Source organism: Ovis aries, chromosome 7, assembly GCF_016772045.2.
Source record: "Ovis aries strain OAR_USU_Benz2616 breed Rambouillet chromosome 7, ARS-UI_Ramb_v3.0, whole genome shotgun sequence".
In the NCBI taxonomy this organism is placed as follows: Eukaryota; Metazoa; Chordata; class Mammalia; order Artiodactyla; family Bovidae; genus Ovis; species Ovis aries.
The window spans coordinates 97855070-97927158 of NC_056060.1; the positions used below are offsets into that span (position 1 = coordinate 97855070).

At 45.5% G+C, this 72089-nt stretch overlaps 2 long non-coding RNA genes across 2 annotated transcripts; one reads left to right on the plus strand and one right to left on the minus strand.

Moving 5' to 3' along the window:
* Positions 1–3799: 3799 nt before the first annotated feature.
* On the minus strand, positions 3800–36387 carry LOC105609318 (uncharacterized). Its single transcript, XR_001041966.5, has 3 exons — positions 35470–36387; positions 6136–6325; positions 3800–5702 (listed from the first exon to the last, which is right to left on the minus strand). It is a non-coding gene; the product is annotated as an uncharacterized LOC105609318 (long non-coding RNA).
* Positions 36388–38453: 2066 nt separating this feature from the next.
* Positions 38454–41489, plus strand: LOC132660140 (uncharacterized). The gene is made up of 2 exons (XR_009601383.1): positions 38454–38544; positions 39663–41489. It is a non-coding gene; the product is annotated as an uncharacterized LOC132660140 (long non-coding RNA).
* Positions 41490–72089: the final 30600 nt, after the last annotated feature.

A 72089-nucleotide genomic window follows, 5' to 3' on the forward strand; every position in this document is an offset into this window, starting at 1 on the left:
AACTCCCAGAGTTCACTCAGACTCACGTCCATCGAGTCAGTGATGCCATCCAGCCATTTCATCCTCTGTCGTCCCCTTCTCCTCCTGCCCCCAATCCCTCCCAGCATCAGGGTCTTTTCCAATGAGTCAGCTCTTCGCATGAGGTGGCCCGAGTGCTGGAGCTCCAGCTCTGGCATTGGTCCTAGTGGCGCCCAGCAGTTCATTCCCTCCCCACAGCCCCCTCACTCATCCGGTCTCCCGCAGAACTACTCCATGTTTCCTTCTCTCCTCACAGCTCTCTAGCTCCTCTACCCTCCTCCTCACTCTGAGCTGAGGAGCTGGAATTCTATTTCAGTAAGAAAGCAGAAGCAGTCAGGGGAGAATTTCCAGGAGCTCCCACCAGGCCTCTGCTGCCTACCTTCATCTGTTCTCATGCGATTTGTCTTCCCTCCTGGGTGAATTGTCTGTGCTCCTTTCTGAAGCCAAAACCTCCATATGTGCACTGGGCATCCTTTCCTCTTCTCTACTCACAGATCTTACTCCAAACAACTCTCTCCTTTCTCTCCTGCATCCTCAAATTTCCCCTACACACGATCTTTCCCATCAACACACAAAATATGCTGTAATAGATCTCATTCTAAAAGACAAGAACCTGGACTCCATACCCTCTTTCAACTCCTATCTCATTTCTCTGCTAGTTTTTATATATCCCTGAAAAAAATTTTGTCTATATTCACTCTTTCTCTAATTTCATTCTCTCTTGAACACATTCCAAACAGGCTTTCTCCCTCACCATTTCACTGAAGCAGCTGATATCATGATCACCGATGACCTTCATGCTGCCAAACCCAATGGTCGACTAATAATCTCCGTGTTATTCAACCTGCCGCAGCATTTAATCCAGTCTACCACTCCTTTGTGAAATACTTGAGTCTCTTGATATCCAGGGACCTGCCCTCTCAGTTCTTTGCCCTCCTGACTGGACACTTCCCCATTTCCCCAGCCTCTGATGTTGGGGTGCCTTGGGCTCCATGTCTTATGTTCATTCTTTGCTCACTCAGACAGAGGATGAGATGGCTGGATGGCGTCACCGACTCCACGGACATGAGCTTCAGCAAGCTCTGGGAGATGGTGAAGGACAGGGAAGCCTGGTGTGCTGCAGTCCATGGGGTCGCAAAGAGTCAGATATGACTGAGTGACTGAACTGAACTGATGTACACTCATTCTCTAGACGATCTTGTCAAGTTTTGTAGTTTTTGACACCGTGTCTATGCAGATGGGTTTCTTGTTCTAAGCGAGATGTCTCCCTTTAACCCCAGGGCATATCCAACTGCCTTCCTGACATCCCCACTTGGGTGCCGAAATTAACTCTCCCCAAAATCAAACTCGATTATTCTTGCACGCATGCTTGATCAATTCAGTCATGTCCAACTCTCTGTGACCTTACGGACTGTAGCCTTCCAGGATCTTCTGTCCATTGAATTTTCCAGGCAAGAATACTGGAGTGGATTGCCCTGCCTTCCTCCAGGGGATCCTCCTGACCCAGGGATCGACCCCACACCTCCTACATCTCCCACATTGCAGGCAGTCTCTTTACCACTGAACCACCGAGGAAGCCCAAGTAAGTAAGTGAATGTTAGTCACCCAGTCATGCTCAACTCTTTGTGACCCCATGGACTGTAACCTGTCAGGCTCCTCTGTCCATAATTTTACAGGCAAGAATACTGGAGTGGGTTGCCATTTCTTTCTCCAGGGTGTCTTCCCGACCCAGGGATCAAACCAGGTTTCCTGCACTGCAGGCAGATTCTTTACTGACTGAGCTACAAGGGAAGGCCCCCAAGATTATCCTTAATCCTGTTCAATGTAGTAGCTCCATTTTTGAGTTGCTTAAGCCAAAGCCGCCATCCTCTTTCCATAACCCTCCACAACCAATGCATCAGCATGTCCTCTTTCCTCTACTTCAGACTATATCCAAAATCTGACCACTTTGTACCACCTCCATCACCATCATCTCTCACTGGATTACAATCATTGTGTCCTGGGCTCACGACTGTTTATTTCTGGGGCTTCCTTGGTGAGCCAACGGCTAAGACTCTGCACTCCCAGTACAGGGGGCCCAGGTTCAACTCCTGGTCAGGAAACTAGATTTCACAAGGCACAACTGAGAGTCTGCATGCCACAACTGAAGACCCTGCGTGCCGTCACAGAAGGCCTGGCGCAACCTAAACAAATTCAAAAATAAATTTTAAAAACCTGCTTATTTCCTCCCAATATCTAGATTCCCTCCTTCTACACTGATAGAATTTTTAACAGAATTTAGATTTTTCTAACACTTTTTGCAGCTTGGTGTAGCCAAGTGGATATAAGCAGAAACGTCTGTGTAGCCAAGAGGATATAAGCAGAAATATCTATGGAACTTCTAGGAAGCTTCCTTAAGAGATGGCTGTAAGGTACCTTTTATGGCTTTCTCTTTATCTTTTTCTCATCCTGCTTCCTGCTAAACAGTTGACTCTTTAACCCACAGATAGGCAGCCTTAACTTTGTTCGTTTCTATCTGCATTCGGGCCCTAGATAAGTCCTCAGAGCAAGGACTTGAAAGGTTTTTGATTCCCTGAGGACTTGGCAAACAAAGCTCCCATCAACCTCTAGATTCAGACCTCTGAACTTATGAATGAGAGAGAAACCACCTTTTACTTAGTGTGAGCTGTGACTCTTTGTGACCCCACGGACGGTAACCTGCTAGGCTCCTCTGTCCATGGAACTCCCCAAGCAAGGATACTGGAGTGGGTAGCCATTCCCTTCTCCAGGGGATCTTCCCAACCGAGGGACTGAATCTGGGTCTCCTGCATCTCAGGCAGATTCTTTACCATCTGAGCCAACAGGGGATCCCCACCCTTTACTTAAAGCCTCTCTCATTTGGGGGCTTCCCTCATAGCTCAGTTGGTAAAGAATCTGCCTTCAATGCAGGAGACCCCGGTTCAATTCCTGGGTCAGGAAGATCTCCTGGAGAAGAGATAGGCTACCCACTCCAGTATTCTTGGGCTTCCCTTGTGGCTCAGCTGGTAGAGAATCTGCCTGCAATGCACGAGACCTGGGTTTGATCCCTGGATCGGGAAGATCCCCTGGAGAAGGGCCAAGGCTACCCACTCCAGTATTCTGGCCTGGAGAATCCCTTGGACTATACAGTCCATGGGGTCTCAAAGAGGCAGACACGACTGAGTGACTTTCACTTTCACTATCTCTTATTTGGAGAACACTGTCACTGCTGAACTTCTTTCAAGACAATATGCCTTCTCATTTTTCTCCTGATCCTGCTCTCATTCGTTTTTAAAAAATAAACTATTCTCCCCATGACATCAGCCAGAAATGATTCCAGCTTGGCTCAAGTTACTCCTGCAGTCAAAGCTTCCCAGGGGCTGCCTGGTTGGCTCCCATCACGGGCTCATCAAGGCCCTCCCCAGACCTGTCTGGGCTCCCATGTTCTGCCCTCCCTGCTCCTCCTCTGCCGTCCTATCCACCCTCTCTTCTCCCCACTGGTCCTCTTCAGACTCAAGGGCGATTCTCTGGCTCACAGGCACACTGCGGCCAAAGGGCTGTGCACTCTTTGCCTCATCCTTTGTTATCTCTCGTGATTCACTCTTTCGCAATTTCCTCAAGACGGTACTCAGATGTCACCTTATTTATCAAGCAGGCCTTTTCTGATACCTAATCTAAACCACCATCGCCACCACCACCAGGATATTTCTCATAAAAATCGAGGTCAAGGCTGCGCCCAATTTTCACAGGGCTGCAATGGATCTGAGCCAGGAATAGCATCCTGGTGGGTCTTCAGAGACCTTTAGTTATTCTTTCCATACAATTTCTGTTTGTGCTCTGTCCCCACGCCTTGACATGAACAAAGGATGTTGTGTTTATTTTATGTAAATGACTATGCACACTTAGCTTCAAGCCCCACCACCGGCCGCCCCATCCCATCCCCAGCCCAAGTTGGGTTCTCATCCTTCTAAGTAAAGCTCTGAAGTTGCTACTGGGTAGAAATTAGAAGGCCTAAAGCTCAACATTCAGAAAACGAAGATCATGGCATCTGGTCCCATCACTTCATGGGAAATAGATGGGGAAACAGTGGAAACAGTGTCAGACTTTATTTTTGGGGGCTCCAAAATCACTGTAGATGGTGACTGCAGCCATGAAATTAAAAGATGCTTACTCCTTGGAAGAAAAGTTATGACCAACCTAGATAGCATATTCAAAAGCAGAGACATTACTTTGCTGACTAAGGTCCATCTAGTCAAGGCTATGGTTTTTCCTGTGGTCATGGCATGGATGTGAGAGTTGGACTGTGAAGAAGGCTGAGTGCTGAAGAATTGATGCTTTTGAACTGTGGTGTTGGAGAAGACTCTTGAGAGTCCCTTGGACTGCAAGGAGATCCAACCAGTCCATTCTGAAGGAGATCAGCCCTGGGATTTCTTTGGAAGGAATGATGCTAAAGCTGAAACTCCAGTACTTTGGCCACCTCATGAGAAGAGTGACTCATTGGAAAAGACTCTGATGCTGTGAGGGATTGGGGGCAGGAGGAGAAGGGGATGACCGAGGATGAGATGGCTGGATGGCATCACGAACTCGATGGACTTGAGTCTGAGTGAACTCCGGGAGATGGTGATGAACAGGGAGGCCTGGTGTGCTGCAATTCATGGGGTCACAAAGAGTCGGACACGACTGAGCGACTGAACTGAACTGAAGCATCTATGCCCCCCCACCGATTCCCTGTTGTCTTGTATCCTCCTAATTCTTGATTTTGACTGGCTGTCCAAGACATGATGGCTTAGAGTATTTAGTTCTCCCAAATTTATAAGGGAAAACTAAAAGATTAAGAAGCTTTTTGACACTCAAAGGATTGACTCTTCAGTACAGCAACTCAAGAGACAGTCACTGCATGTGACTTTCAATACCTGATGCTCTTAAGGCTGAGTTCTGTCACCAGATCATTTTACAAGGCCATATGGCTCATTCCTGCAGAGTTGTTTGATTTGGTTCAGAGCCCAACTCTGTTTTCCTTTTAAATGTCAAGACAGACCAACCAGGTTTTGAACATGTGCAGAGCTTGTTGCAAACAGATTAATCTTTCCTAGTAGGAGATTTAGCCTTGTGTGAAATAACTATTTCAAATGACTAAAAGGTGAGTTGCATTATTGAACTGGTGAAAGCTATACTTAGAAGTTACTAAAGACAATTGCTAGTTCAAGTGAAATTCAAATTCCTTAAAGTGAGTAACATAAGAAGTTTAGGTAGAGCTTGGGAGTGCTCTGTTACATACTTATATCAAGTTTGTATTAAAGAAAAGTGTTGATGTTTCCATGTTAATTTTACCATGTCTTTATAAAAATTTCCAAAATCAAATTCTTGGAAAATGGTAATCAAAACTGAATGAATGAAGCTCTTTTAACAGTTTGTTCAGGATTAGGAATGATAAAATAATTTCATTCATTCATCCAAAGTCAGGCAACAAACGTTTATCCAGCCATGCCAGTAGCTGTTCTGGGCACTAAATGCAGACCAGTGGACAAAAGAGCCAAGTCCGAAGTCTCATGGAGATTATAATCTCACAGAGCAGAGAGTCAGTAAGCAAGTGGCGGCGCCAGACGTCAGGTTACAAAGCCGAGTGTGCCCATGAAGCAGGCCGGGCGGGGCTTCCTCCACACTTACATCACCAGCATCTGAAGGGGCTGAAGAGGATGAATGGATTAATGACTTAATTTGATACACTCCTATGAGACAAAGCATTTGCCATGCAGCCATGGAACTTGGGCTCTGAACCAGGCGTTGGTTCACCCTCCCACAGACGGAGGCCTTGCGTGCGGCTGCAGGTGGTTCCCACGTGGAAAAGCCTGAAGAAACCAAGCCCTTTATATGGACTCTGAATGCAATCCCTTCCCCCACCCCCCGCCCTGGCCTCCCATACCAAGGTCTAGAAAGACTCATCTCCTCTAAAAAGTGCAGATTCTTGTAAAGTTGAGAACTTCCCAGTTTCTCTAAAACAAATTAGACCTTCCCTTAGAACAAAGACAGTCTGAATGGGAAAGGTGTCCCTAATTCAGGTGTTTCCTAAGAAGCTTTCTTTGTTCCTCTCAGTGTCCCTCTTGGGGAGGCAATCCTTACCCAGGCTCCCTGTTCGTTCCCCGGGGTGTCTTCACCCATCTGGTCATGAACAATAGTTGCTAATTGCTTCATCCAACAAAGTCAGCACTTCCTATTTCCAGATTCTGCCTGTGCTCTGTTGGCCATTTGGATGGTCTTTCTCTCTTCAGTTCCAGGAAGATGGTATCTTTGCTTGTAGACTTTGCTTACCCTGAGGGGAAACAGAAATCCGCAAACATGCCCGCATGCTGAACCCAATATCTGAGTTAAAAATCATAAAATACAGTTTTGCCCTTGGCCTTGTCAGGAACCTCTAAGACCTTTCCAAACCACAGTCTCTGAGATATCAGAGGATAAGCTTGCCTCCTCATCACATCAACCTAGGAAGCATGCGAGAGCTGAAGCTAGTAGGGGGCCAAAGGCCAAGAGAAAGAAGAAAGGAGGTGACCTGATTCATGGCAAGTTAATCTCAGAGGCAAGACTAGACTTCCTGAGGTCAGCAAAGTTGCCAGGGTGCATTGCAATTGCCGTGGGCTGGGGGCCCTTTTCCTAGAGGATCTCCTTCCTCTGTTAAATGATGTCACTGATTATATTTCTTGACTGTGTTGGTATAAAGAAGACTATCATCCAAGCATCATGAGTGTAGATTCATGAGGATTCTAGGCAGATTTGATTCTTCTTCTTAAAAATGAAATTAAAGCAATCTTGTGGGCTCCCACAGTACTGGGGGGTTCTAGACACTGCTTCTGGTGCCTCGTGGAGAATTCAGCCTAAGCTGCTGCCTTAGATCTTCTGCTGTTTCTTCCAGGCCAGTATCCTGGGCGTCTAGTACCTTCCTCTGTCCACTTCCTGTCCTGCCCGCAGCCCTCACAGGGCATCTTGGCCTGTCGTGGAGTGGGGGAAGATGCCCTAAACCAAGCCACTTCCTGTGTCCACTTTCTGCTACCCCATGAGACCTGAGACCACTTCCTGTGTCCACTTTCTGCTACCCCATGAGATCTGAGACCACTTCCTGTGTCCACTTTCTGCTACCCCATGAGACCTGAGACCACTTCCTGTGTCCACTTTCTGCTACCGCATGAGACCCGGCCTCAGCTGTCACTTCTCCACCGAAACTGCCCCTATTGAGGTCATTAGGGGCCTCTAGGTTGTCAGAACCCATGCATGATGGTCAATTCTCACATTAATACTTTAGATCTTTCTAAAACGTTTGACACCATTCTCCATTTAATTAGCTTGTATTGAGTGCTCAAATGCTTCCGGTTGTGTTGCAGATTTTGGAGGCATACTTCTCAACTAAACAGAAAAGCCTCCAGCTCTCACAGGGCCTTCTGTGTAGCAGGGAATCCAGACAAATAAACAGCAAGTAAAATTCATCTGGGGATGCTCTAGAATACAAAGGCCCCTAACTAGAACTTGAGAAGTCAGGAACTGCTTCCCAAAGCAGAGAAAACCTTACCTAAGACCAGGAAGGTGAATAAAATGCCACGGGAGAAGCACGTTAAGAAAGTAATTTGGGAGAAGGGCGTTCTAGGTGGAAAGAGTAAATTCACACACAGCTGGTGATAAGAGGACCAACTGCATACCTGAGGAACAGAAAGTGATCCCACAGAGCAGGAGTCTAGGTGGCGTCAGTGGTAAGGAATCTGCTTGCCCATACAGGAGACATGGGTTCGATCTCTAGATAGGGAAGATCCCCTGGAAGAGGGCATGGCAACCCACTTCAGGAGTCTTGCCTGGAAAATCCCATGGACAGAAGAGCCTGGTGGGCTACAGTCAATGGGGTCGCAAAGGGTCAGACATGCCTGAGCGACTGAGCACTCGGGAGTCTGCTCTGGGAGGTGTCATGAGTGTGTTGGCATCACAGGGAGACAACTCTGGAGTCAGTGAGGAGAATGAATTAGAGCACGGTGGTCTGGGGGTCAGAGAGCCAACAGGAGGCTGTGGATGGGATCTGGACAAAACACGTAGTTTCTGAACCACGGAAGAAGCAGAGGGAAAGAGAGGTGGACAGATTGAGATGACCCATCAACAGGACTGGGTGACAGACTGGATGCGGATGCAGGTGGGGAAGGATGGTATCCGCCTGGGTTCTTAGTGGCAGAAACTGAATCCTCTTTTCTGGTTAAGCAGAGTGAGTTTTGTTAATATGATATTAGGCTGTAACACAATCTTTGGGAGGGCCAGAAAACCCAGGTTAGAAGGCTCACTGCCAGGAGCAGAGCCGTCCAGTCATAGCACAGGGCTGCAGGAACAGAACCACAGCTGCTTCTGGCTTCGTCCTGTAAGAATGGGCATGCGTGCTAAGTCACCTCGGTCATGTCTGACCCTTTGTGACCCTATGGACTGTAGCCCACCAGGCTTCTCTGTCCATGGGATTCCTTAGGCGAAAACACTGGAGTGGGTTGCCTTGGCCTCCTCCAAGGGATCTTTTCAACCCAGGGATCGAACCCACATCCCTTCTGTCTTCTGCAGTGAGCCAGGCTCTTTACCACCAGCACCACCTGGAACCAGACTCCAGAAACTTTACCCCAGAAGAGTCAGATGCCTCCACACTTAGGATTGCCACAAGAGGCGACTCCCCTCTCCCAGTGGCAAAACCCAGACCTGAACCCAAGTCATAGTCCATCAACAGAGGAATGGGCCAAGGAGATGTGGTGAATGGGCATACAATGGACACGACTCAGCCTATAAAAGGGAATGAGATTCTGCCATGTGCAGCCATGTGGATGGACCTAGAGAGTACTATGCTCAGTGAAATAAGCAAGATCGAGACAAATACTGTAACACATCACTTATCTGTGGAATCTAAAAAAAAACAAGTAATGAGCATGGCAAAGCAGAAACAGACCCACAGACGCAAGGAAACAAACTCGTGGTCACCAGTGAGGAGGCGGGGGGTGGGGTGAGAGGCAAGATCCTGATAAGGGATCAAAGACACAAACTACTTTGCATAATATGGCAACAAGGATATGTTGTGTGGCACAGGGAATTAAAGTCAGTATCTTATAATGACTTTTAGTGGGGTATAATCTGAATCACATTGGAAGGACTGATGCTGAAGCTGAAGCTCCAATGCTTTGGCCACCTGATGGGAAGAGTCAGCTCATGGGAAAAGACTCTGATGCTGGGAAAGATTGAAGGCAAAAGAACAAGGGGTCAGCAGATGAGATGTTTAAATAGCATCACCGACTCACTGGACATGAATTTGAGCAAGCTCTGGCAGATAGCGAAGGACAGGGGAGCCCGACATGCTGCAATCCATTGGGTCGCAAAAAATCGGACACAACTTTAGCAACTGGACAACAACACAGTTGAAACTAATATTCTATTGTAAATCAACTGAACTTTCAATTTAAAAAAATAGAACTCAGGCCTGGCTGACTCTAGAGAGCTTTCTTGTTTCATAGACCACAATCTTCTCATCACTGAGACTGCTCTATCTGGGACTGTATGTCTGGGAGATTAACATTTCTCAGAATAATTAAACATCATCCTTCACAGGAACTGAAAAGAAGAATCCACTCAACCCAAACAAGAGAAGTTAGCAGGAAATCCAACCTTGAGACAGTAATTTTAGGGAACGAGAAGGCATGAGTCACGATCCAAAATAGAAAGACTAAAGCGTGGGATTCTGCTTATGCCAAAACAGATGCAGGGACTCAGTTTCAACTGTAGCATGTGGCAGGCAGAAGTTCTGCTGGAAGTTAGGCTGTCTGGAGAGAAATGGACATCCTAGACACATTGAAATCATTGTTTTCTAATGCTTCCTCCTTGGAATAAAAGCTATGACAAACCTAGACAATGTATTAAAAAGCAGAGACATCACTTTGCCAACAAAGTTCCATCTAGTCAGATCTATGGTTTTTCCAAGAGTCGTGTATGGATGTGAGAGCTGGACCATGAGCAAGGCTGATCGTCAAAGAACTGATGCTTTCAAACTGTGGTGATGGAGAAGGCTCTTGAGAGTCCCTTGGACTGCAAGATCAAACCAGTCCATCCTAAAGGAAATCAGTCCTGAATATTCATTGGAAGGACTGATGCTAAAGCTGAAACTCTAGTACTTTGGCCACCTGATGGGAAGAGCTGACACAGTGGAAAAGACCTTGATGCTGGAAAAGATTGAAGGCGGGAGGAGAAGGGGATGACAGAGGATGAGATGGTTGGATGCCATTGCTGACTCAATGCACATGAGTTTAAGCAAACTTCAAGAGATAGTGAAGGACAGGGAAGCCCAGTGTGCTACAGTCCAGGGGGTTGCAAAAAGTTGGACACGATTTAGCAACTGAACAGCAAAACATTTTCTAATTAATGCCTGAAAGAGATGTATATGCCTATTTAATAAATTCTTGTTATATTCTACCCTTAAAAAGTTGTACTTAGTAATTTATGCCAATATTGGACTCGCTCAGAAAATTAAAATTTGACCTTATTTGGCTTCCCTGGCAGCTCCGTGATAAAGAATCTGCTTGCCACTACAGGAGTCACGGGTTTGATCCCTGGTCCAGGAAGATCTCACATGCCTCAGAGCAATGAAGTCCATGCACCGCAACTATCGAGCCTGTGCCCTGGAGCCCAGGAACTGCAGCGACCGAGCCCACGCACCACAGCCGCTGACCCAGATGCCCTGGAGCCCGAGCTCCACGACGAGCGGCCACCCCAGTGAGAAGCCACAGTCCGCAACTGGAGAGTAGACCCCACTCCCCGCAATTAGAGAAAAGCCTGCTCGGCAACAGACACCCAGCACAGTTCAGCTCAGGCCAGTCGCGCAGTCGTGTCCAACTCTTTGCGACCCCATAGACTACAGCACGCCAGGCCTCCCTGCCCATCACCAACTCCCGGAGTTCACTCAGACTCACGTCCATGGAGTCAGCGATGCCATCCAGACATCTCATCCTCGGTCCTTCTCCTCTCCTCCTGAAACAGAGCAAAACTATGGCTCTTGCCCACCCCTCACCATGTTCTCTGCCTGCCTTCTGCCTGTAGACAACTTTAGTCAAAGAATAAGTTTAACCAGAGAAGAGAGAAATGCTGAAACAAAGGAAAACAGTCTCAGGAGACTAAATAATGATGTGGTCATTAAACATAGTCAAGGACCTCTCGTTCTCAAGGGCTGCAGATACTATTCTGAGCCACATCCTGTGAGCTGCCTTATGGACACCGAAACACCAGGTGGAGAAGGCAACTGCATGATCATCAGACTCTACCCAGGAGCGGCCACAATTCCCAGAACTGACTGCGAAGAAACGGGAACAAGTGCACCCCAGAACTGAAGGTTAACTGTGCCTGAAACCACCAAGATGATGCTAGTCGGACCACTGGTGACCAACTCAAGATGACGGTTAGAGCTGACGGCGCAGTTTCTGCGTGTGACCTCCCCCCAGCCCGGCACTCTGTCCATGAATGCGCTCACTCCCTGCTTGTCAGTGGGAGGGTGGGGAGCGGGAATCAGCCTTTGAACAGATGTCTGCCACCCTCCCCACCCCAGTTGCCGGCACCTGAAATAAAGCAAACTTTCCTTTCCACCAACCTGGCTGGTTTATTGGCATTTAAGTGGCGAGCAGCCAGACCTCCCATGCATACCTTTCGATAACACTCCTGCCTTCAGTCTTTCCCAGCATCAGGGTCTTTCCCAACGAGTCCGCTCTTCGCCACATATGCCCAAGTCCTGGAGGTTCAGCTTCAGCATCAGTCCTTCCAATGAATATTCAGGACTGATCTCCTTTAGAATGGACTGGTTGGATCTCCTTGCAGTCCTAGGGATTTTCAAGAGTCTTCTCCAACACCACAGTTCAAAAGCATCAGTTCTTTGGGGCTCGACTTTCTTGTCAGTCCCCAAATATCTGCAGTCATTATTTGGGCTAACATTTTCCACAGGCAGCTTGTGCATCAGGAACTGAGCTTTGAACTTTATATTATTTCATTTAATTTATATAACAATCCAAAGAGGAAAGTACGATTATTATCCTAATTTTACCAAAAAAAAAGGGAATTATAGATTTAGAGAGGTTAAAATCTGGTACAATATAACTCAGCTACTATGTGGGTAATTGAGATTTAAACCTATGAATAATTAATATATTGTAACTGGAAAGGATTAGTCACCAGACCAGTGCCCTTTTCACGTGAACCCAAGCCTTTAAGTTTCAAAGTGGCTGAAATCAAGCTGCACAAAATTGATTCAGTGTATTACTGAGTTCTGGACATGAAGATGAAAGGTCCTTCTAAAAGTGACATCTTAATAAACTGTTCTAAGAATCAGTGTCTCTAGGGGGCACAAGAAGATCTCATTCTTAATCACTGTGATTTACAGATAACTTGCCTCACTGTCAGACTGTGAAAGCCATCACAAGGAACCAAACCAACAGACTCAAAAGAGCATATCTTTCCAAGAACAAAGTCAGAATTCACTCTCATGGCATGGACTTGCAGTTAACCTGCACCACCTTGTCACCCTGGGCTGGAAAGTAAAGTGGTGAGAGTGCTATAGTCGCTCAGCTGGATCTGACTCTTTGTGACCCCATGGACTACGGCCCACCCGACTCCCCCGTCCATGGGGTTCTCCAGGCAAGACTACTGGAGTGGGTTGCCATTCCCTTCTCCAGGGGATCTTCCTGACCCAGGGGTCGAGCCCAGGCCTCCTGTGTTGCCTGCAGATTCTTTACCATCTGAGCCACCGGAGAAGCCCTGACTCTGCACTGAGCTGCAGGTCAAAGGTGACTGCATTTGTTTGGAACCAAGAAATGGACTTTATCCACCACCATGATTTCCTTAGGCCATCTCACACCATCTGACACACAGATACCAAAACTTGTTTCCAGCCGGATGGTTGAAAACTGAAACGAACTTTTGAAGAGGTGGAGGGCCAATGTATATCACAGCTGTGTCTTCATAACTAAGATCCTCAGTTCTGCCTGACCTAACGGTAGTGACGTTGTGTTTCACTTTTGGCAATTAACCTTCCTGGGCCTGTCTGCCTTAGCACAACAGTAGTCCTGAGACCTTTCACTCAAGGGCTTCTGATGGCTTTTTTTTTTTTTGGATCATATGGCAGATGACCCCCATTAAAACAGGAGGTCTCTGTTTACTTTAAAAACAACAGCAAAATCCATCTTCAGCCTTGTATGGAGACTTCCCTGGTGGCGCAGTGGATAAGAATCCACTGCAGTCAATCCAGCCAACGCAGGGAACAGGGGTTCAACCCCTGGGCCGGGAAGATTCTGCATGCCGAGGGTGACTCAGCCCCTGTGCCACAGCTCCTGAGCCCATGCTCTAGAGTCCATGAGCTGCGACTACTGAAGCCCACACACCTACAGCCTGCGCCCTGCAACAAGAGAAGCCACTGCAAGAAGCCTGTGCCCCCTACAAAGGGTAGACCCCCCTTATTGCAACTAGAGAAAGCTTGCGCACAGCAACAAAGACGCAGGGCAGTCAAACATGAATAGATAAAATTTTTTACAAAGACTCCTATGGGATTGAGGGATGTTTGTTCTCAAGAAAGCAGTGTATTGCCACCCACAGCGAGTGACAAGATGGTGTACTCATCTACCCACCAGGAGGGCAAACTCATCTGCCTTCCAACCCAGTGAAAGGCAGCAAAGTTCTTCATCCTTAATAATCACAGTGATATACTCACCAGGGGGTGAGATTTGCCCCCCACAGAGCAGCGGAGGGGTTCTCAAGTTACTCCTGGTGGTTTATCTTACAAGGCAGAAGTTGGAATTCAGCAAAGGCTTTCTAACGTTGACTCTGTTCCACTAATCCACAGGCTAAGATTCGTGCATGCCAGATTCGATGCTAATATTCTAAATTATTCAGACACGACCCCAAAATAATACCGTGCACTCCCACAGATCCTGCTCTGGTGATTCTCAGACAGAGATGAAGTAGCTCTTGTCTTAGGCTGCCTGGGGGTCCAGGGTCTTCAGTGAGTGCACTGCCTTCTAACACCCCGTAATGTGTCTGCTTCACGGCACTGTTAAAAAGCACCAGGGATCGGTATTTATGGTCCAAGGGACATTCTAACCACCTCATTCTCTACAGCAAACAGTTTCAGCCCAGACTCTTCTACCACAATCTAGATTTACATTCCTTACCTTGAGGAGAAAAACAGCTTGAACAATATAAGGTATTTAGAGATGCCACTAACCTGTCCTTGGCCATTAGGAAGGCTAATAAAGATCTTGCACTATGATCCCAATTACAAGAGTCAAAATCTTTGGATGGAACCTTCAAGCATGTAAGAAGATAGCCATGGAACTTCAGAGTGGGGTTTTTTAATTATTCGATTTCTTTTTTATATAATTTGTTTATTTTCAATTGGAGGCTAATTGCTTTACAATGTTCTGTTGGTTTCTGCCATACATTAGCATGAATCAGCCATAGGTATACACACCCTCTCCCTCTGGAACCTCCCTCCCACCTCCCACCCCATCCCACCCCTCTAGGTTGTCACAGAGCACCAGGCTGAGCTCCTTGAACTCAACAGAGTAGTAACTTGAGAAGGAAAAAGGGAGGGGGGATCCAGAGTGTTTTGCATCCCACATCCCTTATTCCTTTTTAAGTAACTGATTGATAACTTGATCGCATTCATGGGTCTAGTGTAGTAGTGCTAGTCACTTAGTCATGCCCGACTCTAAGTGATCCTGCAGGCTATAGCCTGCCTGGCTTCTCTGTGCTTGGGCTTCTCCAACAAGAACACTGGAATGAGTTGCCATTCCCTTCTCCAGGGGATCTTCCCAACCCAGGGACCAAACCCGGTCTCCTGCATTGTGGGCAGATTCTTTACTGTCTGAGCTACAGGGAAGGTCTGTACTGAGCAATATAGTAGTAATTTTAAAAGGAAAAAGGGAGGGGGATATCCAGAGTGTTTTGTATCCCCGCATTCCTTTTTCCTTTTTAAGAACCGATTAATAACTTGATCCCATTCATGGATTTTTCATATCCCAAAAAACAAACAAGAGAAAACAAGCATTCCTTCATATCCGTATAAAATCTTCTCTTGAGAACTATGGGTCTTAAATAGGAAGGCTGTAGAGTAGCAGATGACCCCACAAGATAGTATTTGTCAGAAATAGGGTTGCTGCTGCTCAGTTAGCTACTATTCAAGCTGTATTCCTTGGTTTACTGCTTTCTCTAAATGCTATCCTGGTATCTTGCTAAATCATCAAAAATGCTTAGGCAACACCAACTTCATTCTGACAGAAATACCTCCTTCGAGTTACGATTTAGTGGGAGGTCCTTGGCCAAAGAGAGATTTTTTTTTTTCTGCAAATTTTATAGACATAAAACTGTGTTGATGACATTTTTGGTGTCTTTCGTCTAAGAATCCATGTTGTAAATTCCTCTTAGGATGTAGGGACACAAAAACTTGTAATACCCACAAATTAGTTTATAATAAAACATCGATGTGTTTCTCTTGTTTTTAGAAAGATGAAAAGGGGATGGAATCATCAACCAGTTTCCTCTTTCTAAAGCAATTATTTTCCCATACTCCTGAATGATCCCAATTGTTTCTTTTCTTTTTATTTAACTGTCTTGTGTGTATTTACGTAAAAAGCATGTTTCTATAACATATGTGTGTGTGTTTTGTTATGTCACTATAAACCCTATCTATGAAAGGATCCTATATGCCTACATGTGATAAATGAACACACACCTCCGTGTCACAGATCTGTGGTGTGTGTGTGTGCACGTGTGCTCAGTCCTGTCCGACTCTTTGCAACCCTGTGGACAGTAGACCGCCAGGCTCCTCTGTCCATGGAATTTTTTCAGCTAGAATACTGGAGTGGGTTGCCGTTTCCAACTCCAGGGGACCTCCCTGACCCAGGAATCGGATCTGCCTCTTGCCTCTTCTGCACCTCCTGCACTGGCAGGTGGATTCTTTACCACTGGGGAGTCTGCACGTGATAAATGCATGCGCATACCTAGATGGAATGGAGAGCCCACCAGACGCATTCCAGAAGCGGACTGCAGAGCCCAGCTCTGCCGTCAGCATCAGGGGGGCTTGAGGAGGCGGTGAAGATGTTCTGTGTCCTGGCCTCTTCGACCCCCCTCTGATGATCTATTGCTATGTCTCAAATCACCCCCCAAACAATGGTTTAAAGACAGTAACAGTCAGGTACTTGACTCACGAATCTGGGGCTGACTGAGAACAACCAGCCAGCTCGGGATGGCTTTTCCCAGGGAAGTGTCTGGAGACGCTTTGAGTTGTCACGACTGGCGAGGCGCTGCTTGCATGTAGCCAGCAGAGCCCAGAGAGGCACCGGACGAGCTGCGACACACAGGGCCGCGCCCGCAGGGAGGGCCTGTCCGCTCTGCGGCTGAGAAACCTCCCGCTGGGCAGTTCTCTTTTGAGGTCTCTCGTACAGTTGCGATTAGGTGGCCGTGGGACTGAGGTCATCCTGTGGCTTCTTCACTCTGCATCTGTGCCTGGGCTGGGAAGCCCCAAGCAACGGAGGACTGAAGTAGCTGGTGCGCCTCGGGTCTCTCTCCGTTTCTCTCTCTCTCTGTGGTTATTCGGTGTGGTTTCCCCACAGAGCAGCCTTAGGAAATCGCGCTTCTCACCTGAAGCATGGCTGAAGGCTTGCAGAGCGAGCACCATCAGGGATTCCTAGGAGCTGGGGGCCTTCTGAGCCCAGCCTTGGAAGCCCTTCACTGTCACTCGTGCAGTGACAAAATAACAAAGATGCCCTCCCCCTTGTTGTCCAAAAAGAAGGGGAGAACCACCCCCAAATCTGGCAGTGATGAAGCACATCAGATCTGGGAAAGCCAGCAAAAACCCAACATTCAAATGAAGATTCACATCCTTTCAACATAAAACCCCAAGGGTCCAGCTTTCAGTCAAACATCACTTATACCAAGAACTAGGAAGAGCTCAAACTTAATGAGAAAAGACAATCAACAGATGCCAACACCTTGATGACACAGATGATAGTAAAGGTTAACTGACAAGGATTATACACCAGTCATCAAAGAAATGCTTTAGTAAAAGCAATTATGAAAACACATGAGACAAATGGAGAAGCAGAGCATCTTAGCAAAGGAAAAAAAAAATACAAAGAAGAATAAGATGCAACTGGAGCCTATTACACAGAGTGAAGTAAGCCAGAAAGAAAAACACCAATACGGTATGCTAATACATATATATGGAATTTAGAAAGATGGTAATGATAACCCTGTATGCAAGACAGAAAAAGAGACACAGATGTGTAGAACAGTCTTTTGGACTCTGTGGGAGAGGGCAAGGGGGGGATGATTTGGGAGAATGGCATTGAAACACGTATAATATCATATATGAAATGAATTGCCAGTCCAGGTTCAATGCATGATACAGGATACTTGGGGCTGGTGCACTGGGACGACCCAGAGGGATGGTACGGGGAGGGAGGAGGGAGGGGGGTTCAGGATGGGGACCACGTGTATACCTGTGGCGGATTCATGTTGATGTTTGGCAAAACCAATACAATATTGTAAAGTAATTAACCTCCAATTAAAATAAATAGATTTATATTTCTTAAAAAAGAACAAGATGCATATTTGGGAACTAAAAATTGTAAAAGCCAAAATTAAAATTTGAAAGTCAGTGAAAGGGCTAACTAGAAAAATGGAGGAGACAGAGGAAAGAATCAGTGAGAATGAAGAGACCTAATTTGAAAAACAGAGAGAAAGCAGATTGAAAAAAGTGAACAAAACCTGTGAGACATTTGGGACTACAACAATTCCCAGAAGAAGAGACAAGAGAAAATAAGTCTAACTTGATTCTCAATGTAGGCAGAGGAAATATTTAAGACGAGGGAGAGTAAAAAGTTGGAAAAAAAAAAAAAAGTACGGTTTTTGCACTTCCCTCAAACTGATAATGGAGAAGGCAATGGCACCCCACTCCAGTACTCTTGCTTGGAAAATCTCATGGATGGAGGAGCCTGGTAGGCTACAGTCCATGGGATCGCTGAGGGTCGGACACTACTGAGTAACTTCACTTTCACTTTTCACTCATGCATTGGAGAAGGAAATGGCAACCCACTCCAGTGTTCTTGCCTGGAGAATCCCAGGGACAGGGTAGCCTGGTGGGCTGCCGTCTATGGGATCACACAGAGTCAGACACGACCGAAGTGACTTAGCAGTAGCAAACTGATAAAATGTTGATACCAGTAGACTATGATGAGTTGTGTATCTAATACCTAGACTAACCACAAAAAAAGCTGTACAAAGCTATACGCTCAAAGACACTATCAATAAAAACAGAATTCCAAAAATGTTCAAGCCAAATGAAGCCAGGAAAAAAAAAAAAGTTGAATTTATTGCTCACTTTGCAGTAAGGGAGAGGTGAGCTGGTTTGATACAGTCTCTCTGAGCGGAACAAAATTACTGGTTTTCTACTGGCTCTGGGGAAGCACAGAGTTCATTCACAGATCTGGGAGACTTGCAGAGGTGTAAGAGGTTGACTTCCTCTATAGAAGCATGGTTACATGCTGATGGGTTAGCAGTCCTGATATGTTTGCCAGGGTTAATCTGTCGCTGATTGACTTTTAGAAGCAGAAGACTGACACTGATTGGTTTATTTGCTGAGCACTGACCGCATGGTCACTGAGAGGTGGGTATTGCCTTGCTCTACGGGAACAGACTAGAGAGGGTGTGGAGAAAAGGGAACCCTCTCACACTGTTGGTGGGAATGCAAACTGGTACAGCCACTACGGAGAACAGTGTGGAGATTCCTTAAAAAAATGGAAATAGAACTGCCATATGACCCAGCAATCCCACTGCTGGGCATACACACCAAGGAAACCGGAATTGAAAGAGACACGTGTACCCCAGTGTTCATCACAGCACTGTTTACAGCAGCCAGGACATGGAAGCAACCTAGATGTCCATCAGCAGACAAATAGATAAGAAAGCTGTGGTACATATACACAATGGAATATTACTCAGCCATTAAAAAGAATGCATTTGAACCAGTTCTAATGAGGTGGATGAAACTGGAGCCGATTATACAGAGTGAAGCAAGTCAGAAAGCAAAACACCAATACAGTATATTAACACATATATATGGAATTTAGAAAGATGGTAATGATGACCCTGTATGTGAGACAGCAAAAGAGACACAGATAACTTTTGGACTCTTCAGAAGATGGGGGTGGGATGATTTGAGAGAGCAGCACTGAAACATGTATATTATCATACGTGCAATAGATCACCAGTAAGGTTGAATGCCTGAGACAGGGCGCTCAGGGCCGGTGCACTGGGACGACCCTGAGGGATGGGATGGGGAGGGAGGTGGAAGTGGGGTTCAGGATGGGGAACACATGTGCACCCACGGCTGATTCATGTCAGTGTATGGCAAAAACCCACTACAGTATTGCAAAGTAATTAGCCTTCTATTAAAATTAATTAATTAATTTTAAAAAACTGATGCCAGAAGCCACTTGCTATCATGGCTATTAAAAAAAAATCCATCTTTTCTTAAGTTTGTAGGCACTTTCTTTATTCTCACTATCATTTGAAAGTATGCATTTTAAACCTTATTTCTAAATTTGCAAGTCTTTTTACCCAGTAAAAGCATATTTGCTTTTATCAAAGTAGGGTAGGAAATGTTTATAAAAAGGGAGTCGGGCATATTCTCCCTTTTTCCCTGCTCATGACCAGTTGTCCTGCTTCTTCTGATGGCAGCATTGATTCCTCCACACGCATCATCCATCATATCTTTAGAGATATTTTTTGCTTTCCTACAACACGCCTGCGATCCTGATGAGCGCTGTCAGTCTCCTGGCCAGAGTGACGGACATGTGATCCAGGCCTAGCCAATCAGAACACCACGCTTCCTTGCTCAGAGTCATGTCCACAAATGAACTTGAGCTGGGCCCATCAGAGCCCTTCCTCGGCCATCGCACCCCTGGACCTTCATTACATGGGTGTTGCTGTGAGCTCCTGAAGGCACTGGCTGTGTCTGATTCACTGACGTATACCCAGCAGAGACCATAATGCAGGCATCTATTAGGTGCTTGGCAAACGCTTCTTGAATGAATGAGTAAATGCATGAATGGGTCATGGGTCAACAAGTGAATATTCAGCTGCTGTTTTTCAAATAAATGTAGAAAACTCTTAGGAAGAGTTTAGGGAAAGTCTCCCCACCTCCCCACCTTTCCCCAAGAACCCCCTTCCTGTACAGTTGCTGGAGTGGCAAGTCCTGGAGTGGCGAGTTCTGGAAAGGCGAGTCCTGGAGTGGCGAGTCCTGGAGTGGCTAGTCCTGGAGTGCTGAGTCCTGGAGTGCTGAGTCCTGGAGTGCTGAGTCCTGGAGAGCTGAGTCCTGGAGGGGCGAGTCCTGGCATGCTGAGTCCTGGAGTGGCAAGTCCTGGAATGCTGAGTCCTGGAGGGACAAGTCCTGGAGTGCTGAGTCCTGGAGGGGCGAGTCCTGGAGTGCTGAGTCCTGGAGTGGCGAGTCCTGGAGTGCTGAGTCCTGGCATGCTGAGTCCTGGAGTGCTGAGTCCTGGAGGGGCGAGTCCTGGAGTGCTGAGTCCTGGAGTGGTGAGTCCTGGAGGGGCGAGTCCTGGAGTGCTGAGTCCTGGAGTGGTGAGTCCTGGAGGGGCGAGTCCTGGAGTGCTGAGTCCTGGAGTGGTGAGTCCTGGAGGGGCGAGTCCTGGAGGGGCGAGTCCTGGAGTGGTGAGCTCAAGGAGGGAAGTCCTTGAGCCTGGGGGACAGCCAGGTGTGTTGTCCAAAGCAGCTCTATAGCTTCTGCAGACACGATGGCTGGTGCCCAGACTAGCCCCATATTTGTATCCATCGGTCATTCTGAGCATGGGTACAGCTGCTCCTCTAAGAACTCTCAAGCAAGTAAAGCAGTGGTAACATCTGTGGTCAGCGGGATAGACCTCAGGTGTCAGGGAATCTCCGGGACTGATGGCAGCCCAGGCAACCTTAGCTGTGCCCCAGGCAGGCTGGAGACAAAGGGACCTGGAATGACCTGTATCTTCCTAGGACCCTGGAAAAAAAGTGAAAGTGCCAGTCACTGAGTCGTGTCCGACTCTTTGCAACCCCACGAACTCTGCCAGGCTCTTCGGTCCACGGGAGTCTCCAGGCCAGAATACTGGAGTAGGTTGCCATGCCCTCCTCCAGGGGATCCTCCTGACCCATGGATCAAAGCCAGGTCCCCTGCATCAAGGAAGGCTTCTTCCTTCAGAGGTAAAGAATCCGCCTGCAAGCAGGAGATACGGGAGATGGAGTTTGATTCCTGGGCCAGGAAGATCTTTGGAAGAGGAAATGGCAACCCACTCCAGCAGTCTTGCCCTGGTAATCCCAAGGGACAGAGAAGCCTGGCTACAGTCCAAAGAGTCACAAAGGGTTGGACAGGACTAATCGACTGAGCACAGCACAAGTGCTGGAAAGCATCAATCCAACAGGAGTCGAGTAACTTGGTTTCTGGTACTGACTTTGTTACTTCCTCATCCTATAATCTTGAGCTAAAAATCCAGAGTGGTACTGCTTCTCGATGTCAAGACTGAAACATTCCTGCAGTCTCCAAGACTAATGCTTTGGCCAGAAACCACCCTGTGTGAGAGTGGTGGGGTTCCTCTCCTCCAGTCGTTTGTCTCCTCCCCCAGTGAGCGAAAGCCTTCAACCACTCAGAGCCTGTTCCCTTTAGAAAGCATCAACTTCAAGGTTATCACCTGGTGAGAGGTGCTACTTTAGCATTGATTGGGTACCTCAGTGACTGCCTGGCTGAAACGGTAAATGGCTCTGCACTTAGGATCTTTCCTTCAGATCATTTTGCATGAACTTTTCTGAAGCTGATATATAGAATATGTATCCTTTTTGAATTTTCATAAAATTTTCTGAATGTGATATACATAGCAGTATTATTGGCAGGGTAATTATGGAGGATTGGGACAGTCTTTTCATGATGTATTTCAATGGATAATGATGATAGATAATAAGAGTATTCACATTTTATGATCTTGTTTCCAGATGTAACTATAATTAGGAAGTAACGATGCTGACAGAAATGTATTTAAAAGTCAGTGAAGAAAAATGGAGTCCACAGACTCCAGCCCCACTCTCAGTTCAGTTCAGTTCAGTCACTCAGTCATGTCCGACTCTTTGCGACCCCATGAATCGCAGCACGCCAGGCCTCCCTGTCCATCACCTACTCCCGCAGTTCACTCAGACTCACGTCCATCGAGTCCATGATGCCATCCAGCCATCTCATCCTCGGTCGTCCCCTTCTCCTCCTGCCCCCAATCCCTCCCAGCATCAGAGTCTTTTCCAATGAGTCAACTCTTCACATGAGGTGGCCAAAGTACTGGAGTTTCAGCTTTAGCATCATTCCTTCCAAAGAACACCCAGGGCTGATCTCCTTCAGAATGGACTGGTTGGATCTCCTTGCAGTCCAAGGGACTCTCAAGAGTCTTCTCCAACACCACAGTTCAAAAGCATCAATTCTTCAGCACTCAGCCTTCTTCACAGTCCAACTCTCACATCCATACATGACCACAGGAAAAACCATAGCCTTGACTAGACGGACCTTAGTCGGCAAAGTAATGTCTCTGCTTTTGATTATGCTATCTAGGTTGGTCATAACTTTTCTTCCAAGGAGTAAGTGTCTTTTAATTTCATGGCTGCAATCACCATCTGCAGTGATTTTGGAGCCCAAAAAAATAAAGTCTGACACTGTTTCCACATCTGTTTCCCATGAAGTAATGGGACCGGATGCCATGATCTTCGTTTTCTGAATGTTGAGCTTTAAGCCAACCTTTTCACTCTCCTGTTTCTCTTTAATCAAGAGGTTTTTTTAGTTCCTCTTCACTTTCTGCCATAAGGGTGGTGTCATCTGCATAGGTATTATTAAAATAGTTTTTCACAGAAGGGGCTGAGTTAAAAGCCTTATCATCTTTACTTCTTTCAGATATATATGAAATATACGGCAAATTTTTTTTTTAATTTCTGAACAAATGAGTCACTTGTTGGAAGAAGAGGTTGATGCCGTTGCTCAGTCATTAAGTCACGTTGCACTCTTTGTGACCCCATGGACTACAGCACACTAGGCTTCCCTGCCCTTCACCACTTCCGGGAGCTTGCTCAAACTCAGGTCCATCGAGTTAGTGATGCCATCCAACCATCTCATCCTCTGTCATCCCCTTCTCCTCCTGCCTTCAATCTTTCCCAGCATCAGGGTCTTTTCCAGTGAGTCAACTCTTCACATCAGGTGGCCAAAGTATTGGCACTTCAGCATCAGTCCTTACATAGAATATTCAGGGTTCATTCCCTTTAGGATTGACTGGTTTGATCTCCTTGTTGTTCAAGGGAATCTCAGGAGACTTCTCCAACACTATAGATCAAAAGCATCTGTTTTTTGGCACTCAGCCTTCTTTATGGTCCAGCTGTCACATCTGCACATGACTGCTAGAAAAACCATAGCTTTGACTATACAGACCTTTCTCAGCAAAGTGATGTCTCTACTGTTCATATGCTGTCTATGTTTGTTATAACTTTCCCTCCAAGGAGCAAGCACCCAATAACTTCCCGGCTGCAGTCACCACCTGTGGTGATTTTGGAGCCCAAGAAAAGAAAATGTGTCACTGCTCCCACTTTCCCCCGTCTATTTGCCATGAAGTGATGGGACTGGATGCCATGATCTTAGTTTTTTGAATGTTGAGTTTTAAGTTTTAAGCCAGATTTTTCACTCTCCTCTTTCACCCCCATCCCTTTAGTTCCTCTCCGCTTTCTGCCATTAGAGTGGTATCATCTGCATATCCGAGGCTGTTGCAGACAAAAGCGAGAACTACAGTTCCACAGCCTCCAGAACAAAAACCACAATCACACCAAGAAGAAGGAGTGGTGTCACACATTTTTAGAGAAAAAAATAATTTTCAGCATAAACAAAATCAATTCTTAGTTTTGCAAATGAGAAGACTGGAGGTCCATATGGATGAGGTCCATATGTAAGTTGCTCAGAATCAGAAAGTTAATCAGTGGCTGTCAGATTACACATGAATCTCCACATATGATGTCTCTCCATCTCTATGTATCTAGAGCTAGATTCTTAATATCTATCCTGATACCTGATAGATACCTAGTAGATATGCCTATCTCCTCATCCACTATTTCCCAAATTTCAGGAGTTCACGATTCCCAGCCTGTGCCATACATACCTGCCAACTTACTATTGCGTGCTTTCTTTAAGTCAGCTCACATTTTCACTTAAATTTCTTTAAAAGCACCATATCACTAATGTAAATAAAAAATCGGTATCACTTGCCATAAACGGGTGATTAAAAAAACTCTTTTGTATCTGAGTGCAGGTAGACATTTACTTTCCAAACTTTGTGAAACTCTCCCAATATCACAATCCTTAAAGATCTGGAATCACTGGTCTAAGATAAAAGTCATTATAAGATACATGTGCAGCCTTTAAAAAGTTGTGACCTGTTGGAATATGAAAAAAAATGCTTTCAATTACAATATCTTCCTTTTTCAGCTCAGACAATTGGCTGTTGGCTTGTAGAAGTGATAGCCCTCGAAATCCTGCATTATATGAGGCAGGGAAAATAAGTCTTGGGAATAAGCTGTTGCATAAATAGAACCCAAAGTGAGGGAAGCATTTCTGGCTGGCACAATTCCGACTCTGCATCTTGCTAGCTGTGCAATACTGGCCTAGCTGTTTCAGAATTATTTTTTATTTGAGTATGGCCACGTTACATTGCTGTGTTAGTTTCCACTGTACGGCAAAGTGAATCAGCCATACGCACAGATACATGTCCTCTTCTCTGGATTTCCTTCCCATCTAGATCGCCACGGAGCTCTGCGTAGTTCCCTGAGCCATGCAGGAGGTTCTTGTTAGTCACCAATAGCAGTGGACACGCATCAATCCCAGTCTCCGAATTCAGCCCGCCCACCCCTTCCTCCTCTGGGGGTCCATGTGTTTGTTCTCTACATCTGTGTCTCCACTTCTGTTCTGCAAATAAGATCATCTATACCAGTTTTCTAGACTCCACATATATGCATGAATATACAATATTTACTTTTCTCTTTTGGCTTATTTCACTCTGTGTGACAGTCCATGTCTCTACAAATGACTCTATTTTGTTCTTTTTCATGGCTGAGTAATAGGGGCTTTCCTGGCGGCTCAGACAGTAAAGAATCTGCCAGCAATGCGGGAGACGTGGATTCGACCCCTGCGTTGGGAAGACCCCCTGGAGGAGGGCATGGCAACCCACTCCAGGATTGTTGCCTGGAGAATCCCATGGACAGAGGAGCCTGGTGGGCTGCAGTCCGTGGGGTCACAAAGAGTCGGACACGACTGAGTGACTGAGCACGCAGCCCAGCAGCCCGTATTATATACGGACACACCTTTCTTATCCATCCCTCTGTGGATGACACTTAGGTTGCTTCCTTTACTGTCTCGTGAAACATTTAAAAAGAGAGGTTTTCTCTGTTTTAAAAATGGGGACCATCAGTGCCTTTCAGGGCTATTGTGAAGATTAAGGAGGAAATATGCATATAGCAATTAGCATGGCACGAAGAACACAGTGGAGTCTCTATATATCGGACTAAATGGTAAACTGGGTTTTTGCTGTTTTCCCATTTCTGGAATCTGATGTCTTCAAGGTCTTTGTAATGTTCCGATATGAAAAGCAGTGGGAGTTTCTTTCAGTATTAGGAACTGCAGTCAGTTTTTTACCCCATATTTTAAGACAGGGAAACTGAGCCATAGGATGGGTCTGCTATGTGGTCCTAAGTGAAGGCAACAGTGTGTCCTGAGAGCTTAAGCTCCCGATGCTCTCCTCTGCGCCACTCACCAGGGCAGCTGAAGAGGCTGCAAACGTTTTGACACTCACCCTTTCTAATAAGAAGTGGGTTCCCTGCCCCCTCCTCTTGGTGCTGGCTTGCCTCTGCGGTTATCTAATGGAAGCTGGAGTGAGTGAGGCTCTGCCAGTTTCCTGGCCCAAATCTTCAGAGACTGGTAGCTTCTGTTTCCTGTTTCTGCAATTACTCATTCTGAGAGCAGAGTCTGCCTGTGAGAAATCAGATGGCCCTGATGGACAGGCCACGTGCAGAGTCTTGAGACTCCATGGAGGGGAAGAATGGCCCAATGGAGTTTCCACTTCTAGCCATCCCCCCCAAAGCCCCAGATGTGTGAGGAAGGACTTTTTGAACCCTCCGGAGAAAGCCAGCCACTACCCAAATACCAGCACAGTTTAGTTCAGTTCAGTTGCTCGGTCCTGTCCGACTCTTTGCAACCCCCTGGACCGCAGCACGCCAGGCCTCCCTGTCCATCACCAACTCCCTGAGTTTACGCAAATCACTGTCAATGCCAGAGGAGCAGAATAATCACCAGACACAGCCTGACCCAAATTCCCAACCCAGGGACTGTGAGTTGTTTTTTTTTTTTTTTAATTTACTTTTATTGGGAGCTTCCCAGGTGGCTCAGTGGTAAGAATCCAGCTACCAACTCAGGAGACACAGGAGACATGGGCTCAATCACTGAAGATCTCCTGGAGGAGGAAATGGCAACCCACGACGGTACTCTTGCCTTGAAAATCCCATGGACAGAGGAGCCGGGGGGGTGCTGCAGTCCATGAGGTCGCAAAGAGTGGAGCATAGTTGCTTTACAACGTTTTGTTAGTGTCCACTGTAGAGCAAAATGAATCAGCCACGTGTATACATCTATTCCCTCCCTTCTCGACTTCCTTCCCAACACTATTTACAATAGCCAGGACATAGCAACAACCTAATGGAACAGATACACAGTGGAACATTGCTCAAACATAAAAGGAACAAAACTGCGTCATTTGTAGAGACCTGGATGGACGTAGAGACTGTCACACAGTGTGAGTGGCTTTAAGCAACTACAATGGCTAAGCTTTGTTACCCCAGAAACTGGAGCACACTTACCATCTCACATGATTAGCATACAACCCTCTGAAGTAGGTAGCGCGTTTCCATTTTACAGAAAAGGAAACCATAGAATATTAAAGTGGCTTCCCTGAGATTCCATGGTACACAGTGGCAAAGCCACACTGCAGCTCCATTTCTTGACTCAGCCCACGCTTGTACCACTGGATGCCACTTCTGTGCGCTGAAGAGAAAGGATCTTCAGTGTTGCCGTGGCAACCCTGCCTCCCTACGGGTGTCCAAAGGAGAATGGTACTCGGGGGGCTCCAGCTGTCTCCAGCTTCTCTCTGCCTCATTTCTCATCTTCACAGCCATGCCAGCCCCATCACCCTGGACAAGCTCGTCTTTTCCTGTAGTAGCTGTGGGTTACTGAAGTTACTGAATGTTCCGGAACAAAGAAATACTTTAAAAGTATCAGCTGTTAGGGAACAAATGTATGGATACCAAGGGGGAAAGGGAGGGGTGGGATGAATTGGGATAATGAGATTGATTTCTACACAGTGTTGAGACTATGCATAAAATCATAACTAATGGGAAGCTACAGTTCAGCACAGGGAACTCGACTCCACGTTCTGAGGTGATCTACATGGGAAGGAAATCTACAAAGGAGGGGATTGCATGTATCTGTTTAACCGATTCACTTTGCTACACAGCAGAAACAAACACAACATCATAAAGCAACTAACCTACAATATAGATTGAAAACTAAAATGATTTTTTACCTGAAAAAAAATTAGCTTTCTCATGATTCTGAATTCCAAAATTCTTCTCACAGTCAAAAACATCATGAGGAATAAGAGCCCTTAGACCTAGAGGCTTTGGGGTCGACCATAAATTCTCCAAGCGAATGTAAACACTGTATGTGACCAGAGGCCCTCCAGTCAGTCCACACGTGTAATGTGTGACCCACCTTTGCTGGCGTGCACACACTTGGTGGGGTGTTTCGGATGTATGCTCAGGGCCCGGTGCTGCACCTCCACCAGTTTATCTATTGATAACGTGTCAGGATCTGTGCTAAACTCTTTGCTTGGGTTATCTCATTTACTCTCCACAAGAACACCATGAAAAGTATTTTTAGTGAATTCACATATGATTTTATGATTCCACCATCTCATAAACCACTCCAGGTGCCAAAGTCATCTAGAGCAAAAGACCAAGATGACTCAATGCTTCTCTTTGGATGAAGCTATTTTATAACAAAGAATCGGGCACGGAGAATAGTTAGAAACAGAAGAGGGCAAGAAAAAAAATACGATTTTTATTCTCATCGTTCCCCCAAAGATAGTGGAGACTATTTCCTGAAGACTCGAAATAAAACTCTTTTAAACTCATGTTCCCTTTTACTTCCTGAATAAAATTATCAAGTATCTCCTGTGTGCCAATGTGTTTTTTGGGTCCTGCAAGAAGCAGGCATCAAGACAGGCTGAAACATGCGAGAAGTGTATAAGGGGGAACGTGTAAGGCTTCAGGAGAGGCCGAGCGAGCCCTCGGACCATGGTGCAGGTCTGACTCTAGTGAAGGAGAGACGGAAGGAGAGAAGAAGCAGGCGTGGGTGGACGCTTCCTAGGTAGCCATGCGGTTCAAGGAAAGTTGGGCAAAGCCAAGGGGCAGTCTCAGAGCCCAAGGTGCCCATCAGAGGAGTCTCAGGGATGGGCCTGCTTCAAGTCTTGGCCCTGCACAGCCAGTGCCTGGGAGCAGCCCATGGCGAACACGGTGCAATCACGATAATGTCCAGAGCCAGGCACCTGGAGCCATCGGTCCCTGCAACTGGAAATCCGAGGGCCACATCCTCATGCAACCACAGACAGGAACTTTCCCATCCACCAGAAAAGGGAAGGACTGTCACCCAGCCTGCTCCTCGCCCACTCCCAGTGCCGCAGAATCCATTCTGCTGAGCCAGCAAAAGCCTGACTTTTCTCACCGATCCTCCCAAACCTGGAGACACGCAAACAGAATGAGGGAATGTTTCCTTTTGGCCACACCGAGAGGCGACCGGGATCCTAGTGGGCAGACCAGGGATCGAACCCACACTCCCCGCCTTGGGGAACTTAACCACTGGACCACCGGGGAAGTTCTCCCAAGAGAATTTTTTTTTTTTAACCTTTATTCAACTCGTTTGTTGATATATTCCTGGCTGGTTTGTACGTCCTTACTTGCATTTGGTAAAGAACCGCCTGACAATGCAGGAGACACAGGAGAGGTGGGTTCAATCCCTGGGTCAGGAAGATGCCCTGGAAGAGGAAAAGGCACCCCGCTCCAGTATTCTAGCCTAGGAAATCCCATAAACAGAGGAGACTGGTGGGCTACAATCCATGGGGTCGCAAAGAGCTGGACACGACTGAGTGAGCATGCACCCACACACTCTCATTGACCAGGTATTAGGTCAGGAAGCAACAGTTAGACCTGGACACGGAACAACAGACTGGTTCCAAATAGGAAAAGGAGTACGTCAAGGCTGTATATTGTCACCCTGCTTATCTAACTTATATGCAGGGCACATCATGAGAAACGCTGGACTGGAAGAAACACAAGCTGGAATCAAGATTGCCAGGAGAAATATCAATAACCTCAGACATGCAGATGACACCACCCTTATGGCAGAAAGTGAAGAGGAACTAAAAAACCTCTTGATGAAAGTGAAAGAGGAGAGTGAAAAAGTTGGCTTAAAGCTCAACATTCAGAAAACGAAGATCATGGCATCTGGTCCCATCACTTCATGGGAAATAGATGGGAAACAGTGGAAACAGTGTCAGACTTTATTTTTGGGGGCTCCAAAATCACTGCAGATGGTGATTGCAGCCATGAAATTAAAAAACACTTAACTCCTTGGAAGGAAAGTTATGACCAACCTAGACAGAATATTCAAAAGCAGACATTACTTTGCCGACTAAGGTCTGTCTAGTCAAGGCTATGGCTTTTCCTGTGGTCATGTATATAGATGTGAGAGTTGGACTGTGAAGAAGGCTGAGCGCTGAGGAATTGATGTTTTTGAACTGTGGTGTTGGAGAAGACTCTTGAGAGTCCCTTGGACTGTAAGGAGATGCGACCAGTCCATTCTGAAGGAGATCAGCCCTGGGATTTCTTTGGAAGGAATGATGCTAAAGCGGAAACTCCAGTAGTTTGGCCACCTCATGCAAAGAGTTGACTCATTGGAAAAGACTCTGATGCTGGGAGGGATTGGGGGCAGGAGGAGAACGGGACGACAGAGGATGAGATGGCTGGATGGCATCACTGACTCGATGGACGTGAGTCTGCGTGAACTCCGGGAGATGGTGATGGACAGGGAGGCCTGGCGTGCTGCGATTCATGGGGTCGCAAAGAGTCAGACACGACTGAGCAACTGAACTGAACTGAGAGAAGATAAATTATGTGAATTCAATTCACCATCGTAATTCATTTGTTTTTTACAATCACATCAGCTACTGTGTGAGGAGTGGATCAAGAAAGGCAAAATAAAAGCAGAGAGACCACTTAGCACCCAGACTAAAGAGGCCAGAATGGAGGTGGAGAAGAGAGGCCTGACTGAAGGTCTATTTGGCCGATATAACCAACAGGCCCACTGGTAGACCAGACGTCCCTGCCTTCAGCTATGGCACAGTTGAACACATTATGGAAGTGGAGGTTGTGAAGAGGCCATCACAAGGGTAAACTAATACACACTGTCACCCTCAGCGTCTCCCATGACCCTCCTATGGAGTGGCCATCTCGAAAGATGCTTTTAACTCCGCCTGATCATGTACCATCCTGCTGTGATTGCCACAGAAAGGCCCATCACTGTCATTTTTTATGACTAATATTGGGGTTTTTTAAAATTTTATTTTCCAAATGAACTCATCTATTAAGGGCAAATGAGAATTCAAACCATTTTATAATACTCTCTGGAAAATATTGTTAGAGCTAAGCAATTTTCAATTAAGTGGAGATAATACCTAAAATAGGAAATTCACCTGAAGGCTGGAAAGAAGTTACAAAAGCACGTATAAGTATCAACGTTATAGAAGCTCGCATCTTGAGACTTTCATGTCCAACAGCCTAGACCCCCCCCCAACTGAATTTTTCAATGAGAATCCAAAATTACCTTTAAAAATTGGATTTCCTTTCTGGGCACAATACCTGCCTCATTTAACCTACATGGAAGCTCGTTCTGTGAGACTGAGATCAACCTACAAACTTACCTTCAGGCTTCATTCCTGGAAAAAGTCTAGGGTGAGTGTGCAACAGGGTCTGCCCCCTCCCGTGCACACCCACCTTGATGCCATGCCCTTCCTGTGGGGGATCACTGAAATGTCTTCAGGGAGGGCAGGGGAAAGAGCTTGAGCTCCACGCAGGGGGGGAAGGACCTCCAGTGCTGCATAGTTGGAAAGTGAAAGTCGCTCAGTTGTGTCTGACTCTTTGCGACCCCATGGACTGTAGAGTCCATGGGATTCTCCAGACCAGAATACTGGGGTGGGTAGCCTTTCCCTTCTTCAGAGGATCTTCCCAACCCAGGGATCGAACCCAGGTCTTCCGCATTGCAGGCGGATTCTTTACCAGGTGAGCCACAAGGGAATCCCAAGAACACTGGAGTGGGTAGCCTATCTCTTCTCCAGCAGATCTTCCCAACCCAGGAATTGAACCAGGGTCTCCCGCATTGCAGGCAGATTCTTTACCGATTGACCTATCAGGGAAGCACGATTAGAGGAGATCCAGAAAGGAAAGTCACACCTCAGGAGGATGTTTAGGGAGGTCTGCTAACCCTAACTCCAGACTGGATGGTGGATGGCGCTGTCCTCTGTCTCACCTGTGAATTCCTCCGTGATGCCTATATTGCACATGGAAGCAATTCAATGAATGGACTGAACTCAGTGAGGATACAAACACGAACAGATTTATTTTTCTCCTTCCACAGCTTCCAGCACGTTCTGACGGATCTCCTTCCTTCCCCTTTTAAGGGCATCCCAGACAGATCTTGTGACCTTCTTTGGTTTCATGAACAATCTCCCTCTAGTGATAAAGATTCATTTTCACATTCTCTAAAGTCCTGTCCAATCTAAAACAAAACTTGAACCTCCTATCTAATCCTAAGCTCTACCAGCCTCCTAAGTGTTAGTCACTCATTCTTGTCCTGCTCTGTGCGACCCCATGGACTGTGTGTGGCCCACCAGGGGTTCTCCAGGCGCTCGTGTGCATAGCCATCTCTTTCTCCAGGGAGTCTTCCCACCCCAGGGGCTGAACTGCTTTGCAGGCAGATTCTTCACCATCTGAGCTTCTGTCCCTTCCCTATCTCCACACCACCTGCCTGCACCGTCCACTCCTTTCCACTCAGGCCTGACCCTTGACCCTGCGTAGGGGACTTGCAGTGGAAACTGAACATGGCTTTTGCCTCCACCTTCTGCCATCTCTTCTGCACTTTCAAGGTCAGTACATGGAAAAGACAGGTGAAGGGAAGAGTCAGAAGTCCTTTTATCCCTCTGGTCACTCTCACGTTCTCCTTTGACTGCAAGGCCACCACTTCTGTGCTGAGCGAGTGAGTGATGGTTGCTCAGTCGTGTCCGACTCTTTGCGGCCCCGTCGACTGGGGCCTGCCAGGCTTCTCTGTCCATGGCGTTCTCCAGGCAAGAGTCCTGGAGTGGCTTGCCATCTGCTGTTGCCCCTCCTTCAAAAGCTGCCTTTATGTGGGACACATGGAGTGTTCTTCCGAGTCACCACAGGAGCTGCTGTGTCGCTCTGTTCCCGAGGGAGTCATTTGCTCCTGGGTCGCTCTTGCTGGACTACCTCTGAGTTCCTGCCTCCCATGGGAGCATCCTGTGCACACTGCCCTCTCGGAAAGATTCTTTCTAAATGGCTGTCAGACTGTATATTTGTGTTCCTCCAAAGTTCATATACTGAAGCCCCAGTGCCCAGTGTGATGGTGTTTGGAGATGGGGCCTTTGGGAGGTGATTAGGTCATGAGGGTGGAGCCTCTGTGATAGGATTCGTGCCCTTATGAGAGACAGTAGAGCTTGCTTCTCTCTAGTCCCTGCAATGTGAGGCATGGTGAGAAGATGGCCATTTGCAAGTCAGAACCTGCCCACGGTGGCACCCTGATCTTGGACTTCTCAGCCTCCAGAACTGTGGGAAATAAATTCATGTGGGGTAAGCCACCCCACCTATGGTGTTATAGTCAGTCCAAGCTGACCTGGACAGTGGCTTACGCCTGACCACCACCTTCTGTGGGTGAGAGACACGCAGGCCAGACCCTGAGCCTCTCTTCCTTTCTCTCCGTCCAGCCATCGCAGGCTGCACCATCCACCCTCAGACCTCCAGAATGCTCCAGGTTGTAATGAAGCCTCCTTCGCCGTATTCAGGAAGCAGCCTAGACTCCAACATCAAGGGGTCGAGCCCTCAAGAGCGCTCTCCTCTGCCACCTGGTGGCAGGCTGCAAATGCGCCCATGCTTCTGAGCTCAGCCTGCACGCAGCCAGGGAGTGAGATGCCAGCTTCCCTTTCCAGAAGCATCCACCCCAAAACCCTGTGACAGTTCTCCAGGAATCTTGTCACTTGAATCTGGAGATGAGAATGCCGCAGTAGTCCCCATGTGACCAGAACTCTTCAGGTCAATGAACCCAGGGTGAGCTGCCTGCAGAAGTCACATGCCTGCTTCACACAGGATGTTTGGGGGGGGCGGGGTGCGAAGCAGGCGGTTATAGTAACGTGATCAGTAGATCACCTCTGAAAGCCATAAAGGGCACGTCTGCGAGCTCCCTGTCACTCTCTTGAGAACGCTGGGGAGCTTGTCTGCTCTCAGCTTTGGAGCTTTACGAGAAACTCTGAGGAAACAGAGTCTCACACATCAACAGGTTGTGGACCCCGACTGAACTGGCTCCATGGATTGTTCGCTGGACATATAAAGAGATGAGGAGGCTGTGTGTCAAGGTTGCAGTTAGCTGCCTGGGTCACGGGGCGTGCACAGTGAATACACAAACGGAGGTAAACTGGTAACCAGAGTCTGACCATCCCTGTGCTGAGTGGGCAACAGCACACTAGAGACACATAATGAGGGCATCTCTGGTCAGCCAGCAAACACTAGCAAGAACCTGGATGGGTTTGCAAATGAGACCTGTCCCCGCTCCATGACCAGGCACCGTGACTGGTGTTGGAGGAGTATTAATAGAAACGTTCAGGACCCAAGGGTAGTGGAGGGGGGCCAGGTCTCGTTTGCCCAACCATTCAGGTACCCAAAGGGTAAACGAAAATGAACCAAATCCCAGATCACACGCCTTCCTAAATGGATTTGCAATTGCATTCACTGGGAGCAGATTGCAATATCAATATACTACAGTATAATGAACTGACTTGCTATTCAATCTTCATGAGGAAGCTTGCAGCTTTTCCACTAAACCATGAATTGTATTTATTTGAAGATCAATCCCTCCCCACCCCCAGTATTCACAGGAAGATGTGCACTCATGGAAGAGACACAGTTAGCCCCCCAGTTCCCCAGCCTCAGACTCAGGAGAGTACTAAGCCTCATACATCATTGCCTCTGAACTGTTGCTAATTTCTCAGTGTTTTATGCACACTGAATGTTCCTAAACATTCCATAAATGGTTATCTTTAAAGATGCATCAAATTGGGAGGGGGAGGGGATGAATAATATCCTGGACATAGGATCCATCAATCCAATCAGGGAGCATTTCCTGCCACTGACTGGCTCTTCCATCACCAGGACTACCCACTTCCCACAGGTAATGACTCGGCTCCATTTACTTGCATAAGAAAAAGTGTTTTAAAATTTTTTCCCCATGTATTAACATCCTACTAAGTGCTGGGAACTCTATATAGATTTTCTCTTAAAACAACCATAGAGGGCTTTCTTGGTGTTAGATGGATAGGAATCTGGCTGCCAATGCAGGAGGACACGGGTTCAGCCCCTTGTCTGGGAAGATCCCACGTGCTGCAGGGCAACCAAGTCTATGAGCCACAACTATTGACCCTGTGCTCTGGGACCCGACAGCCACAGCTCCGAGGCTGGTGCGCCCTAGAGCCTGTCTCTGCAGAGAAGTCCCCGCAGGGAGAAGCGAGAGGGCCGCAACCAGAGAGCGGCCCCGCAGGCGGAAACCAGAGGAAGCCCACCAGCAGCAGCGGAGACCCGACACAGCCAGAAAAAAAAAAAAAAGCAAACAATGTGCTTCCCATTTAATAGGCGAATAAATGAGGCTCGCAGATGTTAGGTAATTTACCGACACTCATGGAATTAGCAAGTGTGGCAGAGAATTTCTAGCTAGGTCTCGCTAACCCAGAACCTACACCCTTCTCACCCACCACCTCTTTAAAGAAGATTAAAGAGAAATATTCTGAGAAACGTAGCCAAGTTGTGGGGAAAGAAAGCTCACCCACTTCTACTAAATAGATCCGTAGCAGCTACACCCACATTAGATATATTGTGGGCCAAATACTTGAGAGTTCTCTAAAAATCCCCAAGATGGATAACATAATTATGAAGTTTCTTTACCTTAATGGTGTAACACCAAAATAAGAATATCAGTTTCTCAGTCCTGCTCCATTTACGAGTCACCAAAGTCAGGGAATCTCAGAGTAAGGTTTCTGCCTCATCTGGTCCCATGGTTCCTTCTAGACTCCCCATGTCTCCTCCCACAGGTCCTCCAGCCCTTGCTCAGGCAGAGTCAAGAATGAGAACTCATTGACTCCCCAGGCAGTCCCTCCCATCTTTGCAAAGCTCGGGTAAAAAACACTTCCTCATTCTGAGCACGAGTCCCATGCCCTATGGTCTCCATCCACGGGTCTTCCTTCAGGGACACAGGAAAATTTGAATCCATCTTTTACATGGTAGCCCCATCTCATATTGAAGCATCCACACCTCTCCTAGCTTTCTAAAATACAAATACGACATGATTTTTAAACCCCTTCATTAGTCTAGTCACTCATTTCCGGTCTCTGCTGTTACCCTTTCCTCTGAGCCTGGCCAATTACAGAAGCTTCTTGACTGGTCTTCCTGAAAGCGAAAGTATTAAAGAGTTAGTTGCTCAGTTGTGTCTGACTCTTTGTGACCCCACAGACTCTACAGTCCTTGGGATTCTCCAGGCCAGAATACTGGAGTAGGTTGCCATGCAACCACTTCCCAACCCAGAGATCAAGCCCATGTCCCTATATTGCAGGCAGATTCTTTACCGTCTGAGCCACCAGGGAAGCCTGCTTCACTTCTAAACTCCTGGAGTCCAAACAAACTCTGCTCAGAAACTGGAATGTTTCTTTAAAATGTAAAAATGATTGATTGTGTCTCTCCCCCACCCCAAACCTTCAAAACAACTCACATGCAGAACAAAATTCATTCTTCTTTCACTGCTGTATCAGAAGCTCTTTCTTGTTCTCAGAGTGTGACGGACAGCCAAGCTGAAACAAGATAAGTTGTGCATTGCTGGGTGATTTTGCAATTGCTCTGTATTTGATTTCTTAATACATTGTGTGGACTATGAACAGAGAAGTACAAAGGTGAGTTTGGTTTGCGTAATCTGAAACACAAGCAGGTCTAAAAGTGAAAAACTTTCACCTCTGGTTCTGACCTTGGAAAGATTTCACAAACTTTTCAACTCCTTGTAGATTCCAGCTCTTCTGACAAAAACCCTGGCTTTCCAATGCTATGAACATCTAATATGAAGCAAGTTTGTTTTTAATTTTTTTTCTTTTTTTAAAATTAATTTAATTGGAGGCTAATTACTTAACAATATTATAGTGGTTTTTTCATTAAAGAAGGACATTCCCCAGTCATTCTTAATAAGCCCCAAATAATATAGCTGAAAATATTATTGAGGCATATTTCATGCTACAGCCTCTAAACCAGGAGTGTTCTGTGTAGAATCCATGGGCCCTGGAATGGCATTTGAAACCCCCTGTGTGTGTGGTGGGGCGAGAGGTTAGGAAGGCAAGGGAAGGAGGTGCACGTAATCGACCTGGCAACCTGCACTCTCTACGTGGACTGTACAAGGGTGTCTACTTGTCTGACTTCCCCAGAAACTGATTCTGTGAAGGCAGAGTTCAATTCTGCCCTCTTAGCCTCAGTTCTACCCCGTGGTCTAGGGTGGGGACTGGGACCTGCTGGGCATTCAGCCAATACAAGTTTAAAACATCATAAATTCACGGAAGGGTGACCAGACGCCCCTTAATGAAAACCCCCGAGTGAACCACTGAAGCCACATGGGAGGATCAGACGTGTTCACCTCTCATCCATGCCTTCATCCTCAACAAACGTCTCCTGAGTTTTTACTGAGAGCCAGCACCGTGCCAAGCAGAGGCAGTCGATGGAGAGACTGCAGACAGGCCTGCCTGCCGTGCGGAGTCTTCAGCCCCGTCTCGGACTGAAATTCACGTTAAATCGGTAATCATAGCAATGTGCAGTTACAGACTATGAAATTCTAGGAAAAGCACAGGAGAACCTAATTTAGTGACGAGGTCTTAGAAAGTCATCCTGGGAGAGTGATGTTTCAGCTAAGAGCTAAAGGATGAAAAGTATTATAAGTAACTAGGCAAAGATCTCTGCCAGGCTCAGCACAAAAAGGTCTCTGCTTCTCAATGGCGAGGTTTCTGGGAGACATTCCAAGAGATGGGACTCGCTTCATGTTGTAACTTGTCTCCAGAGATGATGGCCCCTGTAGCTCCCCGCTTTGTACCCACATGCCGCTCCATTGTCTTGAATTTGAATTGGCCTTTCATGGCTTTGGCCAATAGAACGTGGCAGAAGGGACGCTATGCTAGGGCGCCTTCCTCCCTCTTGGAGCCCTGAGCCGCCGTGTCCAGCTGCTCAGCTGCAGCGGGAGGTCAGGGAGGAGCACTGGGGCCCAGAACCGTGGTGGAGGAGGCCCTGCTGGACGTCCAGCCCACACTAGACCATGGCGTAGAACTGAGGATAAGAGGGCAGAATTGAACTCTGCCTTCACAGAATTCAGTTTCTGGGGAAGTCAAATGGCAGCTGACCATCCAGGCATGAGAGCCTCCAAACCAGGGAGGTCAAGCTGAGCCTTCTCTACTCACAGAACCATGACAGATAATAACAAATTATTGTTTTAAGCCTGTAAATTTTGGAGTGGTTCATCACACAGCAGAAGATAAGCACTCGCCTTGTTGAGACTCATTTGGGGACTTAAGCTAAGAGACCTAGGTTTCTATCAGCTGACAAGTCCTCCTGAGAATAACACGTTACAGGTGTTCCTACTTGCAAGACAGGAAAGAAGAGTTTGATCTTCTCAATGGATCCAGCCTCTATCTGCCCATCTGTTAAGCTTTTCATTTTTCTGGACTAGAGAGGAGTGGCCTTCGACAAGGCCCTACCCTGACCTTTGACCTCAGTCTCTTTTAGAGACTCTACCAGTTTCTGGCAGCTAATTACACTTCTGTGATTTCCAAACCTTCCCTAAAAGTCCAGCCTCAAGGCAGACAAAGGTGGTGCTTGACTTGCAGTTTCCGGGGCCCATGGATTCTACACTGGCATTTCCCTGTTGATTTCATCTCTTGCTTTACAGGACCCAGTAGCTGGTGGAAGCCACTTGCTTTCTGCTACTATCCTGTCCTTCAGGTAAGTCTGGGAGGGAGAGCAGGGCAGAGGAGGAATCATGCTTTGAACCCGGTTAGTGTTTTTGTTTGCACAGCTTGTGTTATTAATACTCATGTTTGGCATAAGTAGCTACCTTCCCCGTTTACACACAACCTGTGGTGTTTATGCCTCTGTTTGAGAGCTGAACCATCAGCAAAGGAGTCTAGTTCCCTAAAGGCTGAATGCAGGTGGTTCTGAATCCTGCAGGATGCCAGTTGTTCAGAAAATCCAGAGACACAAGCTTTAATTGTGGCTAAAAATACACTCACTAGAAGAATCAGTCTCCTTAGGACTGTTTGGAGTGGATAAAAGCATACACGGATTCAGCAGTCTTCAGAAAGCCCTGCAGAACAAAGAAGTGGGCAAGTGGAAACAAATGAACTTTATTAATGGGTGGGGAGGTGAAGATTGCTAATACAGGACAATATGACTTCTCTTTATTTGAATAACTGGCAGTCCATTTTACTTAGCCAGTGACCATTACCTCGGAATGTGATTTCAGACTCAACAAAGCAGTGTAATTTAAGTTCCGTCATGACTTGTCAAACTTCAGGCAGGCTGCAATAAATAATTCAGCATCCTTTATAGAATCACAGCCTATTAAGGCTGGCGGAGAGCTTAGAGATAGAATTATGCATCATGTGATATATTATTATTACATGATGTATTATTATTATATAATTATTTGTACATTTCCATGTATATTAACTGAGTTAATATTTTTCCATCAGCCACTAATTCACTACTCAAGAAAAAAGTTATCTGTGAAGGAAAAAAAAATAACTCATCTTGACTGGTCAGAACGAGTCGAGATAAACTGATACACGCGTATAAGCATAGGTAAAAGTGACACTCTCAAAAGCTGATTTGCAGAACACCACCCTAACACCCAGCAGGACCCAGAGACCCTGGTCAAACAACACTACCACAGTGTTCATCATGTGCTGGACACTATCCTCAGTGTTATCTATATTTAATTCATTTAATCTTTTCAAAGTCCCTATGAGGTAAATCGTAAGAGCGAGCCGTTTTCAAATTAAGAATAAGAATATGTCGTGAGCCAAGGATTGTAATGAACTCATTTCCATTTTGTTGTTCAGTCACTCAGTTGTGTCTGACTCTCTGCAACCCCATGGACTGCAGCACATCAGGCCTCCCTGTCCTTCACCATCTCCTGGAGCTTGCTCACACTCACGTCCACTGAGCCGGTGACGCCATCCAACCATCTCGTTCTCTGTCGTCACCTTGTTATCCTGCCTTCAATCTTCCCCAGCATTGTGGTCTTTTCTGATGAGCCAACTCTTCGCATCAGGTGGCCAAAGTACTGGAGTTTCAGCTTCAGAGTCAGTCCTTCCAATGAACATCCAGGACTGATCTCCTTTAGGATGGACTGATTGGATCTCCTTGCAGTCCAAGGGACTCTCAAGAGTCTTCTCCAACACCACAGTTCAAAAGCAGCGATTCTTTGGCACTCAGCCTTCTTTATGGTCCAACTCTCGCATCCATACACGACTACTGGAAAAACCATAGTTTTGACTAATGGTTTACATGGGCCTTTGTTGGCAAAAGGTCTCTTCTTTTTAACATGTTGTCTAAGTTGGTCATAACTTTTCTTCCAAGGAGTAACCATCTTTTAACTTCATGGCAGCAGTGATTTTGGAGCCCATTTCTGTACACCTGCAATAAAAATGGAAGAGGAGGAGGAAAGGCAAGAAAGGACAGGGGTCCAGAACTCGCTCTCTTCCTTGGACAGGGAGCTCAGGTTAGACTCTCCAGTCCAGTGTGTATTTCCACTCTTAATTCAAATCCTAAACACCTGGAGAACCTAAGAAGAGTTCAGAAGATAACGGTTAGGTTAAACTCTACGTAATCTATGAAACCTTGAATGAATCTACCCATTTTTTCCTCATGCCAAACCTTCCTAGTCACGCCTAGTCTTCTGCTACTATTCTTAGAGAAGAGTCTGTGGTGCCCGGAGAGACAGCCAGAACTACAGTCCCCCTAATTCTTCATAACCAACTACTCTGATCATAGCAGATTAATCAAGGGTGGTCACTGCTTCAAAGACTGCCATTGGTGATACTCTAGCCAATAATCAATAAAGAAGCCATAAGCATCAGTTGGACTAGACGGAGCAGTGAGACTTGGACGATATCTTCGGTGCACGTCCAGAGCTCATTCCATGTTATTTTGATAAGATATAGGAAAGAAGGGGCAAACGCTGGATTCTGTGTTTATGTTTTTGGCTTCATTCATAGGCTATAAGGAAAAAAGGAGAACAAAGAGAATACAGCAAGGACAACACGCCCCAACTCCCTTGCTGGGCATGCGTCCTGCTCAAAGAGACTGAACAAGGAACTGTACGGCAGAGAGTTCCTGAAGGGTGTGGCGCAGCCTACAGCGCTCCTGGCGACCTGGGCTGGGGAGGAGGGGTGGAGTGGTGGGTTAGGAGGCTCTGATCATCCAGAGACAGCGACTGGTACAAAAGCTTAACCCAGCTGGGCATTCAGCCCTGGAGGATATTTTGGGTTTCCTGCCGCTTCAGGCCGAGCCCAGTTCTGACTGATGCACTCTCCAATCAGATGCATCGTTCCATCTCCTCAGGCCCTGAGTGAGGAAAGGCGAGGTCAAAAGGCGGGGATCAACCCTGAGTGCTATACTGATTGATGTCCCTCCACACGGAAGCAAGCATCAGCAGGGAGAGAAGAGTTCCCCTTCTGACAAGTTATTCACTCGGCAAATGATTACATACCTCTTGCTATAGGCCAAGTCCTGCTCTAAGAGATACACAACAGAGTTTTATTTAATTCTCAAAACAGCCCTACAAGTAAGCAGGACTTACCCTTGGTGGGAACTGGCTGATCCCACCAATTGTTTGTATGGAGAAGACAATATTGTTGGTGGACAATAAAGCAGACATGCTCAGTCACCTTAGTCATGTCGGACTCTTTGCCACCCTATGGATGGTAGCCCACCAGGTTCTTCTGTCCATGGGATTCTCCAGGGAGGATTGCTAGAGTAAGTTGCCATTTCCCTCTCTAGGGGCTGTTCCCAATCCAGGGATCGAACCCACGTCTCCTATATTTCCTGCATTGGCAGGTGGGTTCTTACCACTAGTGCCACCTGGCAGAAATGTGTATCAGTTCAGTTCAGTTCAGTCGCTCAGTCGTGTCCGACTCTTTGCAACCCCATGAATCGCAGCACGCCAGGCCTCCCTGTCCATCATCAACTCCTGGAGTTCACTCAGACTCACGTCCATCGAGTCAGTGATGCCATCCAGCCATCTCATCCTCAGTCGTCCCCTTCTCCTCCTGCCCCCAATCCCTCCCAGCATCAGAGTCTTTTCCGATGAGTCAACTCTTTGCATGAGGTGGCTAAAGTACTTGTCAGCTTTAGCATCATTCCTTCCAAAGAAATCCCAGGGCTGATCTTCAGAATGGACTGGTTGGATCTCCTTGCAGTCCAAGCGACTCTCAAGGGTCTTGTCCAACACCACAGTTCAAACGCATCAATTCTTCGATGCTCAGCCTTCTTCACAGTCCAACTCTCACATCTATACATGACCACTGGAAAAACCATAGCCTTGACTAGACGGACCTTAGTCGGCAAAGTAATGTCTCTGCTTTTGAATATGCTATCTAGGTTGGTCATAACTTTCCTTCCAAGGAGTAAGCGTCTTTTAATTTCATGGCTGCAATCACCATCTGCAGTGATTTTGGAGCCCCCCAAAATGTGTATGTGTAGAGGGAAAAATGCAGAAGCCAAAGGCAGTAGAGGCATGCACAAGAAGATACCATGAGGTAGAAAGAAACTGAGTTGAAACTGCTGGTGGTTGAGTGTGATAGGAGGGCAGAAGCAGGACAGATACTGGCAGGCAGTGACGGAACCCCCCCAGTGATGGGAAAATAGTCTAGGAATGATGGATTCGACCCTGCTGAAGTGGTAAGCACAAGCCAGGGCATCTCAGGTGACCACTGAGGTAGCCTTTATTTCTCCGGCCTCTCTATCTACCCCAGCATAAACATCCTTCACTTGAGGTGACACAGGAGGGCCTCTGTACTTGCTCCTCGTAGGAAACTGCCTGGTTAGTGATGGAACGCAGAAGAGCTAGCCGGCCTGGGTTTGCATCCAAGCTCCATCACTCCCGAGCACTGCCATCTGGAGCAAGCTTCCTGACCTCTCTGGGCCTCTGTTACATCATCTGTGGAGGAGTTTATCATGGGGGTAGTACTACTACTTACCTTGTAGGACTGTTATGAGAATTAAATAAACTGCCAGGGCCTGAGGAGATGGAACGATGCATCTGATTGGAGAGTGTATCAGTCAGAACTGGGCTCAGCCTGAAGCGGCAGGAAACCCAAAATATCCTCCAGGACTGAATAATAATTAAACAAGACACAGGTCATCTCTCTTCCATAAATAAAGTCTGAGGCGAGCAGTCCAGCTCTGGCATGATGTCCCCAGGGTCCCATCCTCAGAATTCAGTTTCCATTTCATGGTCCACATGGACTCTTGCCAGAAGGAAGAGGAAACCTAAGGGGAGGAATGCAGACCCTCATTCATCCTAGAATGAGGCACAAACCCGTCCTTTTACTCCCACGTCCTTGAGCAGAGTCAAATGGCCACACCTAGTTGCAAGAGAGATTGGGGAATGTCGTCTTTATTCTGAGGAGCCACCAGGCCTCACTGAAAGATGGGGGCTGTATTACCATCGGGGAAGGGAAGAAGAGATTGAGGGGTAACCAGCGCCATAGTGAGTCTGTGTGGAGAAACAGAATGCTTCATTCATCCCTTGTTGGGGAAAAGCTTCTCTTCATCTAGCAGGGCTGGTGGATGTCCATCTGACTCTAGGCTTCAGGATTAGAAAGTCACCTTGACCACCAACCGAAACCGTGTTCTCCAGTATCACTGTTATCACCGCAAAGGTGCTATATTTATCTCCCCCGATGAAACACTTGGCCTTGTTTTTAGTTGTTTCAGAACCCTGGTGGGGAAGAAGCGAGACTGTTTAACAGACTCTTCCAGTTTCCGGGGTAGCTTAATGAGGGAAAAGACCTGCACAAGCTTTGTCTTCACACACAGGAGTCGTGTAGAATTCCATGCGTTGTGGACTCACGGCAGAGAGAGGAGCCAGGGTGATTTCTGGCTATGTTTCAACTGCACTCCTCCTAGATCCAAAATGTGCTTGGTGACTAAATATGTCTGGAAGCAATCTAAAAAAAAACCCTCCAGTCAAAGCAATGCCATTATACATATTCCATTCTGGGGAGATTTTCTGTTGAGTGGGATCCAGGGCTTTTGTGTTAATCTTTTAGCACAGTCGGGGTTTTTGGATCTAAACTGACTATTCTCTACCATGTACTCTTTTAACATTTAGAAAGTGTCCATTTTTAGCAAAAGCACAGCTGTGTGGATGCAGCATATTGGTGTAGAGGAGGGTTACATTTCAATTTTCTGTATTAGAGAAGTGAGAAAATCGCTGACTTTAAGATTTGGAAGGAAACTTAGGGATCTTCGAGCCAACCCTTCCTATTACAGATGAGAAAACTGAAGCCCAGAAAAGGAAAGAAAAGCTAATAAATTATAGATTTGGACAAGGGCCCAATAACTACCACTTCAATATACCTACAGGATACCTACCACCCAAGGCAAAACTCCCCTCCACTCTCTTCCACGCAACACCTTCCCTATAGTCACTACAACTGAGAAAGAGATGAGATGGGTTATTTAAACTAGTTCTCCATGCCTCGTTTTCCCACCTGTAGAATGAGAACCATGGCAACTGTTCTATCCATGACAGGGCTATCCTTAAAGGTTAAGTTAGATAACTATGCTGAAGCGTGTGTGCACGCTAAGCCTCTTTGGTTGTGTCTGACGCTGCGACCTCATGGATTGTACCCCGCCAGGCTCCTCTGTCCATGGCATTCTCCAGGCAAGAATACTGGAGTGGGTTGCCTTGCCTTCCTCCAAAAGCTCTTCCCAACCCAGGAACCAAACCAACGTCTCTTGTGTCTTCTGCATTTGCAGGCGAGTCTTTACCACTAGTACCGCCTGGGAAGCCCAACTAGGCTAATACTCTTACACAAAGTAAATGTGCCTCAAACCGAGTAAGGGCTCACAAGGAGTTTTTATTAAAAGGGAACATCATGTAAAAGGTTAAAAGCTCTAAGCAGGTGCCGAGGTCTTATCACTCCTGTCATTTGTTCATTCATTCATTCAATCGAGAGTAAATACGTAGTTATTGAGCTGCTCTGTGGCAAGCGCTGAGCTGAATTCTGGGGATATAAAGGTGAATCTCATCATGCTCATGGTGTAGAAGAGGAAATAAGTGATTACTGCTGCTGCTGCTGCTGCTGAGTCACTTCAGTCGTGTCCGACTCTGGGCGACCCCATAGACGGCAGCCCACCAGGCTCCCGCGTCCCTGGGATTCTCCAGGCAAGAACACTGGAGTGAGTTGCCATTTCCTTCTCCAATGCATGAAAGTGAAAAGTGAAAGTGAAGTCGCTCAGTCATGCCCAACTCTTAGCAACCCCATGGACTGCAGCCTACCAGGCTCCTCCATCCATGGGATTTTCCAGGCAAGAGTGACTGGAGTGGGGTGCCATTGCCTATAAAACCAAAAGATGGAATGAGTAAATACAGATATGAGGTATAAAGCGTGTCCAGTGAAGTCTCTTGATTAAGGCTGGGAGTAGAGAGAGTAACAGAAAATATTTCCTGAAAGAAGTGACTCCTGAGTTTGATTTTCAAAGAAACAGCAGGTGCAAAGGCACTGAGGCATGAGACACTATGTTACTCATGGAAAAATCACAGAGTTCAGTGTTAGAGAATAAGGTGCGAAGAGGACAGAAATAGGAGCTGAGGTGGACAGGAACCAGATCATGAAGACTGTTCAGTCCCTGTTGAAAACTAAGAGTTTATGTCCAGGCAGTCAAGAGCTTGGTACATGCTTTTGGAGCAGAAAGAGATGTGGCCAGATTGCTTCTGGTATGAGTTGAGTAAAAGGAGCAGTTTGGGAGGCAGGAAGCAGGAAAGCAAGTTAGGCAACGAGGTCAAGACTGCAAGCTGTTCACCAATATCCACGCAATATCTGTTTTGTCTTCTTACATAGGGGTGGAATTTTTCCCTGGGCATAGGCTGCCCAGAATGAAGACTACATTTCCTAGTCAACTCCTTGCAATGAAGTGGGGCCATGTGACTAATCCTGCTCAGTGGGATGTGATTCTAAATTACATGGGTTCCTAGTTAAAGAAAGGTTAAAAATATCCTCTCATTTCTCATATCCCCCTTCTTTCTTCCTGGAATTCAGGGATGGTGGCAAGCCATATTGCACCATGTAGATGAGAACACCACCAGAAGGAGAAGGAATTCCCTAGCAGAAGGAATCTGAGCTTCTGAAGAGGAAGAGGCTGCAGACCAGCCTGGATTGTTACGAGACAGAGAAAAACCCTTCTGTCTTGTGTTTTAAGCCACTGGCACTGAGGTCTTTTGCCAACAAAGGTCCATCTAGTCAAAGCTATGGTATTTCCAGTAGTCATGTATGGATGTGAGAGTTGGACTATAAAGAAAGCTGAGCACCAAAGAATTGATGCTTTTGAACTGTGGTGCTGGAGAAGAGTCTTGAGAGTCCCTTGGACTGCAAGGAGGTCCAACCAGTCCATCCTAAAGGATATCAGTCCTGAATATTCATTGGAAGGACTGATGCTGAAGCTGAAAATCCAATGCTTTGACCACCTGATGGGAAGAACCAACTCATTGGAAAAGACCCTGATGCTGGGAATGATTGAAGGCAGGAGGAGAAGGGGACGACAGAGGATGAGATGACTGGAAGGCATCATCGACTCAACAGACATAAGTTTGAGTTAACTCCGGGAGTTGGTGATGGACAGGGAGGCCTGGCGTGCTGCAGTCCCTGGGGTCACAAAGAGTCGGACACGACTGAGTGACTGAATTGAACTGAACTGAACTCTAGGTCTCGGTCACATGCGGTCAAACCTGTTTTGTCACAATTCCATGAGATGCTGCTGAGTAGATGAAGGGGGACTATCTAAGCTGAGGCAGACAGAAGCTGTGGGACTTACTCACAGAAGACACGCGAGGAAGAGGTGTCAACTGCAGCTCCCGAGTGCCTTTGCTTGAAGACTAAGTGCGTGATGACATCACCAAGGAGGAAAGACGGAAATTAAATGGCTTCCAAACATTTTAAAGACTTGGAAGTTTTCTAGACAAGATCTCAGTTTTCAGTTCATTTATTCATCTACTCAAAAATCCTTTACTGAACTTGCAGAAAGTATAAGTAACACATAATTGTTTCAAGTTATACATTAGCAACAGAGTCAGTTTTAAAAAAAAGGTGGAGATCTCTAATGCAACATCAATAACGTACAGAAATCTCTAGACTGTGCACAGATGTGTGAAATCCTCCATGACTTGAGCTATCAACAGAAAGGCATCTCTTAGTGAGTGTGGTGTTGCTCCAGATTTGTACAGGCATTGAGCCTGGAAAAGGGAAGTGTGCAAGGCATACTTTGAGCTGAAAGACTTCATCAAAGCCTACTTGTTTGGAATCGAGGTGCTGTGAGAAAAAGAAAATCCCTTAATCGAGGAAGATTCCAGGTAACCAACTCACTGAGTTGTGCCATAATCCCAACTATCCTTAGGACGTCCATTTTCAACTAAATTGTTGGCACCAAAGAAAATATGAGTATGTACATGCCCTACATCTTGAAACATAGCCTCGTTTAGATAGTCTGTGCACATTTTCACAGCAGACTTTGTGAAGTGTTTATCCTCCTACACAAGCAGTTTAAATGATCACCCCCATGTGATAGTCTGGACTTCCTCAATAGAAAAGCTTTTCTCATATTGATTAAAAATTCAAAGGATATCTAAAAATCAGGAAAGTCGTTTTACATTTGTGTTACCATCTAAAAATATTAAGCTGCCTCCAACATATCCTAAAATAGGTTTCTTAAATATAAAATATACAGGAAGGAAGATGAACCTGTCTTAATGGACTGTTGAGATCCTCCCATGTCTGTTGCCCTCAGAATCCTCTGTCAACGGTTAAATGAAGGTATTTCTCAACTAAGTCAGACGAAGGGAAAGTGTTGGTTTAATTAACTGGCATTCAGTGCAGTTCTCCAGGTTATTTCTTGAACACCTGCCAGAACCTGCCCTAGGCCTGTAGGATTATGTAAATTATGTATATTATGCAAAATTATGTAGAATTGTTGCTCTGTTACAGATGTAAGCAGAGAGCCCTGGGGTCTAGAGGCAAGGATGAATTTCTTATGGTTAGAATCAAAACACTTCCTAAAGATTCCTACATTTGAGCTGAGCTTCGGGAGGGAAGGGCTGGACCTGTCAAGGAGGCAGATCTGACATTCCAGGCAAAGGGAATTAGTTTCCATGAGTGCTGGATGATCAGTACAGAGCCTGGTGGGAATGGGCTGTCAGCTATGCAAGAGGTATGTTTACGGGCTGACTTGTGTCTCCAAAAACTCCTGTGTTGAGGTCCTAACCCATAGTTCCTCAGACCATGACTGTACTTGGAGACAGAGTCTTTGAAGAGGTAATTAAGGCAAAATGAGGTTGTAAGTGGACCTCCCCGGAGAAGGCGATGGCACCCCACTCCAGTACTCTTGCCTGAAAAATCCCATGGATGGAGGAGCCTGGTGGGCTGCAGTCCATGGGGTTGCAAAGAGTCGGACACAACTGAGCGACTTCACTTTCACTTTTCACTTTCATGCATTGAAGAAGGAAATGGCAACCCACTCCAGTGTTCTTGCCTGGAGAACCCCAGGGACGGGGGAGCCTGGTGGGCTGCCGTCTATGGGGTCGCACAGAGTCGGACACGACTGAAGCGACTTAGCAGCAGCAGCAGCAGCAGCAGTGGACCTCCCAGGTGGCACCAGTGGTTAAAAAAAGAAAAATGTGCCTGCCAGTGCAGAAGGCAGAAGAGACTTGGGTTCAATCTCTGGGTCGGGAAGATCCCCTGGAGTAGGAAATGACAACCCACTCCAGAATCCTTGCCTGGAGAACCCCATGGACAGAGGAGCCTGGCGGGCTACAGTACATGGGGTTGCAAAGAATCAGACGTGACTGAGCACAGGTGCGCACAGAGGGCAGACCTAACGCAATGAAAGAGTGGTGTCCTTAGCAGAGGGAGCTGGGACACAGACACTCACAGAAAGAAGACACGGGGAAGCCAAGGAAACAGGCCTCGGGAGAAGCCAGCCCTGCCAGCACCTTGACTGCAAGCTTCTAGCCTCCAGGACTGTGAGGAGATAAATCTCTGTTATTTAAGCCACTCAGTCTGTGCTACTTCGTGACGGCAGCTCTAGCAAATTAATACGAGGGTGACTTGTCAGAGTTTGTAAACGGCCTTCAAGCACATGCCGGTTAGTCCTCACATCATCCTTGCCAGGCACACATTGTTTGCACACTTAAGGGAACAGGCTCACAGAGGGTAACAACTTCCCCAACGTCACACCTCTGCAAGGAGCAGGAAAAGAATAGGTAGAGAATTGGAAGCACACTGCCCATGTTATTTGCTCACTTTCACTTGTTGGTATCATCCTAGACACTCTCCATGCTCAGTCGCTTCAGTTGCATCCCGCTCTTTGTAACCCCAGACAACAGCCCCCAGGATCCTTTGTCCATGGGATTTCCCAGGCAAGAATTCTGGAGTGGGGTGCCGTGGTTTCTCCAGGGCTCTTCCTGACCAGGAACTGAACCCACGTCTCTCAAGTCTTCTGCGTTGCGGGCACGCTCTTCACCAGTAGCACCACCTGGGGACACTCCCCATCTCAGTAAAAATCCAAGCCTGTCGATGTAGCTTTGCCTATCTCAACTTTGGATAAGCTGCCAAGGGATTCTACATAAGACAAAAACATCCCTGAAAACTACACTGGAAAAAGCAGAAATGAATCATAATCTGTTAAAACTGGTAAGGGATTTCGCGATCACTCAGGAAAGCAAACGTGTAGTAGATGAGAAGCGGGCCCCGGCACATCACGGAGCTGGAGAGGCAGTCCGGGCGTATGCAGATGCTCTGGGGAGGACGTCCTCATCTTCCTGGAGCTCAAGACCCACGAATAGCTGAATGAGTGGCTGATTCCCCCCCTCAGTCAGTCAGTCAGTTCAGTCACTCAGTCGTGTCTGACTCTTTGTGACCCCATAGACTGCAGCACGCCAGGCTTCCGGGTCCATCGCCAACCCCCGGAGTTTGCTCAAACTCGTGTCCATTGAGTTGGTGGTGCCATCCAACCATCTCACCCTCTGTCATCCCCTTCTCCTCCCACCTTCAATCCTTCCCAGCATCAGGGTCTTTTTCAGTGAGTCAGTTCCTCGCATCTGGTGGCCAAAGTATTGGAGCTTCAGCTTCAGCATCAGTTCTTCCAATGAGTATTCAGGACTGATTTCCTTTAGAATTCCTCCCTAACCCTGGATCTGATAAAACAAAAGGGATGGTGGTGTTAGTGCTCACCTCACAGTCCATAGAAGGAAAGAATGGTCCACAGGAACACTCAGGAAACATGAATTATGAACTCTACGATTTGCAAGATAAGAATCAAGAGTACTGTTCTTGCCTTTTGTCTCGAGATTATCCAGTTCATTCCTTACAACCATCTTTCAGACTGATGGGGTGATTGCTGCAAGACCATATGTCCATCTTTGGTGAAATCCATTGAAGAACTGGGATCACTGAAGGAGAAAGAAAACATTCATCACCCTCGTGAATTTTACTATCCGGTTGAAGATAACATGACAAAATCTTCTTTTAAAATTAGAAAGAAAAAAGACAGGAATATGCTTAAAGCAGCCTTCCAATACTTTCTCAATAACCTAAGGAGAATCTATGTGGTAGCTCCATTTGTGGTTTCTTGAGGAACCTCCACACTGTTCTCCAAAGTGGCTGTCCCGGTTTACATTCCCACCAACAGTGCAGGAGAGTTCCCTTTTCGCCAGAGCCTCTTCAGCATCTGTTGTTTGTGGGAGTTTTGGTGATTGCCTTTCTGACTGGTGTGAGGCAGACGCTCACTGTTGTTTTGATTTGCGTTTCTCTCACAATTAGAGAAGTGCACAGCTCCTGCACGGGCTATAAAGCATGGGATAATCCAAGGTAATCACGAACATTCATCTAGCATTACGGACTCTGGGTGTCCGTTCTGATCCTAGCAGCCAGGCCCCACAACTCCTGTGAATCACTGGATTCACTATAGTTTTTTGGTTTGTTTGTTTGTTTTTTTTTTTTTTGCTTGCCTTCAACAACCCCAAATAGGACATTTTATTACTTATTCATTCTTTTAACTCTAAGTGAACAAAGTTATGCTTGCAAATGATTGGGCCATGGCAAAAGTTACCTGACAATTTCCATGGAAGTCACAGTGGTAACCTAATGCAATGTGACAGGACTTTCCCGTTCCACATTCTCAAAATTTGATTATTCTGAATAAAAACAAATTCATCAGGAGCCTCACTTGGATTGCACAAGGCCTGTCCAGTATCCGAATGCAGAGGTTAGGCTGCAGGAGTGACAGCCCAGAGCAGCCAGCCTGCCCGTCAGTCATCTTTCTTGGGCTCCAAATGGAGCAGAATTTACGTGCACTGGTTCTGTTACCTTTTTCAGGATTTGGGGCTTTGCGAGTCCATGAATAATGAAATCCACCACTAGTCATAAACTGGAAGAGATAGTCTGTATTTTGACTCCAGGAAAGCAATTTGAAAGGATTTCCCATAGTCATACAGATGTGAAAGTTAGACTATAAAGGTTGAACACTGAAGAATCGATGCTTTCAAACTGTGGTGCCAGAGAAGACTCTTGAGAGTCCCTTGGACTCCAGGGAAATTAAACCAGTCCATCCTAAAGGAAATCAATCGTGAACATTCATTGAAAGTACTGATGCTGAAGCTGAAGCTCCTATACTTTGGCCACCTGATTTGAAGAACTGACTTTGGAAAAGATCCTGATGCTGGGAATGATTGAAGGTGGGAGGAGAAGGGGACAACAAAGGATAAAATTGTTGGATGGTATCATCAACTCAATGGAAATGAGTATGAGCCAACTCTGGAAGACAGTGAACGACAGGGAAGTCTGGTGTGGTGCAGTCCACGAAGTCTCAAAGAGTCAGACACGACTTAACAACCGAGCAACAACAAGGCCTCTGGCATGCTCCTAGACCAGGCACATTATAGCATCCAGAGTAGCTTCCACCCAGGTTCTTCATTCCACTGGTATTTGTTGCTTATTTCCCACAGGTGTCTAATTAGTAAATTACATAAAAGTGTAGGCATTTTGCATTACCCTGGTTCAGTTCTGGACTGGAAAATGCAGCTTCTCTTTTCTCTATTTTCACTTGGTGCTTCTCATTCTAAGTGTTTACCACCCCTCCAAGGCCCCCAGCCACCAGCAGGGCACAGTGAACGTTTAGTGCCGTAAAGACTAAGCATGGGATTTTCACCAGACCGAAAGGGCAGCAATCGCAATGAGGTAGGAGGGTGAGGCAACCTCAGAGCCACCTACGACATCATTCCAAGAAACCAGTGACAGGGCAGGACGCTGCTGCTCCCCAGCTCTCAGGATGTCTGAAATTAACGCAGGTGGTCCCATGTCTTGGCTGTTGTGAATACTTTTGCTATGACACAGGGGTGCTTGTGTCTCTCTAAATGATAGTTTTGACCAGATATATGTGTTCAGAAGCGGGACTGCTGGATCATAATGGAACTCTCAGTGCTGTTTTACATACTGGCTGCACCAACGTATGTTCCTCCCAACAGGGTGCCGCTATTGCTCTTTAGTCGATAGTACACGCAGGACTGCTTGCAACCCCAGGGACTGTAGCCCCCCCAGGCTCCTCTGACCCAGTGCACTGTAGCCTGCCAGGTTCCACTGTCCATGGGATACGCCAGGCAAGAATACTGGAGTGGGTTGCCATTTTCTTCTCTGGGGGATCTTCCTGACCCAGGGATCAAACCCGAATCTCCTGCTTAGCAGCTGGATTCTTTACCAATGAGCCGCCTGGGACATAGAGACGGCTAAGAGGAACGTGAAAAGATGCTCAACATCGCTAATTATTAGAGAAATGTAAATCGAGACTACAATGAGCTATCTCCTCACACCAATCAGAATGGCCATTATTAAAAAATTCACAAATAACAACTGTCCAACAGTGGAGGAGGGTTCATTTTTCTCCACACCCTCTCTAGCATTTATTTGTGAGCTTTTTGATGATGGCCATTCTCTCTGGTGTGAGGTAATACCTCACTGTAGTCTTGGCTTGCATTTCTCTAAGAACTATCAACGTTGAGCATCTTTTCATGTGTCTCTTGACAATCTTTATATCTTCCTTGGAGAAATATCTGTTTGGGTCTCCTGCCCATTTTCGACTGGGGCACTTGTTTTTTTGTTAGAGTTAAATGCACTGGTTGTGTATTTTGGAAATAAAACCCTGTTGGTTGCATCCTTTGCAAATATTTTCTCCTAGTCCTTATGTTGTCTCTTTATTTTATGGTTTCCTTTGCTGTGCAAAAGCTTGTAAGTTTGATTGAGTTCCATTTGCTTACTTTTGCTTTTATTTCTACTGTCTTGCTATTACTTCTATTGTCTAAGAAAATATTGGTACAATTTATGCTGAAGAATGTTTTGCTTGTGTTCTAGTTCTTATATACATACATGGAATTCTGTTTGTATTTCTTGGGCTGTGCTGGGCCTTTGTTGCTACACAGGGTTTTCTCTAATTGCAGTGAGCGGGGGCCACTCTCTAACTGCTGTGCACAGGCTTCGAATCGCAGTGGCTTCTCTTGTCGTGGAGCACAGGCTCTAGGGCACCCTGGCTTCAGGAAGGATTTGTGGTACATAGTTCAGTAATTTGGGCTTGCGGGCTCTAGAGCACAGGCTGAGTGCTTGTGGCGCACAGGCTTACTAGTCGCTCCGAGGTACGTGGGATCTTCCCGGACCAAGGAGCCGTGTCTCCCGCTTTGGCAGGCAGATTCTTCACCAGTGAGCCACCAGGGAAGCCCCCTTATGGGAGTTCTATGATGTCATCTAATATTTAAGCCTTTAAGCCATTTTGAGTTTATTGTATATAGTGTGAGGGTGTGCTCTGATTTTGCATGCAACTGTCCAACTTTCCCAACACCACTTGAAGAAACTGTCTTTTATCCATTGCATATTCTTGCTTCCTGTATCAAAGACTGACTGTAGGTGTGTGGGTTTATTTCTGGGCTTCCTAGTCTGTTCCATTGATCTATATGTCTGATTCTGTGCTGATACCATGCTGTTTTGACTGTAGCTTTGTAGTATCAACAATGAACTTTAAAAAAAATCCATATCTTATACACTGAATCTTTACTAAAAACTACAAAAGTATATCATGTTTTACAAGTAATAATAAAGTGTGCAATATTTATAGAGCATTCTATAGCTCTGTGAATACACTGAAACACCCCTGGTTCCTAGCTCTTAGGTGAAGTGAATGGGGAGTGGGAATAACTACTAATATGCGTGGAATTTCTTTTGGCAGCATTGAAAATGTTCTAAAATTATATCATGGTGATGACTGAACAACTGTGTGAACAAATCTAAAAACACCACTAAATGGAAAAGCTTTATACTTTCTGTCTCTATGAATTTGCCTATGCTCAACATTTCACAGAAATGGAATATAACAGTATATGTTTTTGTGACTACTTTTTTCAAATCATGAATTCCAAACAGCAATTGATTCCCACAGAATGTTCTCCTTGAGTTTGACTTGACCTCTGGTCGCCACAGATAACCAATATTACAAATGATCGAATGTAGTTCCAACATGGAATAATATTTTCATTATATTCAAGAGTAAATTGTGAAACAATGAAAATCTACATTAGAAAGTCAGTCATTCATCAAGGATAAGCCATAAGCACAACACACTTTTAGGTTCAATCTTGATTATTAACATTTTTCTCCATCACTTTTAAAGTCTAGACTCAGGATCAGCAAACTTTTTTTTAACAGGACACATAGCACATATTTCAGGCTTGTGGGTCATAACGTTTCTGTTGCAACTACTCAACATTCCCACTGTAGGATGAAAGCAAGCATAAGCAATATGCAAATAAGTGGATGTACTCCAGGAAGATCTAGTTTACAAAAACAGATCACAGACCCACAGGCCGTACAACAGGATAAACAATCAACAGAATTTATTCATAGTGTTCATCAGAGTCTGATATGTAAATACTTCCGCCACTCCCACCGGGATTTCAAGCTACCAGTGTGACTTCACTGAATGCAAAGTCATGAAGAGAGGCATCGCAGGGGGTGGCATGGTGCTCTGCTAATGAAAGGAGATAGAACAGCAGAGTGTCAAAAGCACGGTGTGCAGAGTATGAGATCCACTGACTGGGGGCTTAGTCTCTCGGTCCTGCCGGACTCTTTTCGACCCCATGGACTGTAGCCTGTCAGGCTTCTCTGTCCATGGGGATTCTCCAGGCAAGAATACTGGACTGGGTTGCCACGCCCTCCTCCAGGGGGTTTTCCCAACCAAGAGATTGAAACCAGGTCTGACCCACCAGGGCAGCAACAAGGCATCTTCATCTTCTGTTTTCCGTCATGATTACTAACGGCCTTTGCTCTGGCCATTTTCTCGAAAGATAAGGGAAAAGAAAGCTTCATGTATTTTCATCAAGCTCATAAGCAGTATTCTTCATTGATAGAAAACCAATTAATACTGTACGTGGCTGAGGATATTCTATTTTCTTATGAAGTAATAAACAGAATAGTCTACATAGATTTTAAAGATATAAGAAAGTAAGTTTATAATAAACACATGAACAAACCTTACTCCAGCAATGGATTTTTTGTGTGTGTGACTTAAAAGGAACAACAAAGAAACATATGTATTTATGAGGTTATATTGGATTTCAATGACAACTGAAATATTCACTGTCTTCAATAATTCAACAATATAGTTTATTTTTAAATTGTAATAAAAATTCTAAACTATTGTAAGATGTTGATGACACGGATATAACATTGCTTGACTTGAATTCCTTATGTACTAACAAGAATTTGATGAGTGCCTACAAGATGGTCACTCTGCTAAGTAACATGAAAGATGAAGAGATGAATAAGACACTCCGTTTCCATTTCTAACACTCTGATCCGGGTTCTCGTCGCTCATGTCAGGATGACTGCAGTTGTCTTCTAACTCATGTATCCAACTCATATATACTTCCTACTTCCTTTAATTCACCTTACACATTACCATGTCAAAATTCCTAAAATACTACTTTAGTAACACCACTTTCATGTTGAAAAATTTTAGTCTCCTTGGGGCTTCCCAGGTGGCTCAGTGGTAAAGAATCTGCCTACCAGTGCAGGAGACTCAAGAGACAGGGGTTCGATCCCTGAGTCAGAAAAACCCCCTGGAGGAGGAAATGGCAACCCACTCAGTATTCTTGCCCAGGAAATCCCATGGACAGAAGAGTCTGGCGGACTATTGTCCATAGGGTCACAAAGAATCAGACGTGACTTAATGACTAAACAACAATAATAGTTACAATAAAGCACAAACTTCTTAGCTTGGTATTCAAAGTCCTCAACAGTGAAGTTCCTCTTCAACCCTATCTCTTCTTACACTCTCTCGTCTCCAACTACTCTTTGTCTCTCAACTGTATCTTTGGAATTGGGACCATTGCCTTTTTACACATTCTATCATCCTGACTTGGAATATTATGCAGCAAAAGGCTCCTCCCCATCCATCTAAATCAAAGTTTCAGTCAATCACCTCATCTTATCTGCTCCTTCCCTAAGGATCTCTCTAACCCCTGACTTCCTATCATTTGATTCTTCCTGTCATCTGTACCACGTATGGAACAATTATAGTTATATGGACTATTGACTGTGTTGACTGTATTAGTCAGGACTCTTAGAAATCCAACCAGAGCAAGATTTGACCAAAATAAAATTTATTGAAAGAATCCTGGGGTAACTTACATTATTAAGGGATTGAACAATCCAATGGCAAGGTCAGAGGTTCAGCTGGAAGACAAAAGCAATTGAAAATGAGCAGTTCCTGGTCTCTAGGTCTTGCCTTTGCTTCTCACAGTCTATTTCCTTCCAAGGCAGATGATTTCTTCCACATAACAGAAAATAGGACATCCAACAGTTGCTAAATATTTCATCATGCCTCCTTCCCCCATAAAAGAAAGCCTTTTTTTTTCCTACTGAAGTCCGGTCAGAAAGATACTAGAGAAGGATTCAGGTTGGCGTGACATTGATCAGGCACCCAATTCCTGAGTTAGTCAGTTACAGCAACAGGCACAGCATTATTCGGTATTTGTCTGGCTACTGAGAAACCAACTGCAAAATATCAAGGGCTGTTCCTAGAGTAAAAAGAACATGCATGAATAAGACACTAATCCTGAAAAATGTCTCACACACTCCACATCTTGACTTCCCAATGTTTAAGTGCATGAGCACCCATGTGTGTGGGGATGTTCAACATGCACACACACACACACACACACACACATCCTGTTTCCAGGGGACCCGAGTGTCATAGCCATAAATGAAGACAGAGTTCTCACTGAAGTTGTCCAGTTGCCCAGTCGTGTCTACTCTTTGCAATCCCATGGACTGCAGCACACCAGGCCTCCCTGTCCTTCACCATCTCCCAGAGTCTGCCCAAGTTCATGTTCATTGCATTGGTGATGCCATCCAGCCATCTCATCTTCTGTTGCCCTCTTCTTCTGCCTTCAGTCTTCCCCAGCACCAGGGTCTTTCCAATGAGTCAGCTGTTCGCATTGGGTAACCAAAGTATTGGAGCTTCAGCTTCAGCATCAGTCCTTTCAATGAGTATTGAGGGTTGATTTCCTTTAGGATGGACTGGTGTGATCTCCTTGCAGTCAAAGGGACACTCAAGAGTCTTCTCCAATATCACAGCTCAAAAGTATCAATTCTTCAGTACTCTACCTTCTTCATGGTCCAGCTCTCACAACCGTATGTGACTACTAGAAAGACCATAGCCTTGGCTCTGTGGACCTTTGTTGGCAAAATGATGTCTTTGCTTTTTAATACGCTGTCTAGGTTTGTCATAGCTTTCCTTCCAAGAAGCAATCGTCTTATAATTTCAAGGCTGCAGTCACCATCCACACTGATTTTAGAGCCAAGGGAGAGGAAAACTGTCAGTACTTCCACCTTTTCCCCTATTTGCCATGAAGTGATGGGGCTGGAGGCCATAATCTTTGGGTTTTTTTTTTTTTTTAATATTTAGTTAAAGCCAGCTTTTTCACTCTCTTCTTTCAGCCTCATCAAGAGAGTCTTTAGTTCCTCTTTGCTTTCTGCCGTTAGAATGGTGTCATCTAGGTTGTTGATGTTTCTCCCAGTAGTCTGGACTCCAGCTTGTCACTCATCCAGCCTGGCATTTCTCATGATGTGTTCTGCATATAAGTTAAATAAACAGCATGACAATAAACAGTAGTGTCATACTCCTTTCTCAATCCTAAACCAGTTTTTCCATACAGGCTTCTAACTGTTGCTTCTTAACCAGTATACAGGTTTCTCAGGAGACAAGGAAGATGGTTTGGTATTCCCATCTCTTTAAGAGTTTTCCACAGTTTGTTATGATCCAAACAGTCGAAGGATTTAGTGTACTCAATGAAACAGAGGTAGATGTTTTTCTGGAATTCTCTTGCTTTCTCTGTGATCAAGCGAATGTTGGCAATTTGATCTCTGGTTCAAATTTGATCTCTGGTTTTCTAAACTCTTCAGCTTCAGTAGTTGGGGCGTAAACTTGAATGACTGTGATGCTGAATGGTTTGCTTTGAAAATGAACCGAGATCATTCTCATTTTTGAGGTTGCACCCAAGTACTGCAATTCAGGGTCTTTTGTTGACTATGAGGGCTACTCCATTTCTTCTATGAGATTCTTGCCCACGGTAGTAGATATAATGGTCATCTGAATTAAATTAACCCATTCCTGTCCATTTTAGTTCACTGATTCCTAAGATGTCGATGTTTAATTACTCTTGCCATCTCTTGCCATCTCTTGCTTGACCACATCCAATTTACCTTGATTCGTGGACCTAACATTCCAGGTTTCTATGCGATACTGTTCTCTACAGCATCGGATTTTACTCTCATCAGCAGACACATCCACAACCGAAGCGTCATCTCCCCTTTGGCCCAGCCGCTTCACTCTTTCTAGAGCTGTTAGTAGCTCTCCACTCTTCCCCAGGAGCACCCTAGACAGCTTCTGACTTGGAGGACTCATCTTTCAGTGTCGGATCGCTTTGCCTTTTTATACAGTTCATGGGGTTCTCACGGCAAGTCTACTGGAGTGGTCTGCCATTCACTCCTCCAGTGGATCACGTTTTGTCAGAACTCTCCACTATGACCTTGGGTGTCCCCACACAGCACAGCTCATGGCTTCACTGAGTTATGCAAGCCCCTTCACCAAGGGGCAGTGACCCATGAAGGGGCTCACTGAAGTACCTGTAGATACACCTTTGGATCTGAGCTGGTTGTCACCATGTCCCTGAGTGCCCAGGAGCCCTGACCTGTGAAGCCATTTGTCAGTTTCCTCAGCCTTTGTGCACTGCGTAAGGCTTGTAGACCCCTAGGCACAGCTGCTACTGCAGCCCTGTTTTGTCTCTGAACCCCCACTCCTACAGGGCTCCAGGATCTTGTCCAGTAAGCCAAACGAGGGCATGCCTGTCTCTAGTCCCACACTATTCAAGGCTACCGAAAACCTCCATTTGACCCCATGGACTGTAGCCTGCCAAGCTCCTCTGTCCATGGAATTTTCCAGGCAAGAATACTGGAGTGGGTGTCATTTCCTCCTCCAGGGGATCTTCTTGATCCAGCAATCAAACCCGCGTCTTCTGCATCTCTTGCACTGGCAGGCAGATTTTTTTAAATCACTGCATCACCTGGGAAGCCTTTGGCAGCTTTTGGCAATTCAGCTCAAGATGGTAGGGGAATAAAAGATTCTCTGAGCATAATTCATTGGAATTATGAGGTTTGTGCTGGCAATATCGAAGGGCTGCTTGCCTCTGGGTTCTACCCAAAGGATCAGAAGTGCTCACCCCTTGTTCCCCATGCATTCACCACCAATACTTCATTTTCTTACAGAAAAGAATCAGGGGTAACTGGATGACTATCCAGAAGTCATGCTTAGAAGAATCCTGGAATCCTGATGCAGCATCCTAGGACCAGAAACTAAATGGAAGTATTGGTAGGGGACAGACAGTCTAAAAAGCAGAAAGTCTAAGACAATATCCAGCATGAGGACTGAACCTGGGGGACTTCCCACTAGACCCAGGACGTAGGACTTGATACCACAGAGACATCCTGCAAAGAGCTAGATAGAACGGGGACCACTCACAAATCCTCCATCCCATCGTGAAGCAATGGATTCAAGAGGGAGAGCCAAACCTGAAGCAAAGACCTCTTGAAAATTCTTCTGAAATCTGGATATGTGTAACCTGCCAGGAGCTTAAGTTGCTTAATGCGGGGCTTCATTCTTCCCTTCCACCATGAAGAACCTAGTCCTCCTCCGTTACATTGTTGAGTCCAGGGTCAGCAGAGTCATCTCCCACTGCCGGAGTCAGTCATCTAGGCAGGCTGCCTCTCCGTGATTCTCCCATGAGCCACCTGGACCACCTAAATAGATGACAGCTAGGTAGGCAGATACATAGGTAGATAAAGGATTTTTAAACTAATCTCTTTAAATTGGGTTTTATTTCAAATGAACACTACCATAGTCAGCACAGACACACCTCTTTTTTTGTGTTTCACTTTATTGAGCTTCACGGATACTGCATTTTTTTGCAGATTGAAGGTCTGTGGCAACCCTGTCTCAAGCAAGTCTTTTGGTACTATTTTTCAGCAGCATTTGTTCACTGCATGTCTCTGCCACATTTTGGTAATGCTTGCAATATTTCAAACCTTTTCATTAATATATTTGTTACAGTGATCTCTGATCAGTGATCTTTGATGTTACTATTGTAATTGTTTGAGGGGAACCATGAGCTGCACCCGTGTAAGGCAGAGACCTTAATCAACAAATGTTGGATGTGTTCTGACTGTTTTACCAACTTGCCATTCCCCCATCTCACTCCCTCTCCTCTGATCTATTTCCTGAGAAACAACAATACTTAATTGTATTATTAAGCCTCACCTAGAGTCAGACAGTCTGGAATGTGAAGTCAAGTGGGCCTTAGGAAGCATCACGAAGAATCATGAAGAACAAAGCTAGTGGAGGTGATGGAATTCCAGTTGAGCTGTTTCAAATCCTGAAAGACGATGCTATGAAAGTGCTACACTCAATATGTCAGCAAATTTGGAAAACTCAGCAGTGGCCACAGGACTGGAAAAGGTTAGTTTTCATTCCAATCCCATTCCAATCTCTTTCGCGATACCAAAGCATGTTCAAACTACCGCACAATTGCACTCATCTCACACACTAGCAAAGTAATGCTCAAAATTCTCCAAGTCAGGCTTCAATAGTACATGAATTATGAACTCCCAGATGTTCAAGCTGGATTTAGAAAAGGCAGAGGAACCAGAGATCAAATTGCCAACATCTGTTGGATCATAGAAAAATCAAGAGAATTCCAGAAAAATTTTGCTTTATTGACTACGCCAAAGCCTTTGACTGTGGGGATCACCACAAACTGTGGAGAGTTCTTAAGGAGATGGGAATACTAGACCACCTGACCTGCCTCCTGAGAAATCTGTATGCAGTTCAGGAAGCAACAGTTAGAACCAGACATGGGACAACAGACTGGTTCCAAATTGGGAAAGGAGTACGTCAACGCTGTATATTGTCACCCTGTTTACTTAACTTATATGCAGAGCACATCATGCAAAATGCTGGGCTGGATGAAGCACAAGCTGAAATCAAGATTGCCGTGAGAAATATATCAATAACCTCAGATATGCAGATGACACCACCCTTATGGCATAAAACAAAGAGGAACTAAACAGCCTCTTGATGAAAGTGAAAGAGGAGAGTGAAAAAGTTGGCTTACAACTCCACATTCAAAAAACAAAGAGCATGGCATCACTTCATGGCAAATAGGTGGGGAAACCATGGAAACAGTGAGAAACTATTTTCCTGGGCTCCAAAATCACTGCAGATGGTGACTGCAGCCATGAGGTTAAAAGATGCTTGCTCCTTGGAAGAAAAGTTATGACCAACCTAGACAACTTATCAAAAAGCAGAGACGTTACTTTGCTGACAAAGGTCCGTATAGTCAAAGCTATGGTTTTTCCAGTAGTCATGTACGGATGTGAGAGCTGGACTATAAAGAAAGCTGAGCGCCAAAGAATTGATGCTTTTGAACCGTGGTGTTGGAAAAGACTCGAGAGTCCCTTGGACTGCAAGGAGATCAAACCAGTCAATCCTAAAGGAGATCAATCCTGAATATTCATTAGAAGGACTGATGCTGAAGCTGAAGCTCCAATACTTTGGCCACCTGATGCCAAGATCTAACTCACTGGAAAAGGCCCTGATGCTGGGTGAGATTGAAGGCAGGAGGAGAAAGGGATGACAGAGGATGAGATGGCTGGATGGCATCACCGACTCAATGGACATGAGTTTGAGTAAACTCCGGGAGTTGGTGATGGACAGAGAAGCCTGGCGTGCTGCGGTCCATGGGGTCACAAAGAGTCGGACACGACTGAACTGAATCCAGAGCAAGGCCTTTCACTCTCTTCATTTTTCTTGAAGGATAGAAATGAGGAAGCTGCGGAAGGAGAGCCTGGAGCTAGCGGTGGTCCCCACTCACATTAAAGAAAGAAGGCTTAGCAGTGAGTGCTGATGTAGGAGCTGCAGCCACTTACCCAGAAAATATCCCATTCACATTAAAAAAGAAGGCTTAGCAGTGAGTGCTGATGTAGGAGCACTGACGTAACTTATCCAGAAAATATAGCTAAGATAGTGAAGCGTTTGCTGTTCAATCACGTGCAACTCTTTGTGAACCCATGGACTACGTCCTGCCAGTCTCCTCTGTCCATGGAATTCTCCAGGCAACAATTCTAGAGTGGGTTGTCATTTCCTTCTCAAGGGGATCTTCCCGACTCAGGGATTGAACCCAGGTCTCCTGCATGACAGGCATATTCTTTACCATCTGAGTCACCAGAAAGATAATGAATCTAAGCCACAGATTTTCAGTGTAGATGAAATGGATTTGTAATGGAAGAAGATATCATCCAGCTGGAGAGAAGTCAACAAACTTCAAAGCTTGAAAGAACAGGCTGACACTCTTGTTAGAGGCTCATGCAGCTGGCAATTTTCAGTTGAAGGTTATATTTATTTACCATTCTGAAAATCCTAGAGTCCTTAAAACTCTACCTGTGTTCTGTGAATGGAATGGCAAAGCTCAGATGACAGCTCATCAGCTTACAACATGGTTTACTGAATAATTTAAGCCCATCGTCGAAACCTGATGCTCAGAAACACATTTTTCAAAATACTGCTACTCATTAACAATGCACCTGATCACCTAAAGGCTATAATGAAGATGTATGAGATTAATGGTTTCATGCCTGCTAACACAATATCCATTCTGCAACTCAGAGATCTGCAACTTTCAAGTCTTATTTAGAAATACATTTTGTACAATTATAGCTGCCGTGGAGAGAGACTGATTCCTCTGATGAGATCTGGGCAAAATAAATTGAAAACTTTCTAGAAAGGAGTCACCATTCTAGATAACATTAAAAACACTTGCAATTCACAGGAAGAGGTCAAAATATCAACATCAATAGGAATTTGGAAGAAGTTGATTCCAACCCTCGTGAATGACTTCGCAGAGGAAGCAAGTTCAGATGTCGAGCAAATAGCAATAGAAGTGGAGCCTGAACATGTGACTGAATTGCGGCAATCTTATGACAAAGCTCCAGTGGGTGAGGGCTTGCTTTACAGATGAGGAGAAAGCAGTTTCCTGAGATGGACTCCATCCCTGCTAAAGATGGTGTGAAGATTGTTGGACAACAATCTTCTTTGTTGAGCAGCAATCTTTGTCGTAAAACAACAAAGGATTTAGAATATTACATAGATTTTGTTGACAAATCAGCAGCAGAGTTTGAAAGGATTGACTCCAATTTTGAAAGAAGTTCTACTGTGGGTAAAACACTATCAAAGAGCATTGCACGCCACAGAGAAACTGTCTGTGAAATCAAGGCAGCAAACTTCACTAAGAAGCTGCCACAGCCCACCCCACCTTCAGCCACAACCCTGATCAGCCAGCAGTCAACATGGAGGCAAAACCCGTCGCCAGCAAAAGAACTGGGACTTGCTGAAGGCTCAGTTTTAGCGTTTTTTAAGCAACATTTTTAAATTAAGGCATGCACGTTGTTTTCTTTAGACACAGCGCTATTGTATCCTTGACAGACTACTGCACAGTGTAAACATAACTGCTCTATGCACTGGGAAACCAGAAACTCCAGGTGGCTCGCTTCACTGCACTCGTTACTTCACTGCGGTGGTCTGGAACTAAACTAAATATCTCTGAAGCATGTATACCTAAGCCAGAGGACTGAGACACACACAGTGGTCACACTTTTTGCTGTAAGGACTACTTTTCCAGAGGGAGGAAAATCAAAAGTCAACAAGAGCATAAGTCAGCTGCAGGGGTAGCACTGTCCTGGAAGCTAGGAGGACATAGACTCCTTGTCTATTGTTGCCGTGACAAATGACCACCCATTTGGTGACTGGAAGCAACAAAAAGTTCATTCCGTCACAGTTCTGTAGGTAGGGTGGGCTCACCTGGTTTCTCCTCTCCTCCTGGGTCTTAGGGCTAAAATCAAAGTGTTGGCCAGCCACAGCAGTTCTGTGGAGATTCTGGAAAGAAGGTGCTTCTGGGCCCATTCAGGTTGTTGGTAGAATTCAGTTCCTTTTCCTTGGAGTGTGACTGAGGTCCCTACATCCTCGGGGGCTCTCAGCCAGAGGCTGTCTCAGCTTCGACAAACTTAATCAGCTCTCTCCATTTTTAGAGTCACCAACAAGGAGTGAAATGCTTCCGGTGCTTAAAAAAAAACCCCACCTTCTCCTCCTGCCACCTTCCTCCATCTCCAGCGAGAGAAAGGTCACTGCTTTTAAAGGCTTGTGTGATTAGATCCGGCCCACCTGGACAATCCAGGATACCCTTGCTCTCTCAAGGTCTGCTACCTCAATTACATTTGCAAAATGGCTTTTACCATGTAATGTAACATATTCACAGATTCCAGGGATCGAGGCATAGACATCTTGGAGGACCATTCTGCCGACTGCCAGAGACACAGCCAAGTGCAGAGAAGAGGGCATTTCTGGCCAAGACTGATGCCACTTTCACGTGGGATTTGTTCTCGAGTTATCTTAATTCAATACAAATGAAAATGTTACAAAAATAAATTTGTTGATTTCAATATATGTTTTCTGATTGCATATAAATATATGATATACATTTAGAATATATGTATACGTATATATGTAGTCAAAGGGCTTCCCAGGTGACACTGGTGGTAAAGAACCCACCTGCCAACGCAGGAGAGGGAAGAGACCAGGTTCAATTCCTGGGCCAGGAAGAGCCCCTGGAGGAGGGCATGGCAATGCCTTCCAGTATTCTTATCTGGAGAATCCCATGGACAGAGGAGCCTGGCAGGCTACCGGACATGCCTGAGGCAACTCAGCACGCGCGCATATAGTCAAAGCCTTGGAGCTTCATATTTAGCTCATTCAATTTATGAAAAGTATCTAGCACATAACCTGCTTAGCAGAGCTACTCCTACCATCAGGAAAAAAAAAAAAAAAAGACCTCTGACCTTTACCCAAAGTAATGAATCATAAAATCCACAAATCCACTGAAAAAAAAGATGCAAATCACAATGGTAAGTTTATAAGACTGTAAAATAAGCTGCAAAAAGTTGTCAAAATTAAAATGACATAGATCTATTATCATAAAACTATAAACTTTTTCTAAGTTACAAAATCAACCATAAATCTTTTTGTTGTATTCAACTAGTTAAGGTATATTGTTGTATTCAACTAGTTAATGTATGGTTAAAATTGCACACTTTTTGGAAAAGGAGGCTTAGGATGAAAGGCAGGGTGCCATTCAGTCAGCTGGGCACATGTGTATGTACACGAACGCCAGGGTTTGGCTTTAGGGGATGCTGAGGAGATAATTATCTTGATGCAATGGTAACTTCCACCTACACTCTCAGGTAAGCTCTCTCAAAAGTTATAGAACACAAAGGTTCACCAACCAAATCAAAATATTTGAATTACACAGGTTATTTAATCAACTTAAAGCACAGCAAGAAGCCAGGGAAAGAGAAGAAGTAGGCTAACACACGTAGGATAGGATACAAGCAGATGGAACCAGCACAATTTTCCATCAGGAACTGCAGATTCAGTACCCAGGGTCCATGGCACTTTTAAAAGTCCACAAAACTGTTTCAACTTCTTTTACCAGAAAGAAAAAAACTCATCCAGCCTGGATTGTATTCACCTTTATAACAATGTAGTAGTACATGCAATTTTTAATACTTCTCAATGGAAGAAAAGGTCCCAGAAGGAAAACCCAAATGCTCAGGGTACAGGGCAGGTGTCTTGCAGTACACAATGGGATGACCACACCACCCACGTTTCCTGCAGTAACATTCTGCAGTGATGACTGAGGTTTGAACACAGGGCTTTACAGACAAAGTGCCTGGAGCCAACACAAACACTAGCTTTATCCAAGAGACTCAGACCAAGGAAGCCTGGGCATAGAAACAGCCTGGCAACTAGCCTGCTCCATAGCCCTGGGTCTTCACAAGCTTCTTAGGCAGTGGGCATGTAGGCCCCAAATAAGACCATAGCAGGAGCCTCCAATGGACCGCCAGTTTAAGGATGCTCAGAAGTGCCATCAGCTTACTTTAGGATGGCTTTTCCATGCCTTTGAACCTATAAGTAACCCTGTTATTTGTTTCATTACGCATTTCATCTATCCCATCTTCAACCTGTCTCACAGGTTACTTACTGTCTATATTCAACACATGTATTCTGCCTGTGTCTCACAAGCCGCTTGTTTGACCATTGTTTATCCCAAGCATGTCCTGTCAATTTTGCCTGTTATTTCATAAGTTACTAGCTTTCTTACTATGCTTAACACTTCTTATGAGTTTTATCTATCCCATTCGTTGTCTTGCTTTTTATAAAAGAACTGAATGTTCCCAAATAATAGTGAAAACATGTTACAGGAAAAGTTAAATAAGAATAATGTGGAAGGGTAAGAAACAGCACCCATTATTTCATGAGAGGACTTTCCTTAGACTTTGTGATCAAACATGTTTTATGTAGCTAAAGTCACAAATCTCAAAAGACTATGTGGGATTCTAAATGTCCACTGAAAATATCTAAATGGATAAAGAAGATGTGGTACAAATATACAATGGAGTGCTACTCAGCCTTAAGGAAGAACGCAATATCGCCTTTGGCAGCAACATGGAGGGGCCTAGAGACAATCATGCGAAGTGCAGTGAGTCAGAGAAAAGAGAGACCACACGTCACGTGTAGGTGGGCTCTAAAAGAGAAGACACAAATGAGCTTAGTTACAAAACAGAAACAGACTCGCGAACATAGGAAACAAACTTATGGTTACTGGAGGAGTCACAAACCGCTCAACTAGGAGTTTAGGATTAATAGAGTCACCCTACTGTATACAAAGCAGATGAACAACAAGGACCTACTGTAAAGCACACGGGACCACATTCAGCATCTTGTAACCTGTAATAGAAAATAATATAACAGTGTGTGTGTATATACACAGCTGAGTCACTCTGCTGTCACCTGAGAGTAACGTAGCATTTGTAAATCAAATATGCCCTGTGCTTAGTCACGCATGTCCCACTCTTTGGACCGTAGCCCACCAGGCTCCTCTGTCTATGGGATTTTCCAGGCAAGAATACTGGAGGGGGTTGCCGTGTTCTCCTCCAGGGGATCTTCCCACCTAGGGATCGGACCCAGGTCTCCCATGTTGCAGGCGGATTCTTTTACCATCTGAACCACCAGGGAAGCCCAAGAAGACTGGAGTGGGTAGCCTATCCCTTTTCCAGGGGATCTTTCAGACCCAGGAATAGAACCTGGAGTCTCCGGCATCACAGGTGGATTCTTCACTAGCTGAGGTACCAGAGGAGCCCTGAATCAACTATATTTCAATTTTTAAAAATGTTTTAATAAAAAAATTTTAAACACTGTGGTTTATAAACTTTTCATCATGCTTTCATCATGATGTTTCTATTTTATATTGGGAAGTAGATAAAATTAAAACGTAAGGTGAAGATGAAAATTTTCTGTAGTTTAAGCATCTATTTACCATTATGGTTATAATGCAGATTTAAACTATACAGAGTCACACAAAACTTTTATCAACAGGCTTTTCCAAGGTAACCTGGAAACTCAACAGTTCCTGAAAATGTTCCAGTTACAATTTTCACATTAACCATCTTTATTTAACCTGTCCACACAGTTGGACACGACCTAGTGACTGAACAAAAACCTACTCTACTTGTGCGCCTCACAGGTGTTTTACGTCCTCACAGAGACAAGCATTAACAACAGGTAAAAAGGATCACTTATGTGAAAGATGTTGATGGTGAGGGTTCCAAGGGGGAGGCCCATTTTCAGTTTTCCTTATTTATCAATACTTGCCTTAACCTCATCAAACTCGCAAGAGCTGTGCATTTCTTGATAATAGTCAGGGATTGTCAGGGAACATTTATCAGGAGGATTCCTGCATGAAGTTTTCTATTTCTCAAGGATTCTCTGTTCCTTATCAGTTCCTATTCCGAGAATGAGTAGAGCTGCACACAGTTCTCAGGACTGAGGTCACAGGATGAGACATGCAGTGACTTTTTTCAGCGTCAGCGACCTTGTATGTACTAGACTATCCATGTTGTGGCTATTGATAAAATTTCATCCAGTGTAATAGCTGAGTTTCCAGTGTAATAGCTGAGTAATCATCTTACTAAAGATATATAAGCCTGCGTTTCTGCTAATAAAGCACCCTTGCTCCATCACAGCTTGGGTCCCCCTGCCTTTCTTTCTTTCTGTCTTTCTGTCTCTCTCTCTCTCTTTCTATCACTCTCTTATCGTCGACTCCAGACCGCCAGGCTCTGGTCCATTAAAGGACCACAACAAGGGATGAAAGGGAAGGTCATGAAATAAAAACTAGACCCATGGTCTACTGTCAGTCTATTTCAGGACACACCAGCAAGGGCCAAAATGTCTTCATTTTCAGTGCCATGCTTCATCTTTAACACAAATATGTACAAGATAGGAAAGGAAAGAAAGATCGGGGTTGGGGGAGGTTCTTGATGTCTCCAACTGAAAGACTCTTCCCTCAAGTCAGTATTTCAAATTGACTGTGCCCTGTGGGGAGGGGGTGTTTTAAATGTCAAGTGTATGCCTTTCTTAGACAAAGCAAGAGATGGGCTATAAAAGGGGGGAAACGGGAAAGGACAACTCTCCTGATGATAGGAAAGAGGACCCCAGGGCTCTGATAGCCCAGTTGGAAAGGTACTTATCTGTAATCCACAATTCAGCTGATAATTGTTTACTGACATTACCATCATAAAGTGTTAAGAGTTGGGGGCCCCCATTAAGAGTTCAGGGCCATTTCTTCTACTCTATCCCCCATGGTTCTGCATATGTAATAAGGAACCAGTAATAACTATTTCCTTGGAAGAAAAGCTATGACCAACCTAGACAGCATATTAAAAAGCAGTGGCATTACTTTGCTGACAAAGGTCCATATAGTCAAAGCTATGGTTTTTCCAATAGTCATGTATGGATGTGAGAGCTGGACCATAAAGAAAACTGAGCACCAAAGAATTGATGCTTTTGAACTGTAGCGTTGGAGAAGACTCTTGAGAGTCCCTTGGATGGCAAGGAGATCAAACCAGTCAATCCTAAAGGAAATCAATCCTGAATCTATCAATCCTGAAGTTCCAATACTTTGGCTACCTGATGCAAACAACTAATCATTGGAAATAACACTGAGGCTGGGAAAGATTGAAGGCAGGAGAAGAAGTGGACGATAGAGGATGAGATGGTTGGAAGGCATCACCGACTCGATGGACATGAGTTTGAGCAAGCTTTGGGAGTTGGTGATGGACAGGGAAGCCTGGCATGCTGCAGTCCATGGGGTTGCAAAGAACTGGACTCGACTGACTGACTGAACTGAATAACTACTTGTTGTTCACCCCATTATTTATTCATGCACGCATTTGCCAAGAACCTGTTGTTGTATACCAGATGCTATATGACAATTAAGCCAACAAGCACTTACTGTCACTGACTCTGTGACAGGCACTGCACTAGACACTGGAGGGAAATCGTGAACAAAACTGTGTCTTGGAGAAATTAAATCGATTAGCACTTGGCTCTATAGTGGCTCAGAGGGTAAAGCGTCTGTCTGCAGTGCAGGAGACCTGGGTTCGATCCCTGGGTTGGGAAGATTCCCTGGAGAAGGAAATGGTAGCCCACTCCAGTATTCTTGCCTGGAAAATCCCATGGACCACGGAGCCTGGTAGGCTACCGTCCATGGGGTCGCAAAGAATCAGACACAACTGAGCTACTTCACTTTCCCTTTCTATACATTTATAGACTAAATTCCTGGGTCCCCTTTATTTACAGTCTCTCTGATTCTGGCCTTACTGCCCCTGTTTTTGCTTCATGTATGTATGAATTGAGGAGAGGTCAATATGAAACTATTCTCACCTCGCAGACCACACACCAGAAGAAGTAATGGGCCAGATTTGACCCATGCACCATAATATGTTCACCCAACTTAATAAAAGTAGAAAGAGAAAGAAAACCAGGGAGCAAGATTTCTACAGCAACAATGATTCGTATGTGCTGAGACACCGTGACTGGTTTTACATCATTGTCCAGAGAGCAAGCAAAGAACGATAGTTGTGATTTGGGGTTTATTTGAGAAGAAATGATTGAGAGGGACGTCAGTTTTTTGAGCCAGCTGCAAAAGTCAAGAGATTGTAGGAGGCAAAAAGGACAACAGAGATAAACAGGGTCATGAGTCATTTGATTGTCAGGATGTTTTAAGGCCTCCACCACAACCGGGCTCATTTCTCTTAATAGCTTGGCTGAAGAACACCCATTATCAAGGCAACTATTACAAGAAATTCACCGCTGAAACTGGTTGGGCTTAAAATTCTTTGTCAGAAATGGTTGTTCTGAGCTGAGTCTTTCAGTAGGAAAATGTGCATATCTATGAATAACGTGCTGTGTGTTTTTTTTTTTTTTTTTGCTTTGTTTTAGGCAAGGTACTGCAGATGGTGACTGCAGCCATGAAATTAAAAGACACTTACTCCTTGGAAGAAAAGTTATGACCAACCTAGATAGCATATTCAAAAGCAGAGACATTACTTTGCCAACAAAGGTCCATCTAGTCAAGGCTATGGTTTTTCCAGTGGTCATGTATGGATGTGAGAGTTGGACTGTGAAGAAGGCTGAGCGCAGAAGAATTGATGTTTTGAACTGTGGCGTTGGAAAAGATTCTTGAGAGTCCCTTGGACTGCAAGGAGATCCAACCAGTCCATTCTAAAGGAGATCAGCTCTGGGTGTTCTTTGGAAGGAATGATGCTAAAGCTGAAACTCCAGTACTTTGGCCACCTCATGCGAAGAGTTGACTCTTTGGAAAAGACTTTGATGCTGGGAAGGATTGGGGGCAGGAGGAAAAGGGGACGACCAAGGATGAGATGGCTGGACGGCATCACCAACTCTATGGACGTGAGTCTGAGTGAACTCCGGGAGTTGGTGGACAGGGAGGCCTGGCGTGCTGCGATTCATGGGGTCACAAAGAGTAGGACACACTGAGCGACTGAACTGAACTGAACTGAGCTGATGGGCTTCCTAATACGATAACGAAGTCTCCTCCTCCCTTCCCCTTCCCCCACCAACACCTGCACATTCTCCATCCCCGTCTCCTCCTGCTCAACATGGTTGCGGCCCTACTTATAAACATATGAGTCTATATGCTATTGATAAGTAAGACACGCAGCAAACTCAACTTGTTTTTTTTTTCTTTTCTGAAACCCACCTTGCTTTTTCCTGGAGCTAATTATTGTCTTCCTTCCACCCCTTTGTTTTCCTGTTTGTATCAGTAACTCAACTTCAGATTTTCTAGCAGGACCTTATGGCATGTATCCACCACACTGGTTATTCCATCAGTTTCATCTCACTGGGGGACTCTCTCCCAGAACCTTCAGACCTGTCCTGTCTAGACTGGAGACCTACACGCTTGGTCCACTCCATTCATCCTGGGGGTTTTGCATGCTTTACTGTCATATTGCATCTCCCAGTTTTTATACTACATTTCGTTACAGGAAGAAAGCTTCTCACAGTCAGTTGTAGCCATGTATCTTATGCTTGGTCTCCATTAAGTAGGCCATCTGTAACAAGGGCCTCCAAAGTTGCCAATGAAGAAGAGACGGCTGGAGGACTGTTAAGGGCCAGGCCTGGAAATGGTTTACATTACCTCTACC